At 33.3% G+C, this 72089-nt stretch overlaps 1 protein-coding gene across 1 annotated transcript; it reads right to left on the bottom strand.

Annotated features, from left to right (window-relative positions):
- Positions 1 to 38498: 38498 nt before the first annotated feature.
- Positions 38499 to 50357, bottom strand: LOC134267906 (uncharacterized). The gene is made up of 7 exons (XM_062750112.1): positions 49994 to 50357; positions 45046 to 45217; positions 43168 to 43308; positions 41845 to 42186; positions 40598 to 40738; positions 40113 to 40235; positions 38499 to 39840 (listed from the first exon to the last, which is right to left on the bottom strand). The coding sequence occupies exons 1-7, from the start codon at positions 50081 to 50083 to the stop codon at positions 39617 to 39619; spliced, it is 1233 nt and encodes a 410-aa protein (XP_062606096.1). The 5' UTR covers positions 50084 to 50357; the 3' UTR covers positions 38499 to 39616.
- Positions 50358 to 72089: the final 21732 nt, after the last annotated feature.

Raw genomic sequence — 72089 nt, 5'->3', positions numbered from 1 at the left:
TTCCTCATGATAAAATAAAGTCCAGGCATTTCAGTGACATCTGCTTTTTCAATAAAAATGGAATTGGTAAATTTACTTACCTTGTCATTGGTCATTTGTAAACTTATTTTGTTTAAAAATTCTGAATTTACACACAAGTACTCTGAATTTGAATTCAAAAGGATGCTTCATTTTCTGATTGACAATATATATCTATGCTGTTTTTTGGAGACCCTGGTCTTCCAACAATTTATTGGAATTCCCACGGGTATACCAATTGCGCCCTGGTATTAGCAGACCTATTTTTGTATTTATATGAAGCAGAACTTGTGCAAAATCTTAAGCATGAAAAGAAGAAAATAAGTACTTGTTGCGCGGCCTTCAACTTGACATTTAGATATATCGACGACGTTTTGTCAACCAACAATTTCCGTTCTTATGTTGATACGATATATCTTGGTGAGCTTGAGATAAAAGATACCACAGAGTCTGACACACCTGTTTCATTTTGGATATTTTACTTGAAAAAGACGTTAATCATAATAACAATGGTCATCTAACAACCAAGCTTTATGATAAACGTGATGACTTTATTTTCTATCGTCAACTTCCCATGAATACTTATGCAGCAATATACCTTCATCACCTGCATATGAAGTTTATATAATTTATCTCAGTTGATTCGATACGCAAGGGCATGCTCTACATGTATGTATGAACAATTTCTAAAACGAGGTAAATTTTTGACAAAAAAGTTGATGAAACAATTTAGCAATATCAACAGTCTCGTTTAAAGCCATCATTTTGTAAGTTCTATGGTCGATACAATGACCTTGTCAGGAAATACAGTTTATCATTGAGTCAAATGCTGGCGGACTCTTTTTTCATACTAATTGTTACTCCATTATTTATACACTGAATCGACGACGGATTTTTTTCGTTATTTCCAGATCGATCATGACAAGGAGCACACGGCAGGTGTGACCGGTCGGCAGGGGATGCTGAGTCCTCCATGGCACCCGATCCCACCTCTGATTTTTTGGAGGTCCGTGTTTGCTCTGCCCCTGTTTTGTGTTGTTTTATGGACTTTTGATCTTGAATACTGTCGTAATCTTCTTATGTTTGTAAAAAATCAAAAATCTAATATCTAGTATGAAAAATCCTTAAAATGTCAACCTAAATACGACCCAATGATAGGTTATATTTGCTATAAAGGTCGTTATAACAGCCATAGAATTAATGATATGCTGACTTAAAAATCCTTGTAATATCAACTTATATGCAAGTTACCTGCCTCGCTATAAAAATTAATCGTACTGATCAGAACTAGATGAAGAACTGTAGACCCCTGCCCCCCAAAAATATTGAGAGACCGGGGAGCTACAGTGCCACCAATTGAAAAAAGTGTATTTTTATTGCGCACAAAAAATTGCGCTGTATCTCGATTTATTTCTTCGTGTTTTTGTCCCCCGCTTGAAAAGTGGGGGATATTAATTTGGGTTTGTCCGTCCGTCCGTCCGTCCGTCCGTCTTTCTGTCTGTCTGTAACGCTTTCGTTTCCACACGATATCTCGAGAACCCTTTGAGCTTTTGCAATGAAATTTAGCATAGCAACTCCCTATGGACTAAAGAAGACCCCTATTGATTTTGAGGTCAAAAGGTCAAAGGTCAAGGTCATAAATAAGCAAATTCTGTCTGTTAAAACACTTTCGTTTCCACACGATATCTCTAGAACCATTTGAGCTATCGCAATGAAATTTTACATAACAACTCCCTGTGGCCTAAAGAAGACCCCTATTGATTTTGAGGTCAAAAGGTCAAAGTTCAAGGTCGTAAATTTATACATTCTGTCTGTGTGTAACACTATCATTTCCGGGCGATATTTCAAGAAGATTTTGAGCTTATGCAATGTAATTTTATACCAAAACTCCCTAGGACGTCTCTCGCCCCTCTCAAAGTGCCCCGCCCCGTTTGTTTTATTAGTATTTATAGTATTACATGTCGCTATTTTTAGCACAGGGGCATGAGGAGAGTTATTGCGTATAAAACAGGTTCTCGGCGGACTTTATGTTCTTATTACATCTATTAGAACTGTTTAATAAAGGCTAAATAAATCAAACACCATGGATTGTGTAAAATTTTGAGAATACCGAACATGAAAACATGAATATATACATGTATGTGACTTCAGTTCTGCATATACTTCACTCCGGTAAAAGCGCCTCATTGGTCTAGTGGTTATGTCTCTCGCTCCAAGTGTGAGAGGTCCCGGGATCGAATCTCGGTCGTACCTTTCTTTTTTTTTTTTTAAATACTTCTTTTTTTTACTAAATGATAGTATTCAGCATGTGAAATGAAAAATTTATGAGGTTATAAAATCATCATTACAGTGTGATAAATATTCCATATAAAAAAATCTTCTATACACATAATAAAGAATAAGCAATCAAATCTTTATATGCATATTGACATACATGTATTTTATTTCTTTCAGTATACATGTATACATTTAATAATTCTACAAATTCAGTCAGGGGGAGCCGACTTTTTCCCTAAGCGGGGGACACGAATTCTCTGAATTAGCTTGTTCTAATTGCCATTACTATCTGTGTGTTTCTAACTTATTAATGTACTATTTCCAAAATTAAAACATTCCTTATAACCGTTGTCACTGGCGGATTTAGAGGGGGCCAGGGTCCCCCTTTTGCGCCCAAAATAGACATGAGATTTAATAAATCAATTATTTTTATGTGAATGTGGGCCCCTACCCCAAACCAAAACTGCCCCCCTTTCCCTCTTTTGAAGATTCCTGGGTCCGCCATCGGTTGTAAATAATAAAAATGCCTCCTTGGCCTGAAATGGAAACCATTGAAGACTTTGTCCATGTACACTGCCATTTTGGACGGCAAGATAATTCTGTCCAATGCGCTTCGTGCAGATATAACACTTGAAAAAGGAATATAATTTTATGTCCCCTTCGAAGAAGGGGAGGGGGGTTCATATTGCTGCTGTCGGTCGTTCTGTCTGTCGGTCCACCATCAATTTCCATTCATTTTCTTCGCAGAGGTTGCACGCATTGAAAATAAATTTGGTATACAGATTTATCATGAGAATATCTGGTCATGTTCGAGCCATTTAGACAGAGTTATGCCCCTTGGACTTAAAACAAGAGGCCCATGGGCCTTATAGGTCACCTGGGCATTATGCAACAACTTTCCAGTGATTGAATTTGATTCATGTTTTAAGCCAGATGCTATGGCATTCTCAATTTTGAAAGAGGCACCATTGATCATCATAACAATACACTTAGCAGTTGCTTAGTTTGTTTACTTAGTACCCATACGCAGGGTAGGGGAACAAAAAATGCATTTCAACTAATCAGTAATATTCAGCAATAATCAGTAGTGCCCCTACCACACATGAACCCCTGACCCTTAGGTGTTGACATTTGATTAATACCAAGAAGCAGATTTTAAACCATTCATTCATTTTCAGTAGATAAGTACAGCCCCCCCTCTATGGTACCCCTGACCCTGGGGGCTTGAAATTCACAATTCTGGAAGATTAGGGCCCTTGTCCATCATAACTATATAGGTAGTTCATCTGCTTAATACCCTGGAGCAGAGAAGAAAATTTTCAAAGATTTAATGTATTTTCACTATATAATCTATATAGCCCCGCCCTAACAACAGAACCCCTGACCCTGGGGCTATAAAATTCACAATTTTGGAAGAGGCATTCTTGCTCATCATAACTATGTACTTAGTTAGTTTATTTAATTCCTAGGAGCAGAGAAGAAGATTTTCAAGGAATTCATGTATTTTCACTATATAATCAATAGAGCCCCGCTCTAACACCAGAACCCCTGATCATGGGGCCATAAAATTCATTATTTTGGTAGAGGCACTCTTGCTCATCATAACTATGCACTTGGTTAGATTATTTGATACCATGGAGCAGAGAAAAGGATTTTCGAAGAATTCATATATTTTCATTATATAATCTATAGAGCCCCGTCCTAACACCAGAACCCCTGACCCTGGGGCCTAAAATTCATAATTTTGGTAGAAGCACTCTTGCTCATCATAACTATACACTTAGTTAGTTTATTTAATACCTAGGAGCAGAGAAGAAGATTTTCGAAGAATTCATGTATTTTCACTATATAATCTATAGAGCCCCGCCCTAACAACAGAATCCCTGACCCTGGGGCCATAAAATTCATTATTTTGGTAGAGGCACTCTTGCTCATCATAACTATGCACTTAGTTAGTTTATTTAATACCTAGGAGCAGAGAAGAAGATTTTCAAAGAATTCATGTATTTTCACTATATATATGTAATCTTTAGAGCCCCGCCCTAACAACAGAACCCCTGACCCTGGGGCTATAAAATTCACAATTTTGGTAGAGGCACTCGTGCTCATCATAACTATGTACTTAGTTAGTTTATTTAATACCCAGGAGCAGAGAAGAAGATTTTCAAAGAATTCATGTATTTTCACTATATAATCAATAGAGCCCCGCTCTAACACCGGAACCCCTGATCATGGGGCCATAAAATTCACAATTTTGGTAGAGGCACTCTTGCTCATCATAACTATGTACTTAGTTAGTTTATTTAATACCCAGGAGCAGAGAAGAAGATTTTCAAAGAATTCATGTATTTTCACTATATAATCAATAGAGCCCCACCCTAACATCAGAAGCCCTGACCCTGGGGCCATAAAAATTCACAACTTCGGTAGAGGCACTCTTGCTCATCATAACTATGCACTTAGTTTATTTAATACCCAGGAGCAGAGAAGAAGATTTTCGAAGAATTCATGTATTTTCACTATATGATCAGTAGAGCCCCGCCCTAACAACAGAACCCCTGATCCTGGGGCCATAAAATTCAAAATTTTGGTAGAGGCACTCTTGCTCATCATAACTATGTACTTAGTTTATTTAATACCCAGGAGCAGAGAAGAAGATTTTCGAAGAATTCATGTATTTTCACTATATAATCAGTAGAGCCCCGCCCTAACAACAGAACCCCTGATCATGGGGCCATAAAATTCAAAATTTTGGTAGAGGCACTCTTGCTCATCATAACTATACACTTAGTTAGTTTATTTGATACCCAGGAGCAGAGAAGAAGATTTTCAAAGAAATAATGCATTTTCACTATCTACTTATTTAGCCCCGCCCTAGCACTAGAACCCCTGACCCCAGGGCCATGAATTTCACAATTTTGGTAGAGGACTCATTGCTGATTACAATCATGCAAACAGTTTGACTGCTTGATGTCCAGGAGTATAGAAGAAGATTTTTAAAGATTGCATTAATTTCAGTGGTTTTGGTCCCACCCCTCAGGCCCAAGGGGGGCAGGGATCATGAAATTCACAATTTTTGTTCCCCCTTACCCATAGATGCTTTGTGCAAATTTGGTTGAAATTGGTTCAGTGGTTGCAGAGAAGAAGCTAAAAATGTTCAAATGTTAACGCACAACGCACGACGCACGACGAAGGACGAAAACGGATAGCAATAGGTCACCTGAGTTTACTCAGGTAACCTAGAAATCCAATTATTTGCAGTTTCCATTCATTTTGTTTGAGAGGTTGCACATATTTACATGAAATTTGGTATACAGATTTATCATGAGAAAGTCAAGTTCTGATCTGGGTGTGATTGAACCATTTTTGATAGAGTTATGGTCCCCTGAACTTGGAAATATTTGGGGAGGTGGGCATAAGTCTTTCACAACATCTCTTGTTTAATAGAGTTTATGTACAATTGAGGTAAGAATTAATTTGGAGAAATTAATCTAAATTTTTCTGCGTATTAAATTTTTCATTTTTTTCCCATGGGTAGCTCTGTATATATATCACAGTTTGTGTAAAGTATTTTATAAAGTTTTAGCAATACGGTAGGAAAGATAGAACTGATCAACTTGGTTGACTAGCATTAAGAGTATGAATAAAACATTTGTTGAATTTAAAATAACAGATTTAATCCTTTTCATTCCCAAATGTATTTGATTTAACTATGATCTCCTAGATCGCGAGACCATTCCCGTTAGGTCATAGATTTAAAGCAAGATGTGTTTGTGAAACACTGCTGCCCCATATGGCAACTTATAGCGAGTGTTGAATTCTCCCAAATGCATGACAAACTCCAAAGGTCAAGGTTATAAAAAGTGTTGGTACCTCAAGGAAGGTCATGTTACATGGAATACACCTATGAAATATGTATGCCCTAGTTCTAACTGTTCAAAGGTTATGACCAAGGTTAAAGTTTTTTAAAAGTGGGTCAAACTCTTAGGTCAAGGTCAAAAGGTAAAAAATATTGAAACCAGCCGACAGGTCTTGTCACAATAAATACACATGGGAAGGTATGGAAGCCCTAGCTCCAACTATTCAAAAGTTATGACCAAGGTTAAAGTATGTTTTTTTAAGTAGGTCAAACTCCAAGGTCAAGGCGCCAAATTTGGTGGTACCCAAAGAAAGGTCTTGTCACAAGGAATACACATGCGACATATGAAAGCCATAGCCCCACTCACTCAATAGTTAAAGTTGACAACAGACAGACAAACAGACAGACAGACAGACGGACGGACAGACAAAATGAAAGGACAAAACAACTTTCAATCCGGGTGCATGAAAAATTGCACATGTATATGCATTACCTGACAATGTTTGAGTAATAATGTGACTACAATTCTCAAGAAAAAGAATTTATATTTTATTTCTCTTGTTAATTCCTCATGGTCCTTTAATATGGCACTACACTACCAAGACGTCATGGTTCGAACATTCGATTATATGTCGCAGTTGATGAGTTTGCACGAAAAAATCCTCGCTGCTCAATGGCCTTGTGTATCGGGTATTGGTATAAAGCAGTCCCCAACTGGCAAATGGTAGACTGGAGTCTCGATTGAACGGAATAATCTCGAAAGGGGCGTTAAACAAACAAAGAAAAAATTCGACTTCCTAAAAGTAAAAAAAAAAAAAAATTCATTCGTGACTAAAGAATTTTTAATTTTCGTTTGATTAGCTCCGCATTTATTTTGAGTTGTCTTTCTTTGTATAAATCTTAGCAGTTAAGGTAGTCCAAACAGCCAAATTAGTTCGGCAATTAAAAATTATATTCACTCTGAATTCTCAAAATAATGTGTATTTACCAAAGGTATTTCTTCAAACTTCATCATTAAAGTTAATCATATTACACAGGAAAAATTAATTTCAAATATATTTTCAGGAAATGCAAACCAAAGTACCACAATGCATTTTCTTATTGAAAACTGGGCAACAAATATATTTTACAATGAAAAAGGTACCCAGGGAACTAGATAAAATTGCATGTTTTTATACTTTTCGGTACTTTAGTTCGTCTGTTTAGTTCAATTTTTTAAAAACAAATAGATTAAAATGTGTGTACTATCATTGTACGACATCACAGCTCACTTCCAATTTCAACATCAGTGTTCTAAGGTTAGATTTCCAAAAAAAAAAAAATCAATTTCGACAAAAATGCATTTATTATTCTATTTCATGAGGTACAAATGTCAATTTTTTTTTACAAAACCGTTTTTAAGACTTCAAAGTACTGGGAAGCATAGAATTAAAATTATTGAACGAAATGTTTTCTAATCCAAGATAAATTTTTAGACTTTTTAAATCAAATGATAATTTTCAGAGTTATTCTTCCTGACTGCGGATTAGATATTGTCTTCTTAATTAGATGTAAGATACTCATTTGTGTCAACAAACAACCAAGACAGTTTAAGTTTAAAATCATGTTGTATTATGCAATATCAAAACATATGTACAAACATATTACAAGTAATATACATATTAAACAAAATACTTGGCGAAAGGGCAAACCCAGCTATGCAAGATACACGCGAAGGCCTCAGAATCATGTGGCATACTAAAGGTCCACTTGAGCAGAACAGTAAGGTGTGCTATTCTGCCAAGTGGTAGTAAGCTGCATATTCTGATGCGAGCTCGACGACTCCAATACTTATTTATAATACACTGCCGAAACAGAAGGCTTCATCCTATTAAAGTCATCATGTACACATAAGATAACTTTGGAACCATCAATATTCAATATAGAACAATTTCCAGGTTAGTTTGGACTTTCAGTAAGGCGTGGCATTCTCGACGTTACATAATTAGTTTCTGAAATTTACACAGCTTTCCTTCACTGTTGAAATATACATGGGATAGAAATTTTGGCAAATGCCAACTAGTGTTTCGAATAACCAATAACGTTGTCTCGTACGGCAAAGAGGTGGAGCTTAAGTCGTTTCATCGTTGTCAACAACAATTTAAAGTTACTGATGTTATTAATTTCTTAACCAATGAGAATGTATTCGCCATTTGACAGACGCTAATTACGTAGCGCCGAGAGTACCACGTCTTACTGAAAGTCCAAACTAAACTGAAAATGGTTCTATCTTATCAAAGATCTGTTTTAATTAATAAGATTACTGGTACTGTATATGATTTATTCATAAACTAATAAAATATCACAGTCATTTTGATGAACAATAGACAGCAAGCCAGCAAAAACTGAAATGTTAAGATAAGGAAAGTGATCATTTTCAGAAGTCCATTTAAAACAATACAAATTTGAACAAAGCTAACACGGATCTCTGAAAACAGTGGACGGATCAGGTGCCTCGGAGAACTACACAGCCCCAGTCTACCGGTGTCACCGCCTTGTATCCCTTGTCATCAACGGGTAAACAGGAAAATTCATAGACGATGCAGTTTCAAAGTAATGGCCTTACAACAAAACATATGAACAGATAGCATAATGATCTTTGATTTGCACAGTATTGATAGTTGTTAAAAAAAAATCATTTAATGTTTGATGGGAAATGATAATGAAAATTGAAACATAATAACAACAATTAATACTTATTTTAAAGCAAGTTTTTTCTCAATATTTTACTCATTATTTTATACATGTTATAATTTAAAAATTATTTTACTGAACTAAATAAAACATTAACGTTTCATTGCCCCATTTGCACTTTCTCACACAACCACTAATAGATCGACCGCTGCTGCGGTCGATAAAAACATTAAAAATCATTTGAATATGTTAACTTTTGAACTTGGAGGTACGCGGGAGAACAATATGTGTGCTATCGTTTGCAGTTCTTTGTTTTAAAGACATATGCAGGTGATTTGATGATATTCATCGCTGCATAAATAAGGGAAGTTGACTTTTCTAGATACAAACGTATGCGCCATAGCCTGTGGAAGCAGCAACTTTTTAAAATTATAAAACTGTATTTTCGTTGTATTTAATTGTACATGTACAAAAACAAAAAAGGAAGATATTAAGATGACAATGGCGAAATGGCTATATTGGAAACTTTTTGCTTCTGGTCCGCTGTTTGTTTTCCTGTTCTTTGGGAATGGGTGCCCTAATTGATGGAAAACGTTTAATTATTAACATTGTTTTGGCAATTATATATTAAATTCAGTCGGAAATAAAAAGAAATAACATGTGTGGTACTTAGTAATGCAATGCACCTTTATTATTAATCCAAACGAGTTAAGGAGACGAAACAGAACAAGAAAAGGTTCCATTACTTTACAAAGAAAAAAACAATTCCATGTATTGATTAGAGGAAGCAATTAAAGGCAGCTGATAAAAAAAAAACGAAGAAAAATTCTCAAAGTTTTAATCCTGTTTTGTTACTTATTTGAGATGTAAGACCGAGATGTGTGCATTCCATGCTGATATAGATAGACCAAGGTTCTACATATCGGGATAAATAGAGGTTTAAAGGAGTATCAAGTATGGACAATGTTCATTATTAAACAGATAAACATTAAACAATAGCGAGTACAGTTTAATGTAACCTACTTTTAATACGCTTTTGAATGTAATCATTAATACAGACAAGCAAATTGACGTCAGTCCAAAATATTTGGGGCGTACTATCGAAGATTGACGTAAGTTCGTATATATTTTAAACGAAACGTCGATAAAAAGAAAGATTGGAAGTTTCATAATTGGTTTTTATGTAATAAGTTGACAATATGCTGAGAAAAGACATCTTGGTCTACTAATTTCTATCTTTGTCAACACCGAGCGCAGAGCCCTGTGACAAAAACAAGTTGAGAAGAGGTCCATATCTACATTTATAAACTGTTCATATTAAAGACATGACTTCTTTGGTCTGGACACTGCATTATAAAGTACAAATAATCTAATCTTGAAAAGAAACTTCATCAGTGCACATATTATCTTGTAGGTTTTATCCTCTTGCAAGGACATATGAAGACCTCTGACAAAAACAAGTCGAGAAGAGTTCTCTATCTATATTTTATAAAATGTTCATATTAAAGACATGACTTCTATGGTCTGGACACTAGAGTACATATAATCTAATCTTTAAAAGAGACTTCATCAGTGCATATATTATCTTGTAGGTTTGGTCCTCTTGCAAGGACATACGAATATATTCCATATCGGTATCGCAAAAAATAGCAGGAATCAATATTGAAATTCTATTTCCTTCAGTTGTTACAGTTGATATAGAAAGCTTGCTAATCAATTTGTATACACACTCAGCGTGAACTCTAGTAGTGTAAATAAAAAAATACTTTTAAAAATTGATACCTGTGTTAAAAATATTGACGATGCCGGCCTTTGCTTATGAATTTTGGAGAATCGCAGACAAACTGAGTAATTTCTTTTTACTTAATGGACCAGGACATTCACTGTTGTTTATGAAACTCTCTCAATATCCCATTTGCATATCTATAAAGCAAAATACATGTATAATTTTGGCAATTTTATGGAAGTTCAAATCCATGTATTCCAACATAAAAACTACGGACCCATGTCGTGCCATGTAAGTCCAAAATAGCATGCATATAAATTTGAAAATTCTTTAAAAATATTAAAACCTTGAGTAAAATACTCACTTCGAAAAATTCATAATTCATATCTTATTACCTCACTTTCCGTTTCGCTAAACTCGCTCTCTAGAGTAAAAATTTAATCTTGATGGCACAAAGTTTCACGTATAAATATTTCCAAAGCGACTTTTAAAAACGAACTTATACATCCTATAAAAAGATAAAAAGAAACCTCCATCCACCCCACCCCTATATATTGATATTTAAGAGCCGTAGGAGGCAATTTTGGTCCATGGGACACAACCAAACAAAAAAATGTTTACAAACAACAAGGTAAGATTACCGGACATTTATTTATTGAAAGCTGAGGGAGGACATCCATATATACATGTAGTAGCTTTGTTTTCTGTAGTATACTATATACCGGCAAAATTAATGGGGCACGACCACCCCACCCATCCCCGGACGGTCATGCGAGATTTAAAGCCCCCGGCATTGGTATAGTTCTTAACCTACAATATATCATTGATTTCTTATTACGCTAAATAAACTTCCTTATGTTAGTCAATTAATGTTAAAAATGTGCTTCTAGGGATTTCTTTTACACAGTCTGCAACCGACAAAGACTAATTTTTGTATTTAATTTCCTTGTTTAATCAAGACTTAATTTATTAACAAGATCGATCTCTCATAAGCGATATTTAATTTTTGTTTGATTTTTTTTTTTGTTTTTTGTTTGAATTCGCATTCGACATGATTTGTCCCATACCACGGTATATACATGTATATCCTTTTCTTCCCAAGATCTAGTTATGGTATTTCATTGAAATTGGTTGCCATAGATTAATTACACTACAAGTGTAAGCAGCACAAGAAAAAACATTTTTCACGATATTAAACCCCAAAATAGATCACGTTACCGACGATTAGATAAACAGGTACAAAATATCTGTAAAAAATAGATTAAAGTTCTAATGATATACTCAGTTGATGGGCATTTAACTGAAAACATTGTATTTACCAACTAAAGTCAAGAACCATCATGAACTTTGTGAACTACAAAGTAAGGGGATCTGTCAAATTCTACCAATAAATGACACATTCTAGAGATGGCATCTGCATCAGAAAGATGTATTCGAGATAAAAGTTTATCAATAAAATATTCTCTCACAGGTGGTCTAGCAAAACAAGGGAAACACTTGACAAACTTTAAAAAATATTAAAAGTCTCTCTAAATATATTTGCACTGTGAAGGTGTAGGTTACCAAGGTGTTTACCACGTCTTTTATAAGGCTCATCTGATAATTACATGTAATTAATATTAATACATTTGTATGCAGATTTTTTTTCTTATTCGATATAGTTAAAGATGAGCTTTTTAGATTGTAGCAGCAATTTCATTAATTCATGTACAAAAGGCATGACAATTAGAAATTGTAACGTTTTAAGCTAACTTAAAGCATGTCGTATTTTATGTGTATAAATTTGTGGACCATTTTTAGCTTGCAACAAGATCTTATTGTTATTTGTGCAGGAATTTGTGATTTGTATGACAAATTATATAAAGTCTATATCGTATTTTGTAGTGTACATCATTTTATAGTTCGCACCTTATTGTATGTTGTAGTGCTTAGTATGTTTTAGTTTATACAAAAAATGAAATATATGGAGATAACAAACCGTATTCAAGCTCAAAAATCCATGAAACAATGCAAATTTTGGAGCAGAGCAAATACGGACCTCTAAATCATCAGAGGTGGGAACAGGTGCCTTGCAGGAGTGAGCATCCCCTGCCGACCGGTCGCGCCCGCCATGTGCTCCTAGTCATGATAGGAAAATAACGGAAAAATCCAGTGTGTAAATAATGGCCTCACAATTAGTACTGAGTATGAAAAACATCAGTAACCATTTGATGTGATAATAGATTGTATTTGCTGAAAAGGTCATTGTTTCGATTTTAGAACTTATGAAATGATGACTATAAACGAAACTTCTTATATTCTTGTTTCATCAACTTGTTTGTCAATAACTTACCTCGTCTTAGAAATTATTCATAAGTAGAACATGCTCTTGCGTATCGTATCAACTGAGAGATATAAAACTTGTATGCAGTTGATGAAGGGATATTGCTGCATTAGTAAGAATGTTTTATCATACAGTTTGTTTGTTAGATTTCCATTAAGTCTTTTTATACTAAATTATCCAATATTATAAAACTAATCAATCAATCTGATTACAATCAGATCTTTGGTACGCTCTCAAATTCTGATGGTCGCTGTATACAAGTGTACAGCGACCATCAGAATTTCGGAGAGTAACAAAGATCTGATTTTAATCAGACTGATTATGAGACAGGTGTTTTAGTATCTGTGATATCTTTTATTTCAAGCCCACCCGGGTATATATTATTGACATATGAATGGAAATAATCATCGTTAATTGATAACACGTCGTCGTTATATTATAATGTCGAGTTGAAGGACACAGCAAATGCTATCTTCTTTTCACGAATAAGAAATTGAACAATTTCTGCTACATGTGAATACAAAAATAGGTCTGCTAATAACGGGGCGCAATAAGTACCCATGGGAAGTCCAATAGATTTTTGGAAGACTCTCTAAAAACAGCATCGATATTGTCAATCAGAAACTCAAGGATCTTTTTGTTGTTAACTTCAGAGTACCACAAAGATATTGTCAATCAAAAACTACAAATACTAGTATAACCCATTGATATTATCAGATCCAGAATATAGAGTTTTTGAACATAGTAGTAGTTGTAAACTAAGTCTTGACCTTAGATTCAATCTTAAAATCCCTTAAAAATATGTTCAGGATTATCAATAAAGAATGTGTGCGATTTCGTTATATTCACTACATTCAATTGCAAAAATCTGTCACATTTTTTTTACCTTATAGCCTAAAATAATCAATTAAAACAAATAAAAAATCGGAATTCGAAAGTGTTGCATCGGCAAAATAATCTTTTATATGTGAACAACCTTACATGCTGTATTTTTTTCCAAAATAGAGAATTGACAAGTTTAATTATTTCTTTCAGACGGTAGAGAGATGTACAAGACATTGAAGAAACCACAGCGAAGTCGGATGACATTGCCAGTACTTACAAACAGAATTCCATTTATGTCATGCTGGAAGTCTCACGTGGAAACAGACTGAAAGCAAATCATGACAGAAAAAATTTCAAATGCGGTATTGAATAGAGGAAGTGCCTGAACAGCCTTAGGAACAGTTGTTTTCTACTTCTAAAGTTTTGGGCCTTTTTTGTTAATTAGTTTCCCGTTTCCGTATTCACAATCATAAAATTTTGTAAAGTATGTTGTAGGGATTAGAAAGATACGTGGCACATACACGTAGAGATACTTTGTTGAATTCTGACCGCTGACTTCATTTGCTCAGGATTTTTAAAAATGATATGTTTTTAGTTTAGGCTTGAAATGAACAATAGCATCATGTACTGACAAACTGTAGTGGAAGGAATATGAAAGAAATGCTGTACGCCTAATGCACTAAATTTTGATTGCAGTAATAATTTTTGACTTTGGCCAATGACATGTGATTCCATGTGAAGCATCCGACAGGCTCGAATATGGAAAGGGGATGGACAGCACCTTAGTAAATTTTCATTCAGCTGTCCGTTTTTGTGTTTTTCTGTACACACTTTTCCATTATATTTTATTATACCCCCGCTTGAAAAGTGGGAGGGTATACTGTAATCAGTATGTCCGTCCGTCCGTCTGTCTGTTACGGTACGCCAAAGCGTAACAGACGGACGGACAGACAGACGGAGGGACGGACATACCGATTACTATATACCCACCCCCTTTTCAAGCGGGGGGGGGGGGGTATAATAAAAGTCATTGGGACAAGGTCAAACCTTTAAAATACACACATGACGGGGTTCTGTTTAGATTGATACTTTTAGGTTTAATAGATCGCGGAGTACACACAGACTCTACGTATAGGTTATGTACAAGAATTGCATCATTATTTTGTTATCCTTGGCATTTCAAAGTCAATATATTTCACAGTCTGGTGTAAATCGGATACGTTCATATTCATTTAAACCAGCTCAGTAATTTAATGGCAAAAAAAAAAATGGATTGTTAAATGATTGCGTTGGCGTGTTAATTGTTTACCTTGAAGACAAACTAAGAAAGATGTCGACATCTGATGTAACAAGGAATCTGCACATTGTGATTCAACTAATTCCTGGAAGTCCCTTAACCTATAGCAAAAGGATGATTGACATAATACCTTTCCTCTTTGGTAGTGCTCTTTTCTGAGATATTGCGGTAATAAATTAATGTGACCTTTTCAAAATAAATCCGAATATTTGTCCTATTCAGGACGGACAATACAAGTAATAAGCTCAAAGATCAAGGAGAACATTCTTTTGGGACAGCAATATTATCTTCCCAACATCTTAACTTAATTGAGGGATTTCATCATATTTAATCAAAATGACTGAAACTTTTTACCAGGTCTCCTAGGAACTTTTTACCGGGTTTCCTGGGATACTTGTACAGTTTATTTTGGGGGAATGTTTTGATTGTTTATTTGTCAGTTCGAGAATTTTTCACTCATATTGAGATGACACAATGCCAAAATTCATTAGAGCATTGCAAAGCTTAAGCCCTGCTAGTCCCTACTAGCAGGTTCTCCTAAAAAATAAGGCCTGTATTCCCTAAAAAATAATCTTTGATGCGAGATAAAATGCAAACTTGGTCTAGACGTATTATCTCCTCGTTTTTCACAGGTAGGGGCTGACAAAGAAAGAAAGACACCAAAATTATAAATGGATGGTCCTAAATTATTTTTTACCTTCAATGTCACGGAGCATGCAGAGATTTATTAATAATATAAGGTTTAAAGCATTGTACAAAGCAGCATTTTTATACGGATGTAAAGACGCGCACCGATGTGTTCTGTGGTACATGCACATGTACTTATATAGAGCGACAAGGTTGTTTTAAAAGTTAGTAGTTTATTTATTTGTTAAATCACTTAGAGCGAATGAAATTAAAAGATATTTAGAATATGAGTGGGGTTTATAAGCTACTTCAGGAATGTTAAATAAAACTTAAATCCCATCATTGTATTAATTTAGGTCAAGGTGTCCTGGCGACATTTTCTTTTTTACAATATGTAACTTAAAATGATGCTTAAATCTGACATCATTTCCTCGGGCCATAAAATTTCAGTAAAACAACTATGTATATTGATTTCCAAGATTGTTTTTAAAAATAAAAATGCTTCTGACTAGAAAGTCTTTAAAAACCAGGCTAACAAAAACCAACAGAGTTCTTATTCTCTTTGTTACCTAGTACATCAATTTGCATTTTATCCTTCGGGATACATAGACCCTTAAAGTATAAATAACAGATGCATTTCTCCAAAAATAATTATGAAAATGAAAGTCAAAAAGAACAAAATGAAATTCCAACTATTTAAAGTCATTAAAAATGATGTTTTTCTCTTGTATAATCCGCAGTATAATAATGATAAAAAATATTTTAATGATGTGATATGCTGCTTTCTTGCTTCAGATAAAGACTTCGACTTATCCGACCTACGATTATAATATAGGTAAAGACTGTTCTTGGCAAAGTTTGTGAATGTCATTGATCTTTTTGTCCATGCCTTAAAAGAAGTTAGCTTAATACGCGTGATAGGGTATGAAAATTCTCCTCACTGCATTCCCTTCAGACCATAGGATAACTTGGTTCCCTTAACTGTTGACATTTCCATCTGAGTAAAAAACTAAAATAAACGTTCGTTCTTTCATCTGTTTATACGATCTAAAACATCACATTCTTCACATATACTGGTAGTTATATACCATATGATCAAAACACTTCATTATAAAGGTGTTCGAGTGCATTATTTTCTAAAATTAAAACAAAATATTAACTTAAACGTAGAAATAGCACATTATGAAGTAAATAAAATTGTTCTCAATAAGTACAGTCAAAATTACCATTTAATTAAAAACGCATTCAAAAACAACGGAATAATATTTACATTTAAATAGTTTTTATTTTTCTCTGTGTTTCAAAATACAATTCTTATTAAATTTGTGCCCTCTTCATACTGTAATACACGATAAAAGTACAGAAATTGTGAAAATAGCTACTGTGATTTCCTCCCTCAAATATGCATGGGAATAATGAGGTTAATGAAGAAAAATTACATGTCAAATATTCAAAATTTGGTTAAAGAAGGAGATTATTCAGTCATTAAACCAAATATCTTGACTTTAGGCATCTGTGACTTGTACAAGTTGGAAATACTTTTATTTACGTTTCTTCCCATAATTTATTACCCATAAATACAGAGTTTTGAATCATTACGCAGGTCCACGATTCAAGAAAATTATCATATAATGGCCATTATTACTCGATGGGTCCCGTTACCGCCTTGCTAGCATGCGGACCTTAAATCAATGATCAATTGCAATATAAAATATTTGTGGTCACATAGAATCAAACGACAGAGTGTTCATTATAACATTTTACTTTCCCCTGTCAGGATTTATTTTCTTATTCAGGAAAAGGAGTGAAAATTTGGGACGAGAGTATGTGTTCCCTTTCCCACCTCTTGTTGTCCATGGATTTTTGAGGACCTTGATGAATTTAATCAGAGAATTTTTTACCTTACCAAAGGAAATTTTTTTGTTCATGTTTGAGATAGTTCATTTTATTACATCATTTGATATATGAAATATATAAACGAGTTTCCAAGTTGAACGCAATAAATTAATATGTGTTTATGTATATGAGAGAGAGAGAGAGAGAGAGAGAGAGAGAGAGAGAGAGAGAGATACTACGCGTGATACAGCCGAGTTTAAAAAAACATCATAGATTAATTCGAATACATCAAACTCAGTGACAAAAAAAGTTTCTTAGTTTTGCCACCTCCAATCAAACCAAATACGTGTTTATATTATGCCAAACCTGTAAAAGACGTCATATTGAAAATTTCCATGAGTTAAAAATCAAAAATCCTACATATGTACACGTATATGTACACGAAAATAAATAAAACAGGATGTGTGAACTATCAAGTGAAATATCAATTTAATATTTTTAAAGCGCAAAACATTTGTTATTCTTTTTAAAATTAAATAAATTGATATTTTCCTTAAGTTTAATCTCCTCTTATACTAGTATCACGCAAAAATAAATAAAAAAAGTGTAAACGGTGCCACCTCTTTACTCAATGAATGACTTCAACGCAGCATACGAGTACATCATGCATATTCTTTCATTAACATTCAACATTGCACGGTAAACAAGTTAAAAAAGACTTTCGTACATAATTTCCCCCAGCTTTTATACTAATAAACATGAAAATCAGATTATTTTTTGTCACAACAGGACCTAGCTGGGGTGCATTTTTACAAGACTATCGCAAGTTTCTAAAAGTTCCAAAGTGATTTTGGCAATCAAATGATTTATCAACATCATCTCAAGTAGGCTAGTAGAAATCTTCAAGCAAGTCTAAAATATATACTTTATGCTACAGTTTTATAAAGTATTGTCACAGACACTTGATTCTGTAAGAATTCTTTAACCTATAGTAAAATAATATAAATTATGGATTAAAAAAATTATTGCAGAATCAAGTGCCACTGAATATTGTGACAAGATAAAAAATGAATATTCTTGCTCAAAGTTAAGCTTTCAAAAATCGTATCCATGTTTTAATTTTATAAATAATTTAAACTTTATGTTCCAATCAAAGTAAAATTCGATGTTTTGAAACCAATTTTCATTACATTGCATATCTTGAAAAATACTGCATAAGGAATGAATTAAAATGCACTCAATATGACCGAGAATTTCTTGAAAGGGACGTTAAAACAAAAAAAAAAGCATTGTTTAATTTTTAATGGATATATGGACATAACGAACAGTAATTAAGCTCAGAAGTCCATTGAAATAATTAATACAAATTGGGAGCAGAGGAAAAAGGACCTCTAAAACATCAGAAGAGGGATCGAGTGTCATGAAGGAATAAGCATCCCCTGTCGACCGGTCACACATGTCTTATGCTCCTCGTCATGATCGAGGTAAACAAAAAAAAAAAGAATCTGTACACTGCAGTGTGTAACTGGGGGTTATTTAACATGTAAGTCAGCATTCGACTTGTATTTAGATTGTACTTGTTGACAAATTTACTGTATCGACCATAGAACTTGCAAAATGTTCACTTTTATATTGTTACAGTAGATATCATTGTTTTGGGGAAGACTTATATAGGCAGTGTCTGGTGTCCAATCCTATTATGTGTATTCATGATAAAGGTATTGTTTATCAAAAGCTTGTCTTGTTTTAGACAACGAGACTTACGTAGAACATGCGTTTTTTAACAAGGAGGCATAAACCCCGTATGCAGATGATAAGGGTATAGTGCTACACAAGAAAGGGAAGTGGACGATAGAAAAAACTAAATCATCACTTTATCATTGAGTCTGTTGTTAGATTACTAGCAATGCCTATTCCTGGTAAATTATAAAATATTAAATAGATGTGTTAGACTGTGGTTTCTGTTTTTTCACGTTCACTGGGATATTAAATGGAAGTAACTATTATTTATTAAAGAAATCTAAATATCGAGTTGAAGACCACACGTGTTTTCTTAATCTCATGTATAAGTGTATGGATCAAATCTGGTTTAAATAAATACAAAAAAATAGGTCTGCAAATAACAGGACCCAATTGGTACCCATGGAAATTCCGACAGATTGTTGGAAAATCACATCTCCCAAAAACTGCATTGATATTGTCACTTAGAAACTCCAGCTTTTTATATTCAACTTCAGCGTACTTGTTTGTACAATCATAACGTTTATTAGCAAAATTATTTTTTTGCAAATGGCCAATGCCACCGTAGGTAAATTTACGAGTTCTATTTTTACTGGAAAAGCTGTCTATGATGTCAAAAAGTCCTTAATTTGATTTATCGTGGGAAATGGTTGTAAAAATGTGTTTATAAGTTCAACTTCTTAAAGTTATTGATTTTTGGTAAAAATTTTGTTATTTTAAACGTTCTAAAAGTTCCTTTGGGTTTCCAATTATCAACGTTTACCATTTCTCGAATATACTGTTGTAGGCATCGTCTCAAGCCACGGTCCGGAGTCCGCATATATGGGAGAAGATCGTACATTTTCGCCGTGGTTTGCGACGATGTGTTGTAGAGTGCTCTTGAAGGTTCTTCTTCACTGTTGTTAATATTTAATTAAGGAGTAAAGAGTGAGTAAGAAATCTTAGGATACTGCAGGACATTTGTATTTTCCAGATTAGAGATCAGATTGAAATTTCCACAGGATCGAGCTTGTATAATACAGTAAGTAAGTTAACCAATATTTATACCCCCCGCTTGAAAAGTGGAAGGGTATACTGTAATCGGTATGTCCGTCCGTCTGTCTGTTACGCTTTAGGGTACCCATCTCTTATCCGCAACTCCTCTTATACCACTGAGTGAAATTTAATGAAACTTTCACAAAATCTTTATTACATATTGCCATTGTGCACCTCCTATTTTACTTTTTGATCCGACACATATTTTGGGTTTCCCGGCCATAGCAAAACATGGACTTTTCCATTATAATCACATGGGAGAAGGGGGGTATCATTTAGTGAGCTCATTGCTCACAGTACCTCTAGTTTATTGTATAGTGGCAAACGTACCTACTGTATGGGACAAACGCATATGGTTGGAGCTCTAAATTCTTCAGTACTAACTTTCAACATAATGGCAAGTCGAGCATATGTCAGGTTTGTTTATGTGCCTGATTTTGAACTTTTTTTGCGTGGATCCCGCGAGTAAGATGTATTTGGTTCGTACCAACGCTGACCCCCATGTCATTTTCAGTTATTTAAACTAGAGGTACTGTGAGCACTGAGCTCTCTAAATGATACCACCGCCTCCTATATGATTATAATGGAAAAGTCCATGTTTTGCTCTGGAAAACCCGAAATAAGTGCCAGATGAAAAAGTTAAATAGAAGGTCACAATGGCATTATGCAATAAAGAATCTGTGAAAGTAACATAAAATTTTATTGTGAATGTGGATAAGAGATGGGTAACCTTCAATTTTACAGAAGGAATGGCAGGTCAACGTTTCGCTATGCCTATGGGAAAATAAACCAGAAATATGTGTCCGATCAAAAAATAAAATAGGAGGTGCACAATGGCACTATATAACAAACATTCTATGAAAGTCTCATTATATTTCATTCAGCAGTATAGGAGGAAGAGATGGGTACCCCAAAGCGTTACAGGCGGACGAACGTACAGACAGATGGACACCACAATTACTATATACCACCCCTCCCCCCCCCCCCCCCCCCCCACTTTTCAAGCGGGGGTATAAATATCCCGGAAATATATGACTTTTTTTCAAATTTGTACAATTTAATTAGATATGTTCTTTTTGAAATCACCTTACAGATAAACAGCAGAGTGTGATTCTAAACTTATGTAAGCTTCAGATCAGAAAAGGACTTATTGTACATGTATCCCATACTGACAGAATCTGAGAAATGAGAGAGCTATATACACATACTCTATAACAAAGTCAAACGGGTGTAGCTGAGAGGGAGTTATAATTCCTTCAGTTTTTATAATAAACTATAAATGTCGTCTTTTTCACATTTTTAACACCAAGAGTGCAAATCATGATTTTCGCATTTTCACAAACTACGTTTATTAGCAGCACAGGATACATTTACAGAGATAATATTGCGCCTTTTATATTAAAAATAAATATACATTCTGCGTAAGTCCAGACAATTCATATAATTAATTTTTTTTCAGTTCAAATGCTAATTTCTATAACTTACGGATGACGTAAACAAAGAATTTTTGTTTGACAGAAATTGATTGCTATAGAGTCCAACAGCTTTTAAAAGTCAATAGCACTCCTAATCAGAGAAAGTAACATAATATAAAGCAATATCAAAATTTTATTTATTTATTTTTTTTTCCATTCGAAGAAAAAAAAATATAGATATGCAACGAATATGTTTTATTTGCTATGCAACATGAAATTCTGTATATTAATTGTATTAATGTATGAAGTTGAATGAAAATACCTTGAAAAGTTTCTTAAAAACTAAATTTAATACACAATAAATAGTATGGTCCATGTCATTGGGAAGATCAGAGTAAAAAAAATTATACATAGAAAATCTGAAGAAAAAAATTGTATCAGTACATACGCTAACATAATAATTGAATAATTTCTTGAAACTAAAATCAAGTGTGAGGAAAATTACGTAATTTCTTCAAAGAAAAGGTTTAGATAAACTTAAATTATTAACTTTCCAATTTTAAAATTACTGAGTGCAAGGTCAAAGGAGAAGTCAAGGTTAAAAAATGTTTATACAGTTGAACAGCTAACCAATACATATATGAAATTACAGGTTTGTTAAAATATCTTTAATTTCTTTTCAATCTAAGATAATCAACTATTTAAGAATTTGAGGTCAATGTCAAACGAAAGGACATAGTAAAAAACGTTGATGCAATTGAAAAGCTCTTTTCAATATATGTATCATCATATGAAGTTAGATAATAATCACATGAATAGTTGCTTTGAAATTGAGCTGGAATATAGAAGGTTTGATAAAATACAAAGTGTATAATTATTGTCTTTTTAAAAAATTAAAATAACCACTTATTAAAGAAGAGGTGATGTCAAGGTAACAGGAACGGTCAAGATTTAAAAAAATGTTGATAAAGTTATATACATAAAGTTCTCATAAATATGTATCAGCATAAGATTAAAAAAAATCTTGAACAGCTTCTTTGAAATTGAGCTTAACACAAATTTAAGGTCAGACGATACGTTCCCCAAATTTCTGTTTTGTATATATTCATAATGTATGAAAAATATACAAAATTGTAATTACTTGCTGATTTCTAAACCTGTTTCTAATTGTTTTTTAAAAATTTGAAACACTAAAAATGTGACTTTGGCAAACTAATTTTTTTCCCCTGAAGGATTATATAAGAAATGCCAAACAATTGCCTGGTAAAAATTTTTTGCGAAGATCATAGCAAAATCTTAGAAAAAATTATATATTATTGAGGTCAAGGCCAAAAATGTAGTTCTTCAATGACAAAATCTTAGAAAAAATTATATATTATTGAGGAACGTCTCGTCTGTCCTTAAGAAAAGAAAAATCAAGATCATAGCAGAGGTCAAGGCCAAAAATGTCTAGACACTATACTCTCAGTAATATGTATCAGCATATGAAGCTTGATAAAAAAAAATCTCGGATTTTTTTTTTTTTAAGTTTGAGCTACACACAAGGACAGAAGGACAGAAAAAGGAGAGGACTGAAGGCGGATATGCCCCGGCCATATTCATGATAGCATATAGAAATGCAAGAAGAAAGATAACAATCTGCTTATGCAGAGAAAACTGGGACTTCAACTATTCTTTATTTGCAAGTTTTTTTGTCAGATATTCTGAAACTTCACATTTTCTGTGAGTTTGAGGTCATTTTGGAGATATTATGCATGAGTGTTATATGTATTAATTATTTTGTAAAAATGAAAATAAATATATCACACGCAATTATTTATAAAATGATTGCATACATGTATAAACAATTTATTCAATTTTAAGACTTATTAAAATATATAACAAAGGAAAACGTTATTTTAAGTATTTCACACAAAATCTACAATAAGACCATGGAATTAGCGATTTCCGGTATCAACTAAAATATTTACGGCCACCCCCTCAAATCGAAGCTCCCATTCATAAATTGTTATTAAAACGTTTTCTGTAACTTTTACACTCGAGTAAAGCATATAGACATATCTAAAAAGGTGCTGAAAAATTAATGCAAGTAGTTCAGGGATGGAACTCTACCTATATGTTATTGTTTATTTTTTGTGCTTTGTCGATATTCATTCCAAATGTATATTTATACTGTTCTGACAATAAACACTCGTTACCCGATCTTATATATTTGGACAGATATCAATTTTACAAAAGAAACCTTTGTTGTGTCGATTTTTCTTTAAATTGAGGGACGCAGTACAAATAGTGATAATTGGTCCATTTACCTCACCCAGATTTTCAAAACTCGGTAGATGGAAATATATATATAGCGTTTCATTCATAATTAAACAGACGTTTTTACGCACTAGTTTTTAAAGATACTCGTACTTTAAGTCAGCATTCTTACAAATGGGAGTAAATGAGAAACTTAAAAATTTTGAACTGTGAAGATTACTATTAATTTTACGGTACCAATACATTGTTGAAAATATTAAAACCTTTGTCATTTGTTATAAACTACAAGTTTTGTTTCTTTTTCATTTCCTTGTATTTTGTTAGAAATTCCATTGTACAAAGTACAAACCTTTGAATTGTACATATACACGCCAAAATTATTGCGTCTGACATTTAATTTTCATAACCATAAATAATTTTTATTTTGTGATCAGCTGGTAAGCACAAAAATACCACTTCAAGTCACAACTTTTGACTTGTTTGTTATAAAAATTTCCATGAATTTTCACGCATATTGAGACGCCACAAACTAAATTGTATGGAAAAAAGATGACTATGTCAACTTTATGTACCGTATAATCCCTATTAACCGCCCCGGGCGCTTAGAAAATTGAAAAAAAAGGACGGTTCTTCTCTTTATATTCTCTTTATGATATTTAACATGATTTAATGTCATATTTTAAGATCTACAATCTTTTCAAAAAAAAAAAAAAATTAATAAATACAAGGAACCACTAAAATAATGTCTAACTTTACTTTTAAGTGAAGATAATCCACCCAAATTATGCTAAATTAATCATTTTCTACTGAGAAATTGGATAATAGAAAAGTTTCATTTTCACTTTCAACGATTTTTTGATAGATTTTTGTTGATTTTAATCACTGTACAGGGAGCCCTTATTTCCTGACAATTGAAAAGACCAAAGGGGGCGCTTATAGGAACAGGGGCAGCTAATAGGGATTATACGGTAGTTATATTCCACTATCACGGTTAACCTACATATGGTGTTTATATCGCCAAATTTATTCGATAATCATGAGTATGCTCCAGTTAAGTACAAGTTTTCAAATCGATGCAGATTACTGACAGATAAGTTGATGTTACATTAGATTTCAAGCCGGCATATTGTAAATGCTATTGTCGCTCTCATGACCTTGTTAGCAAATATTGGGCAGTTTTTTTGGCTGACCTGTTGTATACGAATTATTAAGCTGTTTTGATTTTGATTCTGATTTTGACTAGAGAATGATCCTTCTACCTGATCAATACATATAGGACTCACGGCGGGTGTAACCGTTTAACACGTGATGTTAACTCCTCCTTGGGACCTGATCTCACCTCTCGAATATCCAGGGGTCCGTTTTAAGCCTTATTCACATATTTGAATTATTTATAGATTCTTTTTAGATCAATTACAGTTCGTTTTTTCCTCTTCGACATATGAAAATACTCAGTTTTGTAGGTATTCGAAAAACATTCTCCGTTTAAAAATGGTCATTTGAAGATGTTACTTTTATTTCTATCTAAGATTGTCAAATTCCTGTCGGGTTTCTAGATTAGCACTTGTGTGGGGCTTTTCTTCTTTTTTTTCTTTTGAAAATAACAAAAAATTACAGAATTATGCTGTTTTTAATTTGTAACTTTAACAAATCGTGTTTTTATTTAGGAGTTTTTACAATTTTTGTAATGTCTCCGTTTAAAATTTCATTCCCCGTTGTTTGGCAAGCGCCATATTTATACATGTGCGAAATTTGTTTCTACATTTTTTGACTTTGTAGCCCTATAGCGTAAGTACGCTTTCATTAGATATAATTTTAAGATCTTAATATGTTTTACGGTGTGACCGTTGATTTAAAAATTGATCAGCCCCTTCTCAAGTCGGGTTTCTAGATTAGCACTTGTGTGGGGCTTTTCTTCTTTTTTTTCTTTTGAAAATAACAAAAAATTACAGAATTATGCTGCTTTTAATTTGTAACTTTAAAAAATCGTGTTTTTATTTAGGAGTTTTTAAAATTTTGTTTGTCACGAATCTACATAGTGAATATCTAACTGTAATAAATTTATTTTCAAACTGTATGTTATACTTGAGAATTTAAGCATTGTTATTGTTTAGTAGTAGATCACTGTAAACTCAGTTCGGTCATAAATTTACATTATATAGACATTTTATGTGTTTTTGTAAATTTCATTTTGAATCGCCAATATGAGCTAATTAACACATTTCAAATTTAAAATCAAATTTTCCGAATTAAAGTGATAATATCAATGCTCTATTGTCATTTTCATAGTTGTACTACACTCAGTAAGATATTCACAAATCCTTTCTCCTATTTAAACGTTCAGAAATAATTTGAAAAAATGAATATCCGCCATTTTGAATCGCCATTTTTGACATATAGCTTACAGCTGCACCATCATTCAGTTGTAGAATACCGAGTTGACGAGGAAAAATACAAATCTGCAGTTTATAGATGTTTGCAAATGTAAAATCCTGAACAAAGCAGCATATAGAAACAATAGGCAAATAAATCAGAGAAAATTCGAATTAAATGTAGAAATGACTAAATTTTCTGAGTTAAAGTAATAATTTTAGCATTCTATTATCATTTTTATTGTTGCATTACACTCAGTGAGATATTAACACATTATTTCTCCTTTTTGAACGACATTAAGAGAAAATTAGAAAAATTGGATTTCCGCCATTTTGACCCTTTTAACGCCATGTTCATGAAGGCCAGCATATTTTTTCGGATTCAGCATACTCGAAATAGGTTTAAATACTATGCTGGACCAAATAATAATTATTTGCCGTTAGAAGTATTTTTTTCTATAAATTGGACCAGACTAATATGTATCCTCAGCGGGGAATTTTTGCATCAAAGCGTACATCAAGTCATTAATGATGTTCCCCGCATTTGTGTTAGCCTGATAGTACAACCTTTATTTATAGAATATGACGAAGACAGGGATATCTGATGAATACCTTTCGCATATTTTAAGCAAATAATTAATCGTCGAAGACGTTAGAAAGTATTTTATTATAATTATTTTTTGACAATTTCAGATAACTTTGAAATTTTAATTCAGTGTTTGTATTGTCTCAAAGGTGATTGCGCAAACGTACTATATTCTAACTCGTAAATTTAATTTGGCGGTGATGAAGCAGCATTTCCGGTTGAACACCGTCGCGAAAGCCGGGCATTGCTCTACGAGCAATGAGCCCGGCTAAAAAACAGTTATTGGTTACAAATATTACTCTTCAAATTAAATGGGAGAAGATAAAACACTTTCTTTTTAATAGGAGAGATATTAACCATATATTTTTGTAGGTAGGGACAGGATGAATTAAAAACACATTTTTTTATTGGAATATTTATTTCTGTTTTAGATACTAGTATTTATTAAAGAATGAAATCTCTAGATTTGTCATTAGATTGAAAAATTACTGTATCAGACAGAGTCAAAATCCATTGAAATTTTTCATATTTTTTAGATTTATATATTTTTTCAAGCTGGGAACAGAATTGCCATATATTTTACTGAAACTACTAGTACATAATCCTATAATAAATGTACACATCTACCTCTGTATATTAAATCTCTTTCTCGCCTAGTAATTCGTCCACACTTAATCCTGTTCGCATTTCATTGCGTTTTATGTTTTATTTTACTTTTATTTTATTATACACAGAGACACTTTATCCTTTTGATATAATCATCAACATTTTCCCGTAAACAACTCGGTTAATCCTTTTACTGCCGTAAATTGGCCGTTTAGAGATCGCTAAAACGCGTTTCTTTACAATATACTATTTCATTTATCCTATCTCTATCAATAATATATGTATATGTAATTCAAGTATTCAAACTATACCTCTGGAACCAAATTATTCGATGTATATTGGTGTCACGAGAGGTTATGGCATCTTTGACTTGCAAAAATTGCTGAACGAACTACACCTGCCTCGAAGAACTATTCCCGTAGGCTGAGAAGGGATTAAACAATTCGTGTGAACAACCTGATTATCAAAGGAGTCCACATTAAACATTGTTTTCCTCCTTCCGGTGTGCAACGATAGCAAAAGGCAATGGATTTAGATTGTTTTGATATCGCCTATGTGAGCAACCGAGGAGAAAAAGGTTAAAACTGCGTTTTTTGCTAAACAATTTTTTTTACTGAATGCTCCTGGAAGCTGTAGGAAGTCGCCTCATTCTTTAAAAACACCAGAGGCTTCACAATGACACAAGTGATTTCATTCTGATTTACTGAACTCATATTTTAATAAATTTTAATTTGGTAAAATAACAATTTATTAAGAACCCTCTGGCTCCGCATGGTAAAGATTCTGGATCATGAAACATCTTAAGCTAAAGTCAAAATTTTTATTTTATAATTAAATGTTGTAGAAGTTTAGCAGACCAAAATTTAAAAAAATTCCAAATTACTTCATAGAAGTGTTGTTATCTGCAAATTTAAAAATAAATCCCATAACTAATATTTTATAGTCGATTGTTTCATGACCTGGGGCATCTGTCATTGTTATCTCATACAGTTGGAGTGATATATCTTTTGATTTCAAATCGAGCAAACCAAATCTGCAGTGCAATAAATAGTTTGCAATCCATTCAAGTATTTTTTTTTTCATCGTATTAGATGAAGATGAAGTAAGAGTAACAGCGCAAGCTAATTTCCTCCCATTTGATGGAGCAACAGTGAATTCTTCTCCCAATTACTTGGATATCTTTGAAACTTTTTCATGTGGTAAAATGGTAGATATATCCTATGTCGAAAAATCACATAAATCAATCAATATTTGAACCTTTCTATTTGGATCTTAAAGGTGCATAGACACAAATTTGAAGTTAGTATTTTCTTAAATTTTCTGTATATTATCACGACTTATATATTGCAATGATAGCATTTTACACAAAAATATAATAAATGTGTTTTTTTTTTCATCTCACAACACACACAACACAATTGCCCCTTTTCATAAGTTTTACGAATAAAATTATAATTTGTGAAAGTGTAAGGATGTGTCAATCAAACCCGTCCAGAAATTAGAAGTTTCAATAACTTCGAGACGAAAAAAGATATTTATTATATTTTTGAGCCTCCTTAAACTGTGCTAGTGTGCGAAACACTGTTGTTCACAAAAATTAAATACGCAGAATAATTTTTTTTGACCCTGAATAGAAAGATCCCGGGGGTATATTGTTTTTGTCCTATCTGTCTGTCTGTCTGTCTTATGTCAACTTTAACCTAACCCATAACTAAAGGTAAGGGTTTAATATTTCATATGAATGTTCATTATGACACGTTCTTTCCAGTGGTACAGAATGTTCATTATGACACGTTCTTTCCAGTGGTACAGAAATTTCTGATCATGTGACCTTTGACGTACATTTGATTTTATCCCCCTATTTACTAGGGTTTTCATTTGCAAAAATTTGATCTCCACTGTGGCCGAGCACTACCTCCGGGCGCCTCATTTGAACGAATTTGATTTAACACCACCTGAGGATGCCTCCATAACAATATAACTGATCATGGTTTTTCTGTTCTTGAAAAAAATAGTTCCTCTATATTCCTATGTAGAACTTTGATCCACCATTGTCGCCCACCCTACACCCCAGGGTCATGAATTGAATGAACTAGAATCAACACTTCCTGAGGATGCTTTCATTAACATATATTTACATCCACTGAATATTTTCTCCTTTATTTCTTAAGAAACCCCATTGCGTTCATCACTGCATAAACTACAGTAGGCATGTCGCCTGTACAGATTTCTTAATCAGTGGCTGTTCCATCAATGAAACGTATAAAGACGTTCGCATCACTAATACAATAATTAATCTTTTTAATCCTACTTTAATTGATTATTTAAACAGATATAAATATAAACAATAAAATGTCTTTCTTTCTTTGTTATTACTGGGAATTAACGGTCGCAGCTGTTGCAGAAAAAAATTACGCGCTTACGCGGGTTATGTATTTTTTCTGCAACAGCTGCTTCCGTTCATTCCAGTAATAACAAACAAAGAAAGCATTTTATTGTTTAAATGACCAATCGTAGCTTCGTAGAAATAAGAGTTTTAAAGAATTTTCCTTTGTATTCCTTTTCTTAACTTTGATCAGACAGTGTGGCCCCATCCTACCCCCTGGGACATAATTCAAACGACTTTGAATAGACACAAACTGAAGATGCTTCCATATAAATATGAACAATCATGGCTTTGCTGTTCTTGAAAATATTTTTAACGATATTTTCCTATATATTATGTAAAACTTTGAACCCCCATTGTGCCCCCCCCCCTTCCCCAGGGTTCATTATTTGATCGAACTTGAATCTACACAAATTGAGGATTCTTCCTTATAAATATGACCAATCATAGTTTTACTGTTCTTAGAAAGAAGACTTTCCCTCTGTATTCCTCTGTAAAACTTTGATCCCCTACCCCCGAGTATCATGAAGTGAATAAAACTTGAATCAACATGTACAGCAACTGAGGATGCTTCTACATAAATATGACCAATGATGATCAAACTTGAATATTCACCACCTGGGGATGATTCCACATGAGTTTCATCTTTCCTGGCCCAGTGGTCAGATTTTTAAAATTTCTAATTATCTCCCCTTGAAATAAAACGTGGCCCTTTAATTCTACAAACTTGAATCTCCTTCACCCAGGGGTACTTTGTGACAAGTTTGGTTGAAATTGGCCCGATGGTTCTTGAGAAGAAGTCAAAAATGTGAAAAGTTTACAGACAGACGGACGCCGGACAAAATGTGATCAGAAAAGCTCACTTGAGCCTTCGGCTCAGGTGAGCTAATAAAGAAGGGAAAGGGAGATAATTACCGAATCTCTTAATCTAGAAGATATTTTCGTTTGTCCATCTTCTTTCCTACTCAGTGTGGCTGCACACTTGCCAAAGGAGGGCTGTCTAACTCTTCGTTACATCATGGTTGTTTATCAATAAAAGTTTTTTTGTTTTTAAGAGGATTTTTGCCAATTAATTTATTTTCTATGCATCAATACACGTTGTAGAGCCCCTCTCCCTTCCCCTGTATCATAACGTAACTTCTTTAACGTTAACTTACTTGTAAGTAGCCTGCTTCGATCGTACTCATAATATGCTCTCTTGAGAATTGAATAAGAAATATAACATCATATGCAGAACAAATTAAGCTGAGAAGAAAAAAATTAACTTACCTCGTTTGTCGCACAGTTTAGAGACTGACTCTCAGACAGTAAAACATCCAAATGTGAAAGAGACGAAGAAAACTATATGATGTCTTTTATTTTGAGTTGAATGGGATATATTGAAAATGAATGAAAATGACAATTGTTAATGGATAAACGTCGTCGATATAGCTAAAGTGTTTTCTTCTAAAGTAGATGTTTTTAAACAATGTTTGTTTCATGAAATGTGCGAACATAACGAACAGATTTGAGCTCAAAAGTCCATTAAACATTTGAAATAGGAGCAGAGTAAATTCGAACCTCCAAAACATCGGAGGTAGGAACAGATACCATAGAGGAGTGAGTTTCCCCTGCTTACCGGTCACAGCCGCCGTTGACAAGGTTGAGCTGAGCTGACAAGGTCATTGTAAGTCATAAAACCTACGAATGATGACTTTGAACGCGACTTCTGATATTCTTGCTTCATCAACTTGTTTGTCAATAACTTACCTCGTTTTAGAAACTGTTCATACGTAGAACATACTCTTTTTATCGAATCAACTGAAATATAAACTCCGTATGCAGGCGATGAAGGTATATTGCTAATATAAGTAAGGGAAGTTGACGATAGAAAAGTTATCACGTTTATCACAGAGCTTGGTTGTTAGCTTACCATTAACGCCTTTTTTTCTATTAAAAGATTCAAATATGAAACAGATGTGTCAGACTCTAAATGCCGAGTTGAAGTCCCAGAAAGAATATAAAAGCAGGTTGGCTAATATAGAAGCACATTAGGACCCATCGTTATTTCGGACCTGAAAACAGAAAAAAATAGATGTTTTTCATATTGTTTTAAACATTATAACCGGATATCTTCATATAAGAAGTATGTATGTACACTTAATCCTTTCTGACAAAATGTTCAGGTATACCCCCTCATAAAAAAGGAAATGCATTTCACTTTATAACCACCAGTTGTGCACCCCACCCCAAAGGAACCACTGACCCTGAGGCCACATATTTCAAAATTTGGAAATGTTATTATAAATTTTATTTCATCATAAATGGTTGTTTAAAAACAAAGAACACATTCCAAAGCATTAATTCATTTTCAGACAATGTACCCCCCCCCATACCCTTGACCCAGGGGCTCTGAAATTAACCATTTCGGAAGACGCACCTTTCTTCGTCATAAATATTTACTTAGATCATTGGCTAAATACACAGGAGCAAAGGAAGAGATTTTCAAAAAAATTATGTATTATCACTATATAATCATTAAAGCTCCGCCCTAACACCAGAATCCCCATCCCAGGGGCCCTAAAATTCACAAATTGGGAAAGAAATATCCTTCCTCATCATAACTATGTACATAGTTCATTGCTTTAATACCCAGGAGCAGAGAAGTGAAAGAATTATGATTTTCACTTTATAATCAATACAGCCCCACCCTAACACCAGGGGCCATGAAATTTACAATTTGGAAAGAGGCATTCTCGCTTATTATAACTATATACTTATATAGTTTGTTTAATACACAGGAGCAGAGAAGATTTTCAAAGAATTAATGTATTTTTACTATATAATCAATAGAGCCCCATCCTAACACCAGAACACCCAACCCAGAGGCCATGAAATTCACAATTTTGGAAGAGACATTCTTGCTCATCATAACTATGTACTTGGTTAGTTTGTCTAATACCAAGGAGCAGAGGAGAAGGTTTTCAAAGAATTTATGCATTATCACTATATAATGAATAGAGTCCCGCCCTAACACCAGAACCCCCGACCCAGGGGCCATGAAATTCACAATTTTAGAAGAGGCAGCCTTATTCAATATAACTATGGACTTGGTTAGTTTACTTTATGCCCAGGAGCAGAGATGAAAAATTTCAAAGAATTTTTCTAGCCCCGCCCTAGCACTAGAACCCCTGACCTTGAGACCATGAATTTCACAATTTTGATAGAGGACTCAATGCTGATTACAATCATGCCAACAGTTTGACTGCGTGATGTCCGGGAGTAAAGAAGAAGATTTTAAAGATTGCATTTAGTGGTTTTGGCCCTACCCTCAGGCCCCTGGGGGGCAGGGATCATGAAATTCACATTTTTTATTCCCCTTCACCCATAGATGCTTTGTGCCAAAGTTGGTTGAAATTGTTTGATCGGTTGCAGAGAAGAAGCTGAAAATGTTTAAATGTTAACACACGGTGCACGACGGACAAAAACGGATAGCAATAAGTCACCTGGGTGACTCAGGTGACCTAAAAATCTATAAGCAACAATATCTGTGGGGAGACAATATGTCTATTGAGGGTAGGTCACACAATGTAGCTAACGACAATTTGTATTTCTTTTTAGATAATTACAGCTTAAATCGTAAGTAAGATAAAATATTGAACAAAAAAAGAGGTGATGAATACAATTTGATGAAAAAGACAGATATCGTCTGGATTTATTGAGAAAATGCGGGTTCTTTGTTGGGTATTTTGAGCTTATTTTAGACGAACTTTGTTTCTCTGACATAACGCTTATTTCCTCATACCAGAAAGTCAATTCAAACGTTTATGAAAGGATGCATTTTGTATGCTATTAATGACAATGTTAGATTTACAGGTACAATTAATCTACGCATTGAAATTTTCATATACATACACAATGATGATAATTCTAAACTGTCAAATAAACACATTGGGTATCAAGCTTCCTGAAACGGTACTATTTAAGATATTCTAATAAACGTCACCATAATAGCGAGTTATTAAGTCAGCAGTTACATAAAACTCTGGGATAACAATCCAACCAATAAAAATAGGCTCACGCCACTCTAATTTTGTTATAATTGTCAGGACGTAAAAAGTCCTTCTTAAACACTGGCATTAACGACAGTTTTATATAAGGTAACAAAACACCTTCAATCTTTGAAGGAAAAGACATTTGTTTCACACGTTGTTGCCGGTAGAGATAATAGTTTATGATAGGCCCACAGAAATTTGAAGGAACTTCGTAACAAGGTAATCTGTGACGTAACTGATTCATGCATATTAATTTAGAATACTCTCTAATTGAAAGCAGAGAACTTCAGGATCGTTGTTACAAAGCAATCAACTTCGTGTGATAAAAGCAATACTCATGGGTTTTAACAAGCGACCGCTTTTCTTTGAAAAAAAAATCCTATTGACCTTTAAGGAATATCAATGCAATCTTGTTACTCGAAGAAAAAATATATCAAGAAATTGCATGCATTTTAATTGTTCTGACAGAAACCCCCTCTTATTTGACCGAATTCGAAATAAAAATTTATTAGAATGTTGTCGGTCAAACTACGCAACAGAATCTTATGCAACTATAATAAAACTTATTTACACGAGGCTTAAATATATTGTTAACTTTATTTCCGAGATGCAGTCATTTCAATTCATATTAATCATTTCAATGTTAATTCGTTTAAATGTTTGAGGTACTGTGAAGGATATGAAGATAACGAACATGAGTATTCAATATCAAAGTCCATTAAACAATACAAAATAGGAGTAGAGCAAACACGGACCTCTGAAACATCAGAGGTGGGATCAGGTGCCATAAAGTAGTGAGCATCCCCTGCTGACCGGTCACATCCGCTGTGTGCTCCTTGTCATGATCGGGAAATAACGGAAACATCCGTCGTCAATTCAGTGTATAAATAATGGATTAACAATTGAAAACGTCAGTCAGCATTTGACTCAATGAAGGTCACCGTATCGACCAAAGAACCTACGAAATGATGACCTCAAACGAGACTGTTGATATTCTTGTTTCATCAACTTGTTTGTCAGTTTTAGAAATTGTTCATACGTAGAGTATGCTCTTGCGTATCGAATGAACCGAGATATATACATTATGTATGCAGGTGATGAAGGTATAATGCTGCCTAAACCGTTTATCATAGGCTTGGTTGTTAGTTACTATTAACGTCTTTTAAAAGTAAAATATCATCAAAGCGGAACGATATATGTTAAATTACTATCAAGATATATCTAAATGTTGACCCACAAATCAAAACAGAAGTTTGATAATTGAAAAAAGTAAAATCTGCACAATGGTATTGTGTAATAAAGAATCACCATCTTGTATTGGAGGAGTTCGTACTAGCATTTATATTTAAAAAATGAACTTTGATTTGAAATAAATAAGTGCACAATCAACTTTCAATAAAGGAGAATTACCCCAAAGTGTAACAGACGGACGGACGGACACCCCCATCACTATAAACCCCCTGCTTTTCAAACGGGGTATAATAATTATTTTTAAGCATTTTCAGTAGTGTACTTGTGTGCAAATCAATCCAGAAGTCTATGAAACTGATTTACTTGTGTGGAGAATTAGGTATCAAAGTGTGCAAAGTTATACTGTGTGCAAAGTTCTATTGAAATCATAGTAAGTAAAATTGTAGGTGGAGAAGCGCGTTGAAAGTATTTCACGGAAATTTCATTTTTAGTAATCATGACTATACTGTTTACTGAAATCAAAAATCAGTTAAACATATTTGTGTATCTTAATGTGGTCTACTTGAGTGCCAAATGTTCGCATTGTGCGTCTTATCATTATACCGTTTTACAGTCTACTTCTTTACGCGTCGCCTGTATGGCACAGTGGTTAGAGCGTCCGATCTAGGGTCGCGAAGTAGGGAGCAGATCCTTACGTGACGGGATCGAATCCACTGAGGGAGACTGGTCCTCAGGATGAGACCATATATACATCGAGGTCCCATGTCGCCGAAGGTGGCGGCTCAAATGCTCCTGACCTATCGACCTGCCTAATTTACATTCCGGTAAAATTATCGAGAAATCAACTCCGCTAACTTTCAAAGAGTTATCATAGTGAAAAAAATTAGAAATGGAAATATGTGTTGTTTAATATCCCTCTGAAGAATTATCACTTCTATGGAGACGCCAGCACTCGCTGGAAGAAGACTGCAAATCTACTCGAGTAAGCTAAGGAGGCCTAATATTCATGCAAATCTCGTGCACATCTGTCTCTGTGTCTGATGCTAAGGAGTCCAAATTTGCATGTAAATCTCGTGCGGCTGCCTTTGTGTTTGACAACAGGGCGAGGACGATTGAAATTGGCGTGGAAGTTCTCGTGTAATTTAAATATGATATGTGCCTACGTTTTTAAAGTCTAAATCTACGATTTTATTTCACAATAAAATGCGAGGTATATTGAGTATGAGAGGGTTGCAAAACTCCTGTTATTTTTTTAACAAATGATGCAATATTTTTATACTGTAAAGGTTGATGCACTGGTCAATAACAAGTAAAAGCAAATGTATTTGCAAGCTGTTCCTGTATTTAACCATGATACTCAACAATGATAATGATTATACAATGTCTTAGTTTTTTTTTTAATTTGGGATGATTTTATTTACAAAATCTCGGTTAAACGTAAGGCAATAAAACTTGAATTTTAATATTCGACATTCATGATGTTCTCAAACGATATGTTGGTTTTTATTCAATATACGTATCAGTTGCAGGCCCGTAGGAACCACTTTCAGTTTTGGGGGCACAGCCAAATTTTTTCAGTTGGGGACACTTACTGATGAACTACCAAAAATTCCTTGACTAGCATAAAAAGCTCATCTTTTTTAGTTCACCTGAGCTGAAAGCTAAAATAAGCTTTTCTGATCACCCGTAGTCCATCGTCCGTCCTAGCTGTCTGTCTGTCCGTCTGTTTGTAAACTTTTCTAATTTTCATCTTGTACTCATGAACCACTGGGCCGATTGTAACCAAACTTGATACAAAGCATACTTGGGTAAAGGGGATTTTGAAATGTCAAAATAAAGGGCCTAGTCTCTTTGCAAGGGGAATCAAGAAAAGACAAAAATAGTGTGGGATCATTCAAAATTCTTCTCAAGAACCACTGAGCCATAAAAGCTGAATTGAAAGCATTCGGGGGGGGGGGGGGTACCGTTGATTCTAAATTGTTCAAATCATGACGCCCAGGGGTATAGTGCTAGACCACAATAGGGAATCCAAGTTTCATATTGAAATATATCTTGGAAAATTTTAAATAATCTTCTTGTAAATAACCACTGGGTTTAAAAAGAAGAAACTTCTATGGAACCATTGTAGGATAGTTAAGATTCTTAATTGTCCGACTCATGTCCCTTTTTGGTAGGGTTGGGTCACAACAGGTATTACAATTGGGGAATCTAGTTAAGAACAGAATGACCAAATTTCTCAGGTGAGCGATGTGACCCATGGGATTCTTGTTATCGAGGGGACACGAGCTTATAGTAGCTATGTTTTCTATTGTATGAGTCATGTGCTAAAATTTGTTGATTTGTTATGAAATAATGTAAAATTAGCCCTATAAGTATTTTTTTAAATAAAAGGAACACCAATGAATGATTCACAAATGACTTTAAGTGGAGTTATGAAAAAAATTAAATATTTCATAAATAGGATACTACTTTACTTAAATTATTTACACAGAGAGTTCTCGACGGATTTTTCGGGTTGTCCGACCATGCAAGCATGTATCAGGTGTGACCGGTTGACAGGGGATGATTACGCCTCCATGGCACCTGATCTCACCTCTGATGTGTTTGGAGGTTCATGTTTGCTCTGCGGTCTGTATTGTTATCATAGACATTTGAGCCTGATCACGGTTCGTTCTCTCAATATTTCATCGCTTCTTCATTGAGTTTAAAAAAAAACCAGTTCATTGCAGTGAAGTATTTTATTCCACCTACATGTCCACATAATTCCTGTAACTGTTTATCCCGTTTCGGGGATTTTGATGCCCCCGCAAATGAAATTTCGGGGGTATGTAATTTTTGCATTGTCCATCCGTCTGTGTGTATCTCTGTTCGCAAAATCTTTAATCTTGCTCACAACTCTTGAATGGGGTGGGGCTATGGCTATCATATTTCACAGTTGTGTTTTTGTGAAAAGACCTTATTTTGGGTACCACCAAATTTGATCTCTTGACCTTGAAGTTTGGTCTACTTTTACCAAACAAATCACACATTAACTTGACCATAACTTTAGAACAATTGGAGCTAGGGCTTTTATACTTCACATGTGTATTCATTGTGACAAGACCTTTCAGTGGGTAGTATTTTTTCATCTTTTGGCCTTGACCTTAGAGTTTGACCACTTTTTAAAAAACTTTATTCTTGTTCATACATGTAACATTTTTAGCGGTTAGCACCAGTGCTTTCATATTTGAAATGTTTATTCCTTGTATCAAGGCCTTCCTTTGAGTATTAACATTTTGACCTTGACCTTTGGAGTTTGACATACATCTGAGAAATTTCAACACTCACCATAAGCTGCCATACGGGGGTATCAGTGATTCACAAACACATCTTTGTGTTTATGCCGAGTTTGGAAAATAGGAAGAAACTTACTACAAGGTTTATTCATTTATTTGGATATAAGTAAGTTAATCGTCATATATAATAACAATAAATTGAAACAGATCAATATAAATAATTAACAAAACAGTAATCTACATTAAAAATTAAACACTTACAATTGGTCCAACACGTAACAGATTAATTTTAACATGAGTATGAAAAAAACAATCAGAGATACAATTTGTATATCCCTTTAATTAAATCACCTCTTGCGATCGGCGTCAATAAGTATTTACAAAATATTTGCCAATATGTGATGAAAGTATTTCAAACAGACAATATCACAATATTAAACAACATCGTTAAATGCAATTTAAGTAAGATATTATCACATAGGTGATAAAAATTGTCCATAAATACTGCACTTATGGTCAAATGAATAACAATGTACCTCCAAAAAAACTGATTCGGAATTTTGAGATTCAAAGTCACTGGGATCTGATGTTTCTTTGACTTAAAATTGAATTATTGTTGTAAAATGTCCACTAATAAAAGCACAGTTTTTGGAACAAGTCGAACCTTTACACAGCAATTTCATAAACTTCTTATGACATTTGCTAAAAGATCGATGATATATTCCCCTGATTTGAAAATACACCCCCTAAAGACACATGGCTGGACCTGATTATGGTGCACGTGATAAATGGAAACTAACTGTGTGATTTGTCGCCATTAACATTAAGTGATAGAGTTACTTACATTGTAAGTTACATTGCCGTGACATGAGATCAGTAACAAAAATATTCAGTTTGCGTAACAAAGTATATTAGATTACAATTTTCAACAGTCAGCAAGATGACTGTTTAAAATAACAGCTGTACTTCACAGACAATAAAAAATTTGCTTGAAAACAAAATTGTCAAATTTTACACCTAATTTATAATTGGTGACATAATTATGCGCTCATCGATTAAAAGGGAGCGATTACAATTGATAGGGTTTATTTGTCTTCATCAAAAAAGAAATAAGACAACATAAACCCATATCTTTGGTACAAATTTCTGGCCTGCATATTGTTTGGGACAATCCATCAATAAGGGGTACAAAGAACAGATCTGCTAAAAATTGGCTGAATGCAGTATGGATTCCAAGTCTCCGAGTAAAAAAGAAGCTAAAATGGCTTCTTCAGGAGCATGACGTCATAATAATTTAGACCATCTATGTGTTTGAACTGCACATTGACGAAACCATGCTTAGAAAAGAGTTTCTGGTAGTCGGAAAAGGTTCTTTCCTGTCCTTGTGAGAGAAGTGTCATCACAAAGTCATTGGTGACAGCGAGTTCTGGTTCTGTTCTGTTTTCTGCAAGAATCTTTTCCATGACTAGAACAGATCCACCTATAAATAGAAACAAATACTTACAAATAATTCTGATGATATTTTTTGGATGCAGAATTTGATTAAAATACGGCATGCAAGGTGTGTTTAGTGTTTGTGTTTTTATTTTTTTGTTATTCGCAATACAGTTTATTTAATATGCATATTATCTGTCAAAACAAAATTCAAGAATGGTAATAAATAAACTGTTTAATTTGTTATGCAACAGTTGATCATGGGGCCACAAAAAACGTGGAATGTTCATAATGCACAGCAAGCTTTTGTTTGCTCACCTGGTGGAAGTTTAGAGTACACTTTCTGAAGAAGTCTGTCGATTCCTTTCAGGTCAAACCCATGAATAACATGACCCAAAAGATAGAGGTCCGCAGATGGTATTTCATCTTCAAAGAAGTTTCCTGAATGGTGGTAAATAGTAAAAAAAAATATTTATAAAAACTGAAATTGTGGTTGTGAGGAACAAACTATTTTAGCAACAAGGAAAAAATAAGAAAACATCATTTTCTGTGTTGCTTTAAAGCTTAGCAATACACTGCAAATTTATATCAATTTTCCCCAATGCAAAGAAACCAAGTAAGATTGTTATAGGTAACTGTATATATAATATTCAGGAAATTCACGATATTGGTATAACTTCCCATTTTTTATTTCAGCTCGTGGTAAATACCATAGTTAATTTTTTCAAAATGTTTTTGTGATTTAAATATTTGTGTGACATTCTTGAGAACACTATATAGACTGTATTTATATTGACACTAACCAGTCTTGAAGAAGATTTGTCCCTGAGAACATGGCTGCTGCATCTTCTGTGCCACCTGAATGACAGGAGGAAGATCGAAGACGGTGATCTTCATGTGAGGATAAGTATTGGCCATTTCAAACGAGATTCTACCAGGTCCACCTAAATAGAAGTCATACACATAAGCTATAATGAGATACAAATCCTGCAATACTCGCAAAATTCGATATCATTGCATATTTGTAAATAAAATGATGCATTTTAATTTTGCAAAGTTTAATGTTCCCTATGCTTAATGCTTCTTAGATTAAGTATGTGGGTAATGTAAGATGAAGCTTGTTCAAATTTAAGACTGATGTTTATTTGTCTTTGGAAGAGCAACCATACGATTCATTCTCCCCCGCCACACATGAAAGTCAAAAAACAGAAGACAGACGATGCGGTTTAACACCAAACAGTTTCTTGACAATAAATTTGATAATTAGACATGCTATTTATAAAACGTGCACAAAAATTGGGTTGCTGGTATCGGACCAATGAAGCTTCTTTTTTCTGTGGCACTTTGTGCACGCAAAGGGTCAGTGGGTCATCGAGAGAGAATCTACTTCCTTGTTTTCGTTACATCAGTTCTCTTTACGATTCAAAGAGCGTTTTGTGAAATCGAATTCGTAAAAAAAAACAAAAACAAAAAAACACTGTTTATACTTATCAACAAAAAATTACATTTACGCTTAATTCTGTATTTGTGGTTTGTAAAAATTGGATACAAAAACAAATAATTTCTGTAATATTACTAACAATTAAATTAATTGACACACTTTTTATCACCTAGATGTTTGATGTGTGGGAAAACTATGTTTGATATTTAAATATGGTATTTTTTTTCTAATAACAACTTTATAAATATTTATGTGCAATATAATACAAAGTCTTTCTTACAAAAATACTACATGTTGGTATTTAGAATGTTATTAACCTCTTGCACTTTTGTTAATCATTATATTAACAATGCAGAAGTTTCCCCTTATTGAGACAAATAAAAGTACTTTTAATTTTACCTTGATCAAACTATTACATAGCGACCTTGACCAATAATTTAGTATACATAAAATAAATCATATTTTATAAGCATAAATCAAACATAAATTCAACTTTAAACCCTTTTATATCCTACTCCCAGATAACAAAAATGATATTCCGCTTGCATAGTGTTAGAGAGTATATTCTTTAAAAACTAAAAATGATTAAACCAAGATTAAGATACCTACCCCCAAGATCTACTGCAGATCTGTGCTGGCTGAGGTCAAAGGCTTTGACTATAGAGGATGCACACGATGCTGAGAATCCCTCCATAGCCATGAGGAATTTGGCCTGGTAATCAATGCCATTTTTCTCCATGGGCATTTTGGTAGAGTTTGGGGGCATTTTGGGCATGCAGGGCATTTTTGGAATATGAGGCATACTAGACATGTTCTGTTTAATGGGAGAGCCTGGTCCCATGTTATTTTCTTTGTCCATTATGTTGTTTGGTGTCTTTTGGTGGTTTGGTGAGGAGCTCAGTATATTGCCATTATCGGCCACGTTTTTATTAATGTCGAGTTTTGGTTTTCCTGTGTGAATAAGAAAGAAAAAAAATGCTTTATTTCCGGTTTTAGAATAAAGTTTCCTCATGTATTTAAAACGAATTAATAAACTTAATAGAAAATAATAAAATACATAATTAGTCATCGTATTGTTAAAACGTTTATCATAGGTCCCATAATGTTCTTGTTGACAAACGATTCTCATATGTATTCAAACATACACGTTACAAGGAAAACTGTTTTGAAGTTTTGGAAATGTTGAATATATTTATTCTCAATTGTACTTTCAAATTAGGACTCCTTTTTTTGTTTTATAAACTTGTCTAAATATAGAATGTACTTATGAAGGAACTCTTGCAAGAAAATATCTATATATATGTATGCTTATTAGATGTATCTAATGGATGGGTATTTCTTGAGTAATGAAGATGAAACGTTTAGTCCACTGCAATTTTACAGGGGCATCGCGTTTACTAAATTTGTTTTAAATGATTCAGAAACCAACATTTTTCTTCCGGCATCATTAAATCTTCAAAAAAACAGCTTCATGTCAAATAGCCGAGTTTGTCATTTGCTGCCTTCGGGCACATGTTGACAGTTTCAGAATAAGTGTTTTAACAAAATTAACAAGGCAATTATCAACTTAGTTCTAGACATTTCCGCTTGCTTCACACCTTCTTCTGACCTCGTACTTAAAGAGTTTATTTAGTAACGATCCAACAAACGTTACAAACGTACATCCAAAATTTTCTCACCAAAGGTTTTTTTTCAAAATAAATGCATACGGAGAAAATTCAAAACAAACATGAAGGGAATAAAAATATTAACAACTTTAATCGTGCATTGTTGCCCACGATGAATAATTTGGTTATATGGAATCTCCAATGCCAAACATTTTCTCAGAATTCATCAAAGACTTCTGGGTGATTATCCTCCTCCTCGTGTTATAAATAAAATATAAGATATGGAAAGCTCACTATATTTACTACTGAAGATAAGGCTAATTACCTGATTTCAGGAGCATGGGGAGATTATCGAGCAATGGATGGATCATTGCATCCACCGACATTGCTAGTCCTATCATTGTGGGTCGTCGTGATCGAGTAAGATATTTAGATGTTCCTGACGAGTTCCTGTACGAAGGCATGCCTAAAAACAAAAATCAAAAGAAATATATTCAAACAATTTTTTATGAAAAACCATTGGATATTCCCATCAAATCCAGAAAATATTTAGTAAAGCATTCATTTGTACAAGACCATACGTGCACTCAGATATTAATATAAAATCCTTATATGCTAGTATTAGTGTACATTTTGCTTGACTATTAGAGACTCGATACCCCACCCCCACCCCCTCCTCTATATATGGACCCCTCTTCAATGCTCTTTTCATATCTCTTTAAAAATTCTATTTATTTTTATTCAATATAAAATAAATCGACATAGAAACTGAGAACGCACGTTGATTTCTGCCAACGTTATCTTTTGGTTGGGACTATTACGTTCATTGATCTCAGAGAAAATAATTTTACGGGACTTTCATTCATAGTTTCTCTCCTACTACTTAATTGGAGCATTTAACATTGAAATATAAATCATATGTAATATATGGGCCCCTATCTTCAACTTCATATATCTCAAGGGATGGGCATTTCCGCTAACTTGACCTTGAAGATGAGGGGTCACATCTTAGCATTCATCCAGAGAATAGTTCATTCATACTTCTATATATCCCCCGTGTTTCATTTATCATGGCAGATATGACAGATACGGGTTAAGAGATACAGATGGCAAGGCTTGATAAGGCCAAATTGTGTACCATTTGCGTCTCGGAAAGGAACCTGATAATGAACCCTACTCCCTATCTGGACAATTGTTGTACATCCCACGCAGTAATGAAATGGTTATTTAATTAATGAACGCTTCTGTCAGAGCCCTGTCCTCACAACACAGTAAATATCGTCAATGACGGATTTAGGCCTCCTCTGAAGCAAAGGACGCAGAAATGCCCTCTGGACATTAGACAGTCGTAAAAAAGCCAAAAGCAGTCGAGACTAAAACTAGGATTATTTTAGGATAGTTTGGTTCTAATTAAATGTGTGTTTCGTGAAACTGTAATAAATTTTGTTTCGGTACGACTGCGATGCAAGATGATAAGGAAAAAAAAAAACTTTTTCACTGCCAAAAGTGTCGGTTGTAATTAGAGTCAAATGTTTATAGGCATGAAAGTCGCAAAAACATTGCAAACATGGATTACTTGACACTTTTCTTAACGGGTAAACAAATTCATTATCCAATTAAGCTTAATGTCGCTGACTAGAGTATCCACCCTCCCACTCTAATGACAGTTAGATTAAAGAAGTGATACATCAGCGAACTATCAACTTCCAATTGCGATAACTTCCAAACTCTCAATATCTGGCGATGTTTTTCATGGATTTCTAAGATAAAATTAAGGATTGAATTTTTTGTAGGCAAAAATTCAGCAAAATAAGGAAACTTGAAATAAATTTTGTTCTTAAGCAGTGCAAATTTAGTTTCATGTAAAATTTGAAATTTGCTGGATGACAACAAATAGGGAATTTACAATACGACAACTTTAAATTTTATACTATATTACCACCTGGTAAATTCAGGATTTAGAGCATGACACTGTATAGCACATTTCAAGACTATTTCTTTTTTACTTTTATCTTTGACTAAGACAATGGTCAAATGGTCCCTCTAAAAATATTACATTTTTTTGTCTTTATCACTCACGTAATGAAAGAAATGTCGGTGCATTCTTTGCTACCAAGAAATATCACAATATCATTTTATTAATTTCAAAAATGAAAAGTGGAAGAAATCTTTTTTTTTTAATAAAATTTTTTATTTTTAGTACCTTTTCTATTGCAGTCCTTCTGCAAAAGGTTGTAACTGGCCAGGGTACTAAGTAGTCGCTCTAAAACCGACACGTCATACCCGCACTTCTTAGCAATAGTTTCTGCTGTGCAAGTCTCACCAAGCGATTCAATTTCATCAAACAGGCCAATTTCTATACACTGCATCATTATCTACAAAATAATTTTATTTATTTAAAAAAAAAATTAAGAATCATTTTTACTTTATACCACGAATTGATCCTGTTTTTGGTGTGTTTTTTTTATAACAAGACAAATTGCAAATAATAGATGTGGATGCTCTATCCATCCTTTTCTGAAATATAAATTAAACAAACAGGGGTGGGATAAAAAAAGATATGATTTTTTGACCAATCGGAACAGGTACACTTATTCTTGGGAAGGGAGGGGAGCTGGATCCACTTCCGTGATGCTTAGCGATATCGCCTTATCGGGGCAAAAGATGGTCTCCAATAGCGTTATTTATAAAATTAAATCGATTATGTCAGTGCTAAGATTACGATAATCTGAAGTTTGTTGATATGGAGATGCGTTTGTTAAATAATAGATGATTTTTGTCATCAATGAACTATACGTCCCTCATTAATTAAGGGTACTCCCACACAGGTCACAGTTATAAATGAGCTATGTACTGTGCTTGATGACCGTAGAGTCGTACATGACGTTTTGCTCATCAACAGTCGTGCTGCCCATGGGCTTGTGAATTATATATTGCATCGTACTATAGGGCAAAAAATAGCACCGGAGTACAGATTATAAGCAACAATCCGTATAAACATCTTATATTTTATTTATAATAACATTTAATAAATGACACCTAGTGTCGCCCAATGGTTTCTATATACAGCTTTAGATATTTATGTGAACAACATAAAAAGAGTTATTTCTTGACTTCAATACAATTCCTTGACAATATTTTATCAACTTGTTTCAAATTTCCAATTACAGAAGTTTATTTGTGTGCTATAAAAGGATCTTATCTATTACTGACAACCAAAAATAAAATAATTGTCACAAAGTTAATGGAAAATAGAAACAAAAATAATGCAGGCTTAAATTATATCAGCATTGTGCGGAGAGTGAGTGAAATAAAATAACACGAGAGTTAAGCGATATATTAGCAGCTTTATCACCATATCGGTAATATTAAATCCAGTTATCGTACCCTTCGTTTGACAGTTATTGTTTAGAATCAATTGGCCAAAGCACGATAAAAAAAGAAAAGAAAATCAACCTGTTAATAAAACAGGGGTTGTCAAAATATTTTATGTCTTAGATTCTGTCATAAATAATGATGTCGATTTTGTGACGTCAGAATAATTCCTTCAAACACGGCGTTGAACGCATTGACGTAGGTATAAGAGGTGTAATTTACACAACCTTGAACAGATGTATCCTTACTTTGTCCTGGTTTTGAATATGAAGTATATTTAGTTTTTGGAATTCATTACCCTTCAGATATTGACTAGAACCGTTTGGCGTAAAATTGAATCTACACGACCCCGATTTTATATTTAGCCCAATTCCTGCAAGTCGTGATTTTCCTGTTAAATTGGTAATTAACGGTTTACGGCGAGGAACAGAGCGAAGTTTGTAATTCCTATGGTTATAAAAGAGATCAATGTGTTAGAATTTATAATTTCAAAAACATAAACATATCATAACAAGATTAGTTTATACACGATCCTTGTATTCAAAGTGGCGCGCAGTGTCTATAAATTGATCAAATCTATCTGATAATCTTTCTATTGCTTTCGTCTAAAACCGCATTGACGTGAAAGAAAATTATTCTTAAAACAATCCTTCTCACACCTTCTAAATCTTTAACATGCTTTCATAAAAAATAAAACAATTTGCTAATAATTTGCAGGATTGTTTTATTTTAGATAAAAAAAATAAATTAAGAAACAAGATGCACATTTTACAAATCAACATTTTATCAGTTACATTCAATAAATGCCACGCATCTGTGTTTGAATACCAAGTTACGTTTTTAAGTAGTAACTTTGAGCTTGGAGAAAGAAAATATAAATCAAAGTTGAAGAAAATGCATATTCTTTAAATTTGTACATTTTCATGGAATCCTTTTATAATTGTCAATGCAAACTCGAAACACAAAAAACCTGAAAAGAGATTTCTTGCTTAAATTGTCGCGGGGTGTTTGTTTCGAGGAAGTTACATTTGGCGAACAAGAGTTTGTGACCCGTCAATTAACGCTTAGCAGACTTAAAGAATCCGCACAAAAAGCATTCATCATTCGTTATTTGTAAAAAATAATAATGGAAAAAAATCCGGTATATAGAACGTTTATACATTCTGCATCATGCCTATGGCACGACACAATCCACGGGATACTGGAAAATGTTTCTAAGCTTCCAATTAGTGATTTTTTTTAATGTCATGTCCTGTTAATAATTAACAAGAAAAACGGTTATAAAATCGTTTGAAAGTCTTTGTAAAGCATTATTGGTGAGAGAGGAAAGTGTTACTTGTGACACTGTTAACGAGTTAAAAAATTGATGCGTCGAGGTATTTTAAGCTGAAAATTAAACGAATAACTTATAACAAATTCTGACAGGGAGGTATATTTTGCAATGAGGTATTCTCACCAGAAAAATCTAAACCGATTACTCTAATGACAAAATCCTTGAAATTCTGAAACTAAGGTTCGAAATACACCTATCACTACATATGTATCTGGTTTATCGCCTTTTGTAGGAAAGAATTATTAACAAAATTACTTTTAGCACCGGCGCAGTTTTTATCACCCCCCGTAATCAGGAGACATGCAATTGCCGGTCTTTTTACAAATTTGTGGCCCATGGAATTATTTTAAGAAAACCGGTGGTAATTTATATGGTCTTAAGTCACACCGTGGGTCATATTTAAACCTCCCCCGGTGCTACTACTCTCAAGCAAAGTACGAGTGTTTTAGAATTTAAGCCTAATCCACACCAAAAACATTTTTGTAATTGGGTGAACTGAATTAATAAGACTTGACCACCACGTGATTGTTTTGCGCATTGTCCATAGTGACGTCACATTAAAACAAACGACAAAACTCGTGTCATTCCTGTTATCACCAGGAAGAATTCGGCGAATGTTGAATAAATAACGAACAGTACAACCTTGGCAAAAGATTACCGAGTTTATATCAACAAACCTGCGATAAAACAGCCTATTGGAGTAGGAATACACTTATAAGACGCTCTAAATTTAACAAGATTGATATCCGCGATCTGTCCTGCCGAATAAGAGGTTTTTCGATAGCTGATGCACAGTGGCAATATATGTACAGATTTACTGTCAAATTGAGTTCACTCATAAAATCTGATGAATTATGGAAAGTTTTTGCAGATTCCTGATATAAGTAATTAGATCTTCTGCACATTTTCTGCACTTTAGACAATTTTGTTATGTATACCAATGATTTTATTATCAGACAGTGCTGTACCTCGTCATGAAAACAAAAGGAGGACATAAACCGGGACTTTATTCCCCAATAATTCCCTTTCAAGGTCAAACATCGAAAGATTTAAATGCTTTACCTTCAACCCGCAACACAAGAGTTTGTTGTTTTTCATTTTAAGTATTGTCATTGCTGAATCAACAGATACGGAAGGACATCGACCTTCAACTTTCAATACGGCCAGTAAGAGCTTTATCTCTATTTACCATATTCTCCTACAAAACTCCATTCTGACGCACGATCTTGTTCCAAATATGAATTTCTTCTGATGCTCAAAATTATTTGCCCTTTTTTAAAAATCAATTTTAAAGTGGTATAATGGAAATCATTCGATGGATGAACAACTGAAGTTTCTAGGCATTTTTCATTCCCAAAGACTAAAGTAATTTCCAATATGTTCAGGAATGTCAGATTGAAAAGAAAATTGAAAAATCGAATTTTCTTTATATTTTAATTTTTTTTATTCCATAAATATTTCTCATGATTTTAGCTGCCATTAGATAAATTGTGAATTTTCAAAGGTGTGAAAACTTTTTAATTGCCTAAAATTGCAAGTAAAATGCTTCAAAAACGCTCACGATATAAAACAAGTTTTATGCACGCAACTTAATTGGCTGTAAGATAGTTGTAAAACAGTTTGCATAAAACAGGAATACTTATTAAAAAAAACTTTTCAGATTTTTTAGCATTCACTGTGTATTTTTTAATATATCGAACTTACTTTTTTTCAAACACATGGATTTAAACAACAATTGCATGTTGCTTTATCTATCACTTAAAACTATAAGTATGACGCAGCTTTAGCAACAAAAAAGTGAATATTGTTTCTAAATCTGACACTTTACTCATTGAGTTTAGTGCACGGATCGTTCTTTTTTTCCCCATTCACTGAAACACTTAGGAATTATAATCTCCCAGTGTCTTATCAAATTTAAGCGCACTAGATGTATCCCGGTATAGGAATGGGTTAATTTTGACATTGAATGCATTTTATTTCATGCCAAGTTATTGGGACAGGTGTGTGTGAGCATACACAAATTCAGTTGAGAACTTTGTCTCAGAGAGTTTTTAAATACAAGTAATAATTATTCCAGTGTGGATCTAATACCCTAATAGAAATACCAGTATTATCTCCTTTATAAGAGCATGTAATGATATTTGTTTTTCGATGAAAATCATGTTCTTAAGGGTTTTTTTTTTGGCTGGAAATTTACATGAGAATTTTGACAAAAATGAAAGATCTGCCCTGCACACGAAAATGCAGTTTTTCTTTTACAGATATAAAGATGTATATATGCACTTAAATCTGTTTGAGTTTTGCAAAAACATTCGCGACAGGTGTAACGCACACGCACGCATGGCACGTGTAACCCTTAATAGTTTTTATGCTAATAAAACAAAATCACTCATTTAAATTAAGCAACCTTTGAACAGAATATTTTTTATAGAAAAAGGCCTACCTTGTATCGAGTGGCCCCAGCAATTATGTCCATGATGGGATCTGCAGAGGGGTCGGAGTGAGCGTCCGCACTTGTCATTACTTCTGTCATATTGGTACTGTAGTGCAGTAGTACACACAAAACTGATAATACAGAAGAGGTGCTTTCGCGTGAGAGTCTGATAGCTCAGCGAAACAGCTGATCCGTTCATTTATAATAGTAGTGAAATTAGGTCATGAACTCCCTTATAAGGGAAAGGGTACCCTTTTACCCAGAATTGAACCAATCAGCTGTTTGTATCTCTCATTCAAGTATAGAGTTCCCACAATAGACGTAGTATTGATTTTAAATACTTATGCATATATCCACCGAGTTCGCTGACAATAGTCCTATACTCCCAGAACGCAGCTATATAAATGCAAGCTCACGCCCCTTTTCTCTCGTAGTCCATTTAGCCGAATTTTACCACGAGAGTCAGTGACCTGATATATTAGCTTAGACCTGCAGGTTCCCTGTCATAGTGGTCTATATATACACATTGTATATACTATATATATACAAAATAGCTCTTTCGGAACTCTTTTTCGTAATTATATAAATGTCAAAACATGCGAACATTTTACGATTAATTTAACGCATCATCACCAAGTAAAAACAAAGCGCATGTGATGAATATAAAATATCAACTTTAAGAATTTCAGCATTCACTTTTCACGTTTTTATTACAAGCAAAATTTTCAATCATGTTAGAGATCTGCCACAATTACTTGTATACATTAATTAAATTCAAAATATGCTGAGGGCGAAAATTTGAATCATCTCTTGACCTTTTTGTGAACTTTTGAATTCTGTTAATATATGCTAAACTTTTGGAAACCATCTCTATAGTAGCATTACATAATAAGACCTCTAATACCAATGATTACTAAGATTGAAGGTTCAAAATTGAAACCACGTGATGGGGGTGGAGCCGCCTGACCCCTACGACCTTTCGGGACTTGGAATGTCCTCTCAAAATTCGTACATGTGCAGCAACATGTGCGTGAACGAAAATCCATTTGCTGACAGGTCTTTGTTGAATTTTGATAAAAACTGACACTATGTACACAGATTCATGATCCAATAGATACAATATGCGCAGGTTCTGCAGTCCTGTTTTTTTTTAAATAAAGATATATATCATTTGGCATAATTTATGATTATTTTGTCCCAGTATACATGTATCTCACATAAATATAACAGGGATATTAATACTTATGGATTGCATCCTGTATGCTGGCCGGTGGGATAAATTTGATTTCATTTGTTTTTAAGATTTCCTTTGAATATTAGTGTTGATAAAACTTAAACTAATAATATTAACACTTTTGTTTACGTCGTGCTTGGTTGTTTGGTTGTGCAATTTCATCAAATAAAAGTCAGTCTGATTTAATAACAAAAATTAAATGAGGTGTAGAAAAATATTAACGACACGCTGTTCATTTTAAATTCAAGGTAATATATATTGCTTTTTTTCAAATAAATTTCACAGATGGATTTCACTTTACGAAATAGATTTTCTTAACATAATCGTGCTAAAATGATTAACAACAACATCTATAAAACGTTCTCAAATCATATTTTTTTTTTAAAAATCCAAATAAGCAATTGCTTTCGATAAGATTTTTTTTCTCTTGTAATCAGTACTAGAAAACAAACTTTAACTATCTCATTCGTAAATAATACATAAACTATAACTATCACATTCGTAAATAATCATAGTGTTCCTTAAGAAATAAATCGGTAATTCGAGCATTTCTTCTGCTGGCCATATCTGCTGACGGCAGAATATGAATTTGTGCATCGCGTGCCATTGATGTTTATCTGCAAGCTCTAAGCTGGCACAAAATTGCGTCCAAAATCGACAATCAAATGAGAATATAAAACACGTCGAGTTAAATTTACGGAAAATTCGGTCAACATGTATTCGTATCTCGGGCTTTTAGTTAAAGGAAAAGAAAGCTAATCGTTATACCAATGCAAATGAATGTAAATAGCATAAAAAACCAAAACTAGGTAACACAAGTTTATGTTATTGTCATGAAACACTCAAATATCGGTGAGCTACATCTTCCATAACATTTTTTAATGATGCTTGCATTTTTAAACAGTAATTAAGCACACCATGTCATCTGTATTAATTCAGGAAGAAGGATTTTAATGACAGTCTTAGCAGTTTCGGGGTGTGCTTTGTTGACCCAATTTATTCCCAGGAAATATACTAAATTGCGTGGTGTTTATCATCAAGTGTCAAGAACTTTGCTACTACAACATGCAAAAAAATACATCCAACAGTTTTTCTTACTTCGGGTGTATACATGTATTCGTTGCTCACCATGACCTTGAGAGAGCAAGGCCTTTGACCTTTCATTCAATCGGGTATCTGGAGATGAAGTGCGACCAGAGTCCAAAATGTTTAAGTACTTATTTTTTATTTCACAAATTCACACGTAATAAGAGATGAGTGATAACTCTTTAAAAAGTTGTTTCGATAATTCCTTTTACCTTATTTGAATCCTTCCCTTTTCCACTAAATAAAATTTAATTAGAGCCTTTTAAACTTTAATAGACTTTCACAGAATCTTAATAACATGTCCTAATTTTACACTTCCATTTTTTATTGGTTTCGGTTGCGCAATTATCTGGAGTTTCCCATAGCAAATACAATCATATAAAAGCGGGGAGTACTAGTATCATTTTTTGAAGCTTAAGATAGAAATGTTTAAGACCGTTGAATTATAGTTTTCGAAAAAGAGCTCTTGCTAAAGCAGCGATTTTGAAGAATTCGACTTTCATTAGATTCAATGCAATCTCCTTACTGATATAAATAACTAAAGTTCATACCGGTATATTTAAAATAAAATAAATAAATAAAAATTACTAAATAAAAATAAATGAAATTTAATTTACAAGAGAAAGTATAACAATTAATTTCCTGTCTTCACTTTATCCAGGTTATTTTTTAGCGGGAGAAGTCGGCACGTATTTCTGTCCATTTAGTTTTATACAATGTCAGTCCTGGGATATTGACTCATGTTAAAATTAAATGTTGGTAAATCGAGTGTTAAAAATAAAAACATGTCGGACGTTCACAAAAATCGGTCGAGGTGTATTTAAATTCTGTCCAAGGTTTTACTTTAAGAAGGCTAGTCCTTTTTATATGGAGGGAATGTTAGATAAGAATTAAGAAGAATGCGAAGAAAAAAGTTCAAAAAGGGGATCTATGCCTACTAAAAAGACATAATTCATCGCATAATATATCCTAGAGAAACAAAAGTTTTTATTTGACGATTTTCGAGAAACGTTTTCTTTTTGCCAGATTATATCTTATGGTATAGGCAGTACATTGAATATGGATTCAGTGTTGTGAAATAAATATGGAGATAACCAACACTATTGAACCTCTGAAATCCATTCACACAATAAAAATAGTGTTAGATCAAATACCTCTTAAACATCAGAGGTAGGATCAGATACCATAAGGGAGAGAGCAGCCCTGTCGACCGATTACACCAGGCTCGAGCTCCTTGATTGGTATATAACGAAAAATACTAAACAACTCAATGTTTAGAATATAAAATAATATGAAAACTTCAGTCAGATTTAACATGGTAGACTGTATTTGCTGACAAGGTCAGTGTATCGAGCATAGACCTTGTCAAATGATGACATGATATTCTTGTTAGAAAGAGTGAATTTGAATGTGATGCTTTCTTCAACGGCAAACTCAAATGAAATATTGTAAATGCGTATTTTTATTAATGTATTATAAAATCAATTAAAAACTCTACCAACATAAAGAATATTGCTATAACAGAATAATCCCATGGAATAAATATATCTATGTTTAATCTAGTCTACAGCAATATAGCTGTGAAAAATAATACTGGGTGAACTCTTTTATTTCACACACAGCTTTATTATTTGAATAATTTGAATATCAAAGAGATTCCTCAATAATTACTTAAAATTACTTTAGAAATTCATTCTTCCATTTTGAAGTGCAACAAGAGACTGAATATAAATTTACAAAGACACTCAAAAATGCCTCCCTCCTTTAATTTGCTCGATATAATACATATTCAGATGTATTCTGTTTATCTCTCTAAAACTTTTTTTCCCATAACTCTTTGATATTGCTTTTTAAGCATTTGATGAATGGAATAAGAGAAAATGGTTAAACTTAAAGCGATGAAATAAATTTCATAATCTGGTCTTTAAGGCAACCAAAATCTTTTCTGTTACTGTTTTTATTTTTTTTTTTGGTTAAGAGAGATCTCTTTTTCTTACTTAAATATTCATTTTTATAAAGATTCCTTTGACAAGGAGTTTGATTTATGATCGTGACTTGACGATTTAAATTTCAGTAATGGAGATTACACTTCATTAATCTAGTCCAATCTAGATGCTGACTAAATCCTTTAATCCGCTGTGATACGCTTCAGAAACATTACGTCTACATATGATTAGAGCACCGAGGATTAGGTCGTTCCGCTCGTGTAGCATTACCTCCCATTTGAAAGTACACGTGGTTAAGATTTCTATTTTTTGGTTTTCCTTTCCCCCAAAATATATCGCTTGGCGTCGCTTCAGCAGGGAATATACTTTAAGATCCCTATAAATAAAGACGTTAATGAAGCGAGAGCTTTTTTTGTTAAATCTGGACATCCTTTTTTTTTGTTTTTTTTTTTTTTTGCTTTCAATGAGAGAAAAAACCGTCTTCCAATTCCTTCATTTTGGGAGGAAAAGTTAGTGCCTGCGACTAACTGCCAATAACCGGAGTTTGTCCTAAATATTTCTAAAACGTCATGAAAAGGAAAGGACTTTTTTATGATAAGAAGCACAGGGTGTTTTTTTTTTTATAACTTGGGTACCGTTATATAAAATTAAGTGACTAACACATAAATCCTTCTGCATAGAATAATACGCCGATAAATTGCAACGTTTTTAATAATTATCTTCCGAACATTGAATATGGGTTTATTATAATACATTATTGGATACATTCATAGTAAAATGAAATATTTATTTTCGTTTTCTCTTTATTATTTTTTTTTTAACAAAACCGATTAAAAATAACTTGGAAAATGAAACGCTCTGTTCGTATTATGTACATGCAAAGGCGAAATATAAGATTATATATCTTGAATGGGAGCGTTCTATTACAGATCTTAACTTTGGAGAATTATTACCAGTAATTTCGTTTTATTGCTAATTGTCTATACGTCCAGCGAAATCATTTTTAAGTCATGAAATGTCAAGGTACGAATCTGGAAACAAAAAAACACGCAATGGGATTTCATCGAATTGGAGAGAAATTACAAAAGACATATTGCTGTCAGTGTGCGTACATGAGAAGAAACATTTTCGAATCTGTATATCGTAAAATGTGCACATTAAGTAAATGTGTTAAGTCATGAGTCTCGTATTTGATTAACTGCCAAATTCTTTAAGCAAGTTTAAGAAGGTGAATCATGACAAATACTGTTCAGTGAGTAGTTTATTTATATGTTAAAAAAAAAACAGTGATCGACCTCATAAACTGCACCTGAAAATCATCGAACCCTGAAGGCGCCAAACTTTGGATCAGGTGCCAAAGAGGGGAAACCATCCTCTGTCTACCGTTCTCACGCGGCGAAATATGTTGTTTTATTCTAAACATGCCATATTCATGCTTTCTCTCGTCCAGGTTTAAACCAGCAAGTCATCGTACAAACAGTACTCAAAGTAGTCGATAATTCTTGCACATATCCAAAATAATCCAAAGAAATGCTCAGAGATCATCGGTGAAGCTCAATAATTGTATGATTTCTAATATATTTTTTTTTTTGAATTTGCTTGCAAACTCTTATTGAACTTGTTTACGTGACCAAATATGGGAAAGATTTCAAGAGTTAAACGATGATTTTTTCCCCTCGATTTGCTATCATATATATTCCACCTACTATATATTGGGTATTTGGGGCGAAATCCCACCATAAGATTACGACTTTCTACAAGGCACAAAGCAACGATTAGATAAGTTCCGGGTGCGGGTGGTACAAACAACTCCCGTCCTTTTGATGGGAAATATTTGCTCTTTCATACGCCTCTTGCTTTATTTACCATTGATACCCTTTAAAACGGAAAAATCAAATGCTCCGGAAACACGATTTTTAAGAAGATGGCTTAATAAAAATCAATATCGTACGAAATGAATGAGGAAGCTGTCGAGTTCCTTAAAGACTTCGGTTTCGCTGTTGAAAACATCGACATTTTATAGACTGCCTTAGTGCACTTTAAAAGTAAGGCGACTTCCTTTGCTAAATTTGTTCAAGAATTCCCATTTAAGTAAAACTGAAACATCAATTATGGAAGTAGCACAAAATAATTTTGTTCTTGCATGAATTCAAATGACATTTTCAATGACAACATTTAAATCTAATTTTGTACTGTACTTTTACAGAGAGAGGTAGCTTATTCTAAAGACGAATACCCCGAAGCAATAAAACTTTTGATAACCAAAAATGTACTCTACATGTAAAATCTCTTATCTTTTAAACCGAAAGATTTGTATGAAACGAAATGCAAACACAATAAATTATACCCAGAATTGTTATAATAGTGCAGCTAGATCTGTTTGATAGGGTGTATGCGTTTAATTGACTAATTTAATACCACCTGTTAATAAAACGGATATCAGAGACAGAATTTGGCTATTTTTGTGAAATTTCATCGACAAGTTTCATTTTTCATCGCTGTTCATAAATAAATAGTTAAATAACCCATATCTAATTTACATACAACATATGTTTTTTTAAAGTATTTCTTTTGGAATGGAATGAATACTTGCAATAAAATGATCTCCTGGACTGAGGAGGATGACAATGCTGTTTTTAACGTATCTTGGGTGAGGCGCACTTAGTGTTCACGTCTTTGCAAAAGGATGGAAGCAAAATTGTAGCAATAGGTCTCTGAAGTTCGATACGTTAATTAAAAAAAAATATCAACTATAACAGTAAAAAATATCTATGTCATTCACATTGAGCAAGGACAGATTTAAGGTAAACGTCACAAATGTCATGGGTAAGGTATGATCTACAACTCCAATTTCGAGCAAATTATCGAATAAATAGTAAAATGTGGATATTATTTCTCAAAAGTCGTATTTTTTTAAAAAGAAAGACAATGAAATTCACTCAACTTTTTTTTATTTTAAAGAATTTTTTTCATTATCATCTTGTTTAGAAAATAAGTACCCAAATGCAAACCCTTTTCATTTCCAAAAAAATGAATGGAAGAAAAATAATAAATGGTTATTTCCGTGAAAATCTGTGTTGGAAATCTCAGGAAAAATAGATTATCTGACCTAGGCCTACTGGGAATAAAACCATGATAAACATATGTAGGTTTATGTCTTTTATGGCATTGAATTCAACAAAGCGACAAGTCGTCCTTTAAATCATCGAGGCAGGTCATATATATGTACCAAGCAGGGTAACCTTGACTATGATTTGCATTTCCGTAAAATAATGTGTAATAAATCTATTTATAGTTACGTCCATGCTTTTTAAGGAAACGCATAAGAGTTCATATTTCCAAATATATTTCTTCGGCCGTCGCAGATCGTCCAGGAAAGAGGTCAACGTAAAGAAAATCAGCAGATCCCTCTGACCAACGAGAAAACTGCGCATCAGCTAATTATTAATGTCATGCTATATTTAGTTGAAAGAAATATACACCAGTTGGCTAAAAATATCAAACATAACAAAAAGTACTGATTACTTATATTAAAAGTTAAGAACAAAAACAACAACAATAAACGTATTGGGTTTTATTATTTATTATTGAACACCAACATTTCGTTGATTCATAGTTGATCAAGAATATAAATAATCAATAAAATATAGAGATAATGTACAGTAATCAGTCTCAAAAGTCCACTGAACAAATTAGGAGCAGAGCAAACAGGGACATCTGAAACATCAAAGGCTTGGATCAAGTGTTAATGAGAAGTAAACATCCCCCGTCGAACGGTCACACATGCCGTGAGGTCCTCGTCATTATCGAGCAAAACGGGAAAATCACTGTGTATTAATCAGTTCTTTATTCCGTGGGACGTACATCCTATAAGCATCATAAGTACAACATTGTATTTATCAATTACATACACAGTACAATAACATGTTATACACTTACCAACTAGTAATACATACATTTTATTATTTAGCTAATTGATTTAAACATTCCATTCGTAATTTATTAGCATGATATATATATTTCCCCAACTGATTTACATCTTTGGTATTTGTACTACAGAATAGTTGTATTACGTTGGAGACACTTGGTCTTCGGGAGTAGTAATGTTTGCTGAACTTATCCCTTAAATCGTGAAAAACTGGACAAATGAATGAAAAATGAAATTCATCTTCAATATCATTTAAATTGTATATGTAAATAATGTTCCAACAATGAAAAACGTCAATCAGCATTCGACTTTATGATAGATTGTAATTACTGACAAGGGCATTGTATTTACCATAGAACTAGAAACTGTTGATATCCACTTTTCTTCAACTTGTTTGTCGATACTTCGCTTTGTTTTCGGAATTGTTCGTAAATAAAGCAAGCTCTTCCGTATCGATTAAACAATTTTATCAGTAATGAAATGGGGAAAAAAATCGTTCATGATTTAGCATCTCGAATAAAAGAATTTGTATTTTTGGCAAAATTATGAATTTGATCCGCGTGAAAATGAATTAGGGACTGCAATTTTATCGATTTAAAACATGCTTTTTGTCTGAGAGATATCTCTTTTGGACATTTTTGAAAGATATCGCTTTCACTTTGAGGGATATCTCTTAACATAAACTAAGAGAGATATCTCTTTAACTTGGAAAAATATCTCTCAAAGTAAAAGAGATATCTCTCTAGGTGAAAGATATATCTCATTAAGGTTCAGAGATTTCTTCTTTCAGGGAAGAGATATCTCTCAATAAGAAAGAGATATCTGTTCAAGCGATAGAGATATCTCTCTTATATAAATAGGTAAAAGAGATATCTCTCAAAGTATAAGAGCTATCTCTCTAAGTTTAAGAGACATCTTTTTCTCAGAGAGATATCTCTTTAAAATAAGAGATATCTTTTTAACTTGGGATATATCTCTATTTTTAAGAGATATCTCTCTAAAATGAGAGATATCTCTGTAATTTAAAGATAAATTTTCTTTTCCAAATAAATAGCAAAATGGCTTGCCATACATGTTCACCTAAAAACTAAACGTCAGTCCATCTAGAAATCTACTTGTACATATTAAGAAAAAAAATTCTTTCGCAAACAATACAAGTAACACCTCAAACTATGTTTTCTTAACGTGTGCCAAGTTTTGTTATGAAAAAATAAAACTTCTCAAATGCAAGTCAACTTGCAAAGACAAGATGAAGAGATCAAATACAACGAAACTCAAAGAAAGATATTGTTATAAGAAAAACACCTGTGCAATAAGAAAACCTCAGGATCAACTGTTCAAAATCATGACCCTTGAAGGTTTTCAAAATATAGGGCAAACTCCCCTGAGAGTTCAAAATTGTTGGAACCTATAGGAAGGTTCTGTCACAAGAAATACGCTTGTAAAATATAATAAAAACTCTTGTACCAACCATTTATACATGTAAATTGTGACAAATGCTAAAGTTCTTTAAAAGTAGGCCAAATTCCAAAGAACGTAAAGCTCAGTGAGATTTAATTGCTAATACCCTAGAGATGGCCTTGCCACAAGGAATACACTTGTGAAATATGAAAGTCATAGCACTGACTGTTCAAATGTTATGGCAAAGATTTTAGTTTTTAAAAAAGGTGGTCAAACTGGAAAGTCAAGGTAAATATCTGTACAGAAGGAAAAGTTTCACAACAAGGGATACACAGAAGTAAGAATGAAAGTCCTAGCACCAACTTTTCAAAAGTTATGACCATGGTTAATGTTTGGTAAAATTTTGCAAAAGTGGGTCAAATTGCAAGGTCAAAATTATAAAGGTCTTGTTACAAGGAATTCATTCGTCAAATATGAAAGCCAAAGCTCCAACTAATAAATGATTTGGCAAGTTTAAAGTCTTTGCAGACATACAGATAGAAAGAATAATAGAGAGGGCAAATCTATATGCCTCCTAATCTTTGATTACTAAATCCAAATCATAAAGTGATAAACTGACTGATGCATTTTAATAAGCAGGTATAAATTTGAACTAAATAGTGTGTCTGTGGACCACATAATTATAATAATTTACTTATATTTCTGTACTTAACTTCATATTACATACATCTCGGGATATTGACTCTTACTTGAAATGTTCACCATTTCTTGATCACGTGATAGGGAGGACGAAGGTTAGCTTGATATCCTTATCACAATGCTTCCCTTCACTTTTTAAGAAAAAACATGGGCGTTTAGGACAAGAAAGTGTGAATTAGAGTTTATCTTGACATGCAATGCTGAAAATCTATAAACTTAATTCTTAAAGTCTGACAGGAGAAAATAATGAGCTGAAGACCAGTATCATGACATACATAACCTTGCACCAGAAAACCCTGCACCAGAAAGTAGGTCCAACGAGCATTAGTTTTGTAAACATGCATTATCAAAAAGGTAACTATCAATCGGTAGGAAAAAGTTTTCTTATATTTTTTTTCCATTATGTGTTATTTTACGAAACGAGGGAATGAAACCAAACAGTGCCGTAAGGTCTCCAAAAATAGATTATTCTTATCGCAAAGCTTCTTAAAGAACATTCTGTCCTTAATTGCGAAAGCAAACTTCGATTTTATTTCAAACAAAAACTAAAAACAGGCGTGGATTTTGAAAGAGTCGCTATCCTGTTTTATAAGAGGCTTGGTGTAAAATGTGGAGAAGGCAGGCTCCGAAATGGAGTGTCACAGAGTGCAAGGAATGGGGCCTCTTTGTCAATTTCAAGACTTTTGAGTTACTTTGGGATAGCAGTACGGGACATACTAGTAAATCTTAGCTATGTTTCTGTTGTAATCAGCATATGTTATCTAATAAAATTTAAATTACAAGCACAGACTGCATTCCCCTTTCGTTTGAGATATTTAAAGATCATTTTTGGTCTGAATCTTATTTTGTTGATAGAAATGCGCTTAAGGAGAATGTTACTGTTGTTCCTGTTTAATTCAGTCTCTGTTATCTTAAAAAAAATAATTAAAAGAAAAGATGTTCCCTTTGTTGACATGTGGAAATTAAAAAGTTTCCTAGCTGTTACTCATTACGTAATCCAAAAGATATTGTCCGATAGTTTACACAAAATCGAGTTTGGGGATGAAATAGATTCATTCGGCCAAATTCAAAGAAATATTAATTGTTTGGATAATCTGATACTTCAATGAGATCTCACAAAAAGATAACCATTAAATTGTCAGATCTTATAAGCAAGTGCTAAAATTGCAACAAAATGCTCCGCCTCCTGCATCATCTGACACGGGAAGCTCCATCCCATTCCATTTTGGAGACTCCATCCTCCGTATTTTACACCAAGCCTTTATAAGAGTATATTAAGTGTTGCAACATATAATACGCCTGTTTAAAAGATCATCTGAAAAATTTAATGATACCTTGAGGATATCAGTTTTTCAACAGAAGTAATCGCCATTCCTTGACCACGTGATAGGAAGGGCGATGGTTGGCTTGATATTCTTTATCACAATGCTTCTCTTCACTTTCAAGAAAAATATAGGCGTGTAAGTGTAAAAACATATATTAAAGGTTCATCTTGACATTCAGTGTTGATAATCTATCATCAAAATCCTCTGATTATATATGGCCTACATAAACTGTACTTTTAGCTACATCTATATGTTTTAAGTTCATTTTTGCCTATCGAATCTATTTTACCCCGAGAACCATTGAGTCAATTCAAAAACATGTCATTATATACTATTAAATGATGAAAATTCAAGTTCATTTTGAGGGCCACGTACCTTTTTTAACTCAAAGACAAGTACAATGTAGTTTCAATAGAAAAAAAACAAACAAATAAAAACACACAAACAAACAAAAGATCTAGGTCCTTTTTTTTTTTTTTTTGGTTTTCCTTGTCTTCCTATGACAAAAGTAACTCAATATGACACTGAATTTGAAAATTAGTTAGACTTTTAATTTTAATGATATATTCATAAAAATTGTAACTATTTATCATATAACTACGGAGTAAAAAAAGTTGTTATATTATATGGTGATCAATGATCATCTAAGTCCCACTATAGAACATCAGCTTAGGTATAAACATTTCATAAAAGACTTTTTGATATCATTGACAGCTGCTTTTTCAATAAATTTGAACTCATAAAAAATTTGACATTGTCATCAGACATTTGCAAATTTTATTCTGGTTAAAAACATTCTGATTGAACAGAGTTATAAGTATTCTAAAAATGATATAAAAAATTCTTGAATTTCTGTTTGACAATGTCTATGAGTTTTTCAGAGACCGTGTCTTCATTTAAATTGGTGGAATTCCCATGGATACCTATTGTGGCCTGTTATTAGCAGACTTATTTTTGTATTCGTATAAAGCAGAATTTTTTCAAAATCTTATACACGAGAAAAAAAAACACTCGCTGTGGTCTTCAACTCGACAGTTAGATTTATCGACGACGTATTTTCAATTAACAATAGTTATTTCCATAAAATGTCAACAAGATATATCCCAGTGAGCTTAATATAAAAGGTACCACAGAGTATTACACATCTGTTTCATAATTAGGTATTTAAAAAAAGGAGATGAATCGTAACCTAAAACACGCTTTATGATAAACGTGATGACTTCCAAATATTTCAATCGTCAACTTCCCTTATTTATGCAGCAATATTGCCTTATAACCTGCAAACGGAATTTATATCTCTCAGTTAAATCGATAAGCAAGAGCACGGTCAACGTATAATAAATTTCTAAAACATGGTACATGTAAGTTATTGACAAACAAGTTGGTAAAACAAGAATATAAAGAGTTTCGTTTAAAATCGTCATTTCGCAAGTTTTATTGTCGATACAATGACCTTAACACCAAAAACAATCTTTCACCGAGTCAAATTGACGTTCATACCAATTGTTAGGATCACTGCTATCACTTGACACTTTTAATTATTTACATATCAATGCCCCCAGGTAATCCATGGTCTTGTTTGCATGGATTTTGCTCAGTGCTTATTATAGTAGTAAAATATATAGCATTTTCTATATATATACATGTAAGCACCTTAGTCGCTCCCTGGGGCTTAGGTCATTTATTTAGAGGGCACAACTTGCTCACTTTAATCATAACCCCAGTTTGTCCCCTTCAACCTTAAACCCATGGGTTATACATTTCACTATTTCGGTCAATGGTAAATCACTTATTAAAATCATTTTAATGGTTTGTCTGCTTTATATCCTAAGTAAAGAAGATTTAAATATTTCTTTAATTTTTAAGGAGTTAAAAATGTATAATTATTTTGTTTTCAAATAAAAAAAAAGGTTTGCGTTGTACATTTCATAAAAGGGAATTTTAATGTTAAAAATATGAACATTTCCAAAAAAAAAAATCTCTCGAAAATTTGTTTTGATTTATTTCAAACACAAGCAAAAAAGATATTCAGAAAACACCGCCTGACATATTAGAAATATATTACATTCCTCTGCATCAAAATCAATTTGAAAATAATCTTTCTCTCGATAGCAACATAAAACTCCTGTTTTATCATTCATTCATGATTTTTCCAAGTCTTTGTGAATGGGATGTATTTTTTATTTTATTTATGTAGAAATCAAGGATCGTTTAACAACGTACATAAACGTCATGATTAAATCACGAGAAAAATCTTTATGTATAATAAATTGGCTTGCAAACAAATTAAATCAACGTTCCTTCAGACAAAAGAAACCAAAAATAAAAAAACAATCGGAGGATGGACAAAATTAAGCCATAGTCTGTAATATAAATGACCCAGAATAAAGGCACAGACCTTCCTAGGAAAACGGTTTTCGTTGGTCCATATAAGTTAATTTTATCTTCGTTTTAATGTCTGAACCCGCAATCAGATTTAAGTGACAAATGGGGCCAATAAATTTTCACACTGATTTCCTTGAAATACCACTGAATATCATGCTGAATGCTCTTATACTAAAAATATTTTTCATAGGAATGTTAATATTTCGGCATAATTAATATTAGTATAATTTTTTGTTTTCTGGTAATATACGTCTATTATTACAACGAGGGCGACAGACAGGAAAAAAAAACATCAGATGCATGCAGATCACCAGTCTCATTTCAGAAATTCAAAGGGGTAAATTAAAATAACTGATATTTACTTTAAGAACGTTCCTGGTAGAAAAGAAACTAATTTGCCAAAAGTATAATGATACTTAAAATCTGGAGTGGTGTATGATAAAAGTGATGGTAACGAAAAGTGATCAATCCCCAGAAAATTTACAATACAAGAAGATTCCGTGAGCGGAGAATACAAGGAATCTAAGAAATTCTAGGGGTGGGATCAGATGCCTAGGATGATAAAGCTTTCCACGTCGAACGGCCACGACCGCTGTGAAGTCTATGCATTGACCAGGTGGACGGAATATTCCATAATCAAATTTATTATAAAATCAAGCTCATTTAAAAAGTTTTTGCCCCCCCCCCCATTATGGAAAAAAGAAGAGCTTGTTGATTCAGGATATACATTTTACTGCCTCATTACAAATGTACAATTAAGGATTTTTAAAAAAAATTCATTTTAAACGCGATTTCACAGTTCCAACAATTCTTAACCATTTAATGGGCAGAAAGCTAAGTGGAAAGGTGGTTTGTTTGTCCGTTGTTTAAGGTCCCTCTCGAGAATTTTTTTTAATTAGATGGAGACGCCACCACTTGCCGATGGAGAGCTGCAAATTTTGTCCTATACATCGCACTTACGGCAATTGAGCAGTAAGTGATCTTTTTCGCACATCCACGTCCCACAGTGGGATTAGTGGGATTCGAACCCGGGACGTAAGGATCAACTCCTTATTCGCGACTTTTGAGTAGACGCTCTAACCACTGTTCCATGCGGGCGAGGAAAGGTAGTTCAATGGACAAACAGTTGTTTTGCAGCATTTCTGTTCAAAAGCCAGGATTTATGATTTATTTACATTCATGCTCCATGACATGTCAGAGAGAATTTTTCAACTCTCTGAACTTTTAAGTGTTTTCTTTTTGTTAATTAATATCTGCACTTTTACCAATCTCTACACGTACTTTTTGGCTTGCTGGAACTGTAATAACTTAAAATTAAACGTGACTTGCCATAATTTTTTTAAATACTTAATTCAGAATATAATTTTTGAAAAATCCTAAATGTGTTATAAAACTTTTATGTCTTGTAATTCAATATTTAACCAGAAGTCTTTGTTGAGACTGAAGCTCTACTGGTTTGTACTTAATTATAACAAAGGAAGAGAAAAGTAGCAGATGGGACTTGAAACTTTACAACAGCAAGAAATGGAATAACGATCCTTGATTAAGTCTCTTTTTGTGGCAATATATTGCAATAAGACTACAACTGTAGGAATAGCTTGTAAAAAATTTTAAAATATTTTTCAACTTTAACATTCATCAAAGAAAATTATGTATCTCAGTGTAGTCTACTTGCATGCCACATTATATTATAAACAGTCTAAAACTGTATTTGGAGTAGTGTTGCTGTTGTTACTAAAAATAGAAATTTTACAGTCCTACAGACCAAAACTGTAGAATTGTAAAATTTCTATTTTTAGTAACTACGGCAACACCGTTCCTCGAAATCAAAAACATATATATACAGAACAAGAAACATATTGACGCAAGCGTCAAAAATCGGCCGCAAACCAATTAGTTAATTCTTTCATAATACAGTTAGAAACTAAATTCTTATATTTATCTGTTAATATATATCCCTGTGACATTAAACATTGTGTGGGTTTTCTTCAGTACATAATACCTGTACATTGCTACATGTACAATGTATTTAAGCAACTTACTCATAGTCCTCTGCGTCCCCGCACTCAGTTTCATTTGTACTAACGAATTTGATGTTTAAGAAGTTTTAATACTTAACCATCAAAACTAACGTTTAAACTTATCTAACTAGAGATAGTTTAACTTTAAATAAAACGTAACAACTATGTGCGGCTCCTCGCTCGCTTGAGGATGTTGAACCCCCAAATTCCCTCTAGATCCCCCCCCCCTACATTTTTTCTCTCTCTTGTTTTGGTGTGATATATGGTGGGAAAAAGCTTGGCATATTGTAAAACGCGATTTGTCCTTGTCTGTTGGAGAAAAATCTTCTAATATTCTGTCTGATAATAAACTAAGGTTAAGTCATATTTTTGAAAACTTTCCGTATTAAAAGTACATTGTTTATTTATATTTACACGTCATTTTAAATTATTTATTCAACAAGTCCTGTTGAAGAGAAAGTAAATTTGTTTATACATGTACATAACGCGGCCCTTGCTTTAGACTATGCCCAACAAGTGTGCTTATTTCTCCGCACTTCAGTTACGTCGGAGTTTGTCAATCAGGATTGGATGAAACATTTAACCCATTATTTATAAAATTTTAAATTCATGATTATTGTGCGTTTTTGTTTAACATTTAAAAAATCTTTCTTAATATTCTATAACATGAATGTTAAATATTTTTTATTCAAATTGTTCCAACTCCGCAGAAACGCACGGCGACTTAAAACTTTCATATCATATAACCGACCGCCTCCTGGCGGCCGGTAATTATGTATCGTAGTGTTGTCTACTTGTGTGCCAAACCTGTAGGACTGTAAAATTTCTATTTTTAGAAACCACAGCAACACCGACCAGTAGACCAGTATAGCTGAAAATTACTATTGCAGCTATTTATTAAATCAAAATTTTTAAGATATCCATCCGACTCAAAATTTTGAAGTGCAAAGAAAACCAGCATGATATAACGAACAGTTTTAGTTCCTTGAAGGTATGATATTGTCTTTCTGACATATTTTCTATTTATTTTTATTGATAAATAGGAAATATGTCAGAAAGACAATATGACAAAAACTAAGTGACTTTCTGCAAAAGCAGATAGCAAGTCATGACTAGACCTGGTCACCTGATCAAATGAAATATCAATTATTCGGGTTTTCGGCTTAAAAAATAAAAAAAAAATGCAATAATGTTAGAATTTGTTTAAATGTTGAGATGTTTTAATTGTTCGCTTAGGGAAGGGGGGGGGGGGGGCAGCAGGTGCACCTGTGCTCTTAAAGTATGAGCATATGTAACATAGTACATGTAGATTTGATTATAATGTTTCTTGTAAAAAAAAATTGACGGATTTTTGAGGGACGATACAATCAATATTTGAAAAAAGGAGACACTTTTGCTTCGACACAACACGACACGGATTATTTCAAAGTGTTTTCATATCTACTACCGAGCCATTGGTGACAACAACTATTGTCCTTGGAACAATAGGAAGTAATTAATGTAAAAGAAGACAGATCAGATGATAACCGACTTTCCACAAAAGAGGCTATAGACATATTTAAACTCTAATCTGACGTGTACTTGATATTTTGAAGGAAAATCATGCAAGATATTAGTATATACAAACTGTGCACATGCATATTTTTTGGCAAATTGAAACACCTAGCGACTGTGCAAGCACAATATTTTCGTTGCCAGCAAAATATTAAAACTGACATCACCTGCTGCAATCTCCTCATCAAATATGTTTCTCTTTAACAAAGTTACAGACCTTACAGTTTGTGCCAGCAATGATCTTGCCCAAGTGACCTTTTGCAAGGTCATGACACATCCTCAGATCATAAGCAAACTATGTGCCAAGTATTAGCTTCCAGTAGTGCTCTATCATAACTAAGGTTTAGCAAAAATAACGATTCGACATATTTCTCTGAAAGCACCCAGAACTTGGGTCGTGAACAATGTTTATGTTAAGATGGACATCCTATTTTTCTCCATTACAAAATATAATTATTGTCTGATTTTTTGTTTGGATTTGCCTATTTTTAACCTAGGTATAAATTCTAAAAAGGAGGAATAAATATTTATCTAATGTATATTTCAACTTTGAATACTGCAACTTTAATCTTGACTTTTCCAGCGTTTTGGACTGAATGCGTTTTGTTCATATACTTTGAAGTTAATTTGACTCATCTTGCTTTTTTATGATTCATTATATATTATGATGAGAGAATGGAATTTTTTTCGTATGTCATATACTATGGACACGTTTGTTGAATCTCATTTCAACATTCTATATTCTTGAGTTTGTCCGAAACATCTGACGTTTTCCTGTTTTTTCTCACGATTTCGATATTTTATGTGCCAGCAACACGTTAGAACCGGCGCCAGTACGAAAACTGTGAATCCAACTAAGGGCTGCATTCTCGGGTATATTTTGGATAGTTGCAAACGGAATTAAATATCAACCTCACAAATTATCAATAGTACAATACTTTTAGTACTAACAAACATCGTTTGCATGGTTCATTAAAAAAAATATACAGTTCGATGAAGACAATTTATCAGAGGTGTCGAGGCTTGTATTAATTTTGTGCATTTTAAAATATTGCAAGACCTGTATCGAAATATGGATATTCATTTTCGGTTCATCGATATTGGTGAGCTCTTAAAACATTTTTCTATTGATAACTTTTCAGTTCGACAAATTCGGTTCACAAATTTTGACAATCAACTCCAGTTAGAGACGGTGAATTCCCAGTTTTCGTAATGGCGCCAGTTCTGACGTTTTCCCTGTCACACACAATATCAAAATCGTAAAAGCCAGGAAATCGTCAGATATTTCGGACTATTCTTGACTGTGCATGATTTTTAAAATGCTCTCATTTACGTAGCAGGCCTCTTTTTGTATTCATATGGAAGCAGATTTTCTCTTGTACAAAAAAGAAAACAGCTTGCTTTGGCATTCAATTCGACATTTATATAGATATTGTCAACTAACAATGGTTATTTCAATCCACATGTCCACATGATATATACCGGCGAGCTTGAAATATAAGATACCATAGAATCTGACACATCTGTTTCATATTTAGATACTAGTACTTTATATTATAAATTGTAATTTTTTTGAAAGAGAGATGCAGAGAGGAGAAAGTGAGAATAAAAAAAGGTTTGCATGCATTCATATCTAACCTGTAAGACCATCTTTAAAATATTGTTTGCCCGCTCCAGACTCAGGGTAAAATTATTGGGTCGGTAGGTAGATGGAAAATCTTTTTTCCCAAAAATTAAACATCTTTGCTGACGGGACGTGAGGAATAAAAAAAATTAAATTTTGGTGTCCAGAAATTAAAAAAAAAGAAAAGATTTGAGTCGGGGAATTTTAAGTCGGTCGGTCGGGAGAGAGCAACTTCACAATTTTTAGCTCTACTGGTCAGGGACCATAAGATCTTTTAATTTAATCAGTTTTTGCGATAGTAATGTGTCCGTCGTCTGTCTGTAAACAATTTTTCAAAATGCTACATGTACTCCCCCAAAGTTTTGGTCTGATTTCAATGTAACTTGGCATACACTTATAGTATACTAAGATATATAATTCTGTTTATCGGGTTTTGATTCCGATGGACGGTGTTGCCTTTGTTTTTAAAAATAGAATTTCCTGTGAAATACTTTAAAAATGCTACTACTCCTACAGTTTTAGTCTGATTTCAATATATCTTGGCACACAAGTAGACTTCGCTAAAATAGATAATCTATGCATCGGTTTTTGATTTCGATGAACGGTGTTGCTGCGGCTACTACAAATAGAAATTTCTGTGAAATACTTTCAAAATGCTACTCCTACAGTTTTGGTCTGACTTAAATTACTTAACACATTGTCCACGAATTTTTGCATGACAAGGAGCACGCGGCGGATCTGATCGGTCAGCAGGGGGTGTTCACTCCTCCATGGCACCTTATCCAGCCTCTGATGTTTTGGAGGTAGTGTTTGCTCTGCTCCAATTTAATATCGTTTAATGGACTTAAAAGCTTAATTCTGTTCGTTATCTCCCTATATTTTACATGTATGTTAATATGTTACTATATCTTCTATAAAAATTACATAATATGGACATAAATATAGGGTCATTTAATTTTAATTGGAGATTAATGCATTTAAAAATTAATTTTAAAAATAAAGAAAAGGTTAGAAAGTTAAAAAAAGCTACAATCTATACAAAGATTAAAGTTAGAAATTCCAACTTTAAAGTTAGAAAAGCCAAGATTAAAATTGGAATTATTAACTTTGAAGATGAAAAAGCCGATGTTAAAGTTGGAATATCCAACTTAAAAAAAAGTTAATTTGCACTGATACGCTTCCGTATAAATGATTTCAACCAAACAATCTTTACATATTTATAAGAACGGTGTCTTAGCAGTCACTTTCCAGTGTATAGAGGAACATTTTTGGTCTTAAGGTCGATCTGTGCAATAAAAAGTATATGTAGTTGAAGCGGTAAGAGGCCACATGTTTTCTTGTGCCTAATATATTACGGAATTTGTTTTACGTCCCTCTCGAGAAATTTTCCCTCAGATAGAGCACTTGCAGGTTGAGAACTTTTTTTTACCTATACTCAGCACTCAAAGCCATTGAGCAATGAGCGATCTTCTTCGTGCCAGCATCTGCTGCCACAAGGGACCTCGGTTTATTCGACAGAAGGATTCGAACCCGCGACATTAGGATCAACTCCTTATTCTGCAACTCTAGAGCAAACGCTCTACCGCTGCGCCAAACGTCGACTAATATTTTTGATTATTTTTTTTTAAAAGATTTGATATAAATTAGTTACTCAAATGTAACATACAATGACATGTTTGCTACATGTACATTTAGTATGTCCTTGTGTATCCACTTATCAATATGCAACTATAGGTACTGATTTTGTCGTTTCTAATAGGCTTTGAAAACTGAAAAAAATAAGCACTACGTTTTCCTTGTTCCTAGAATAAGGAATACCAGCTTGAAAAGTTTTTAAACAAAATGTGTTTATGAAACACTATGCGCCCGGTGTGTGGCAACGCACTTCGAAAAAATTACGCACTTTGAAAAGATTTTCAAAGTGCGTTAAAATTGGGACAAAATCAACGCACTTTGAAATTTTTTTTCAAAGTGCGTTAAATTTGGGACACACTCAACGAATTTGAAAAAAAAATTCAAAGTGCGTTAAGTATGTACATACCTGTAAACATTTTTACCATGGGAACATTTAACGCATTTTGAAAAAATACGTATTAAACCAAAAAATTTATGCTTAATATTTTAGTGATTGAAAGAATCAATTTGTAATACTTACTTCTTTCGAAAAAGTTTTAATTTAGTTTACATGTACTCATTTAACCTCATTGAGAACAAAGAGAAGACAAGTAGAAGGTCTCTCAGCCCAACTCTTTTTTATTTCTTATACATGTATTGTACGGCTGCATTTCAATTCCGGAATTTTTGGTAATTATCAACTTTTCATTTCCGACATTTTTTAGTTTTCATTTCTGACATTTTTTAGTTTTCATTTCCGACATTTTTTTGTTTTCATTTCAGACATTTTTCAAAGTAGTACCTATATTAACAGATTTGATAACTTTACTTATGAAAAATTTAAAGGATTAAATCATAAATAAATCATTGAAATCCAATTTTGTAAATCTATCAGTGACTTGGACATAAGTATGGTGCTGTCACTGAAATTTAATTTAGTGCACATTAAATGTGGTGAAAAAGTTTTATGCTCATTGAACACTTTTACCTAGACTTAGTGATACATGTATGCATATATGTACAGATTTTTATATTTTTATTTTTTATTCAGATTTTGGTATAAATACTTTTAAAATTCCATTTTCTTTTACTTAGAAAACATTGAATTGCCGCACAGGTAAATTCCGGAAATGAAAAGAAAATTATGTCGGAAATGAAAACAAAAAATGTCGAAAATGAAATTTAAAAAATGTCGGAAATGCTATGCATATTTCCGGATATGAAATGCAGCGTATTGTACATAGCCGTCGGTAGCAAATTAAAAGAGGACCCTCTTTCAATTTGCTAC

The sequence above is a fragment of the Saccostrea cucullata genome, unplaced genomic scaffold, assembly GCF_032062105.1.
Source record: "Saccostrea cucullata isolate Sc308-1 unplaced genomic scaffold, CSIRO_AGI_Scuc_v1 ctg1293, whole genome shotgun sequence".
Lineage (NCBI taxonomy): Eukaryota > Metazoa > Mollusca > Bivalvia > Ostreida > Ostreidae > Saccostrea > Saccostrea cuccullata.
The sequence above is the reverse complement of the archived record's forward strand: the minus strand, read 5'-3'. Positions and strand labels throughout refer to the sequence as shown.

What these genes read in the sequence shown, in the direction of transcription:
- LOC134267906 (XM_062750112.1), bottom strand. Translation starts at nt 50,083, where the DNA reads ATGACAGAAGTAATGACAAGTGCGGACGCTCACTCCGACCCCTCTGCA. An exon ending in CTGGGGCCACTCGATACAAG is followed by an intron (nt 45,218 to 49,993) that starts GTAGGCCTTTTT and finishes ATTATTTTGTAG; the next exon opens with ATAATGATGCAGTGTATAGA. An exon ending in ATCTGCAGTAGATCTTGGGG is followed by an intron (nt 40,739 to 41,844) that starts GTAGGTATCTTA and finishes ACTTCTATTTAG; the next exon opens with GTGGACCTGGTAGAATCTCG.